At 38.2% G+C, this 72089-nt stretch overlaps 1 pseudogene; it reads right to left on the minus strand.

The window, feature by feature from the left end:
• Positions 1 to 4390: 4390 nt before the first annotated feature.
• Positions 4391 to 31228, minus strand: LOC116912008 (annotated as a pseudogene).
• Positions 31229 to 72089: the final 40861 nt, after the last annotated feature.

Consider the following 72089-nt stretch of genomic DNA (forward strand, 5'->3'; position numbering starts at 1 on the left):
GAGATGCATATTCCACACAACAATCTTTGTTGTGAATTGTGTTAGGATTTTCCTCATTCTATGAAGGTTTGTATCCAAAGGTCAGACTATTAGTGTGGCAGAGGTCAAGTTTGCACAGAGGTAGTCAGTCTGGTGGTAGAATGTCTGGCACTCAGAGCATAATAGAATTAGTTCATGCTTCATTCTGCTCTTATTAGTCTTACTACAGTAGATTATATTTGAATCATGATAGTACATGCAGGAATCTTGTTTTTATATGATGTCTTAATTCTTATTACTTGCATTTCTAATGTGTTTCTCCATTAACTTTGAAATCAACTGTACCCTGATTTGGGCATTTAAGATAAAACTTCAGTGTCTGTTAATGGTTGTCAGAAAGAGAAAACACAATATGCAGATTTGTGCAGGCATTATTCAAGAAATACAGAGCAGAAATACTGAAAATCAATGACAAGTGAAGTTGTATGTTTGTATTAAGGTAGCTGAGTGGCAGAATGTGTTTTCTTCTTTATAAACTGTCAGAACACTAGTGTTCTGGTACACATTGTAACCTGAGTAAGTCTGTGTTGTCTATGTGCATGTAAATGAGACTGGAGTTACTGCCGGAATGCTAGGGTAAGAGTTCACAGTACACAGTGTAACCGGAGTAAATCTGTGCTGTCTATGTTTGTGAAAGTGAGATTGGAGTTCCAGTTAGTGGAGTGTTTATGATGTGTGTTTCCTTTCTTAGGTTCTAGTCAGGGTCTAGCACAATTTATTCAATAGGTCTTCAGATATCTAATTAAAGGTATCCCATTTTAGATTGTGTTTCATTAAAATGATATGCTTTTTGGAGTGGGCGACCATATTCCTAACCATGCGTATGAAGAAGATAGTGATAAGTTAGTATCAGTGACTAATATTGGACTGGGTGAACTATTACCCAAGTGTGTCTGAAGTGTATGAATGCACAGAGATTTATAAAGCTTAAATATTTAATTTAAGTCACCTCATTTTATAGCAGAAAAAAGGGGGCTCCCGGTTGGATGAACTGGATTATTTTCTGTAGGTCATGGGGTTGTTGAGCACTACCATATAACACTCAGACTTCCTTCTACACTTTCCACTTCGCTGTTGAAAGCGGATGGAGTACTCAGTGGATGTAGATTGTTGACATGGGCACAACTATGCTCAGGATTTTAATCTTGTAGATCCACGGGGCTGGCAAATCCTTTCTTGGTAAGGCTCATGGGGAAGGGCACCTTTCTTCTAAGTAGATGGTTAGTAGATGGTCCTCATGCTAGCAACGTCAGCTTCCTTGCCCTGATGACTATAACTTGAGACTGCTCACCAACAGACAACTCAATTAGAAACTAGTTAAGCATCCTCTGCCGTGTTGTACATGAAAACAACAACAACAACCACAACAACAACAACAACAAAACACAGAGGTTCCAATTGTGTTTCATTTGTTCACCTAAAATGTAAGATAAAATCGGGGTTTATCTTACAAAACCCCCAATACTAGGCATAAGAAACTCCTTTCCTAGTTATTGGTTGAGGGAGTCCAAAAAGACTCCCCAGACATTGTAGGCAACTGCTGTTTCCATTGGTTGCTTCCCGGATCTTGAAGGTAAGTCCTCCTTGCTGAGGCCTCTGCCCTGAGGAATGGTTTATGAGATCATAGGGTGGGAGTTTTGATGGGAGCATGAGAACAAGCAGCCCTGTTGTTGGAGGGCACGCTGGGGGTCGATTCGAAAAGGAGAACTTAGCCAAATGTGTTGGGAACTTTTGCTTTTTTCCCACCTCTTCATTCACGAGTCTAGTTTCTAGAAGTGGTTCAACCTATCAAAACTGTATTTCAACTCAAAGGTTTTGAGTTACAATTGGTGCTATAAAAAAGAGAGAAAACAGCAAACGAAAAGGGAAAGTGTTCAAAATATCATCGATTTGTGCCTGCATAGGACATATGTGAGACAAGTGTAATGTTGCCACCAATGGAAAATTAAACAGCAGGAATTTTGACAATAGTACCCAGGTGGGCAAAAGCAGTGGACAAGAGGCTTGGTATGGAAAGGTTTGTGTCTAAGTTGGGGTGTGGGAGTCATTAGGTGCCACTTGTGTTCTTTATATTATAGTGAGTTTATGAAAACATTATCATTCTTTCATATCTCACATAGGCAGGAATTTTTCTCAAAAGCCTTTAAAAGTCCAAAAAATAGGAAAGGAACACATTGAAAGGGTTTGTGCTCAACATAAGTTTAATTATTAGAACATGAATATATGAACCTCTTCTGCTTTCCAATACTGTCTGGTTCATGACTTGCTCAATGCTCATATAAACTGTTAAATGTGTCCAAAGACTTTTTCTTTGATGAGTAGTAATAATAATAATAATAATAATAATAATAATAATAATGCTTAGAAAATATAATGTACTGTTAACAATCCTTTATGAGACAATAAAAAAAAAGGGAGAGAAAAAAAGAAAGGGTGTGTGGATTTAAATAATTGCTCATGTTCCCCAGCAGGTGGCAGCACCAAACAAACCTAGTTTCATAAGTAGCAGCAGAAGACAGGGCTATTTCAGAGTTGCAGGGAAGCCCTTTTACTGGGTAAGCAGGATGTTGTGTGGCCATATCAGGGGACACCTGGCCTTACCATTGTTTTTGCTTAAATGTAACGAGATCCAGAGCCAAATAACGCAGCCCACTGCCTATTAGGGATGTCTAGAGCTTCTCAGAGGGAAAACAGAATCTCAATTTTCTTCAAGCCTATAGGCTGAACATATTAATTGTGGATACGGAATTGATTATGAATTAAAATGCCTGCAAACTTAAAAATCTTGTCTTCAAAATTATTTTTTTTAAGATTTATTTATTTATTATATTATAAGTACACTGTAGCTGTCTTCAGACACACCAGAAGAGGGCATCGGATCTCTTTACAGATGGTTGTGAGCCACCATGTGGTTGCTGGGAATTGAACTCAGGGCCTCTGGAAGAGCAGTCGGTGCTCTTAACCACTGAGCCATCTCTCCAGCCCTTCAAAGTTATTTTTAATGCCCCAATAGCTAGCCAAAGTATTTTACTTAAGTATTCTTATTCTTAAGTATTGATTGACTGATTATGCAATGTAATTGATTGTGCAATCATATGTACCAGTGTTTTGATTACCCATATTTCTACTAGTTGTATCTTAGTGCACCTCATGAACTCCTGATGCCCCTGAGGTTCAGTAGAGGACATTAGATAAATTGAAACTGGAGTTACAGATGGTGGTGAGCTGCCACGTGGGTGCTGTGGACCCAGATTCTCTGTAAGAACAAGGACTCTTAACCACAGAGCCATCTCTCTAGCCCTTTAAGTGTTCTTTTAGAGACAAATAATAAACCAGGAGCTCATAATAAGTGTTTTTTCCTTTTAGTTTTGCTTTTGTTTCTAAAGTCTGGGGTTTTAGTAAATACTGAGACACACATGCATACAGAAAATTCTTTAGTGGGGAATTGTTACATTCCCGTTCAGCAGCCATCCAGTCAATGATTGTGTGGGGGGAGGTTTGCAACTGCTTCTTAACCAGTAAGACAGCCACATCTACTTCTCTTTAAGGGATGACAGGTGTAATGAAAGCAAATGTTTGCATGCTTCATCCTCTCTAGAGATCACTTTTGAATTAGGAAGAATGACATTTCTTTTAACTTAATTAGAATGATTTTATGAAACTAAAATAATTATACTGTTTTCTTTCCTAATTTTCCTCCCTCCAACCCTTCCCTTGAATCCCATTTATGTACTCTTTCTCAAATTCGTGGCTTTGATTTCTTTAATAATTGTTACATTTTTTCATTTTCTTTTTTTTTCACTCTTACTTATTAGACACACTATGAAACCCATAAATTACCCATATGTGTTTTACACTGGCAAGAATCTTACATGTTTAACAGGAAGTTGGCTGGATAATGTCAAATACATCCACAACAACCAAATTATTCTTTTGAGCCTGGGTCTCCTGTAGCTTGAGTTGGTGTAGAACTTCTGACTTTATTGCCAAAGCACTAGGCTGACAGGGATGCATTACCATGCTTTATTTAGGAGAAAACGGTTACAAAGTTTCAAAGAACATATAAGGAACAAGGTATACAACATGCTTGTCTTATTATGTAATTTTGTATCACGGTAACAAAACCATCTTGTTTAGTGGATTTTAAGAGACCTGCATTGAGTGTGTTTGGACACTCAATGTAATATATATATATATATATATTATATATATAATTTTACAGTATTATAATTTAAATAGGGGCCAGATGCCTTTTCTTCTATCAGGAAGAGAAAATTCTTTTCCAAAATCACTTGAAGCTTGGACAAAAATAATCATTCCCCTCAACATTCTGTAGCATTACAGGCAGACTTCAACCCTTCAGAGAGGACAGCCCAGCTCTCATAATCTCATCAACCAGGAGAATGTTGGCAGCAATCACAGGACAGGGGTGAAGCAGCTGCTTCTTCACAGTAGTTAAACCATACACTCATTTCTGTGACCACCATCAGCTCAGATGTGTTCAGATCCACACCTACAAGCTGATTGGATTTGCAATGTTCAGCTTGAACTTTAACTAATGTTTCCTGAAGGTCAAAACCAGAGTTCTGCTCAAGAACCTTGGGAATGATGAGCAAGGCGTCTGCAAATGCCGGGACTCCAAGCTGAGCTCTGCCCTTCACACTGGGCTGCTTATTTAATCAGAGCTTCTGCCAGGGCCACTTCTACTGCACCTGTACCTGGAACAACAGAGCCATTGTCAATAGCATTGTTGACAGCTCTCCAGCCAGCTCTTAGTGCATCCTTGATTTGAGTCAGCATGTGCTTATTTGGTCCTGTAACTGGTAAGGTGACAGAACGGGGATTGTTACACTTCTCAAAACGGTGAACCTCTCCTCACTCAGTGGATATTCATAGACAAGCCCTGCATGTTCTAAACAGTCAAGGTTCAGGTCATCAAAGGAGCTCAGAGCTATCCCACCACAAGTGTTCACTTTAGGATGATCAGGAAGCTTATTCTCTCCATTCTTTATTCAGGACAGGAGACATTCAGGCTTGCTTCATGACTTAGCCGGTAATAGCAATTTTCTGCTAACTGAGATCATTGTATCTAGTCTGTGTATCTTATTAAAAATACGGGGATGTGAGAAATTATGACTTGTCATTTGAGAAAAAATTCGTTGTTGTTATTGATTGTTGTAAATGAAGGTGTCTGAGGGTACCTGGAAGAGAATGGGGGACAAGAGATGCGAAGAAGGACACCAAGACAAGAGTCTGATCAAGGCGACAATTTTATTTTTCCCCAAGGCTGAATTTATACCATAACATGGGTAACAGAGGGAGAGGGGAAGTAAGAAACATTTACGCAGGCCAAGGACACAATATTTGTGTGGTCAGGGAATAGGCTGATGTTGACAGGATGTTAGAAAGGTCACAGGTTTGTCATATCTATTAGTCAGCAGGAGAATTTTATCATATTATTATTTATCTTGACCACCAGATTTGTATTAGTCTTCTGAAGCTGGCTGGGGATTTTCCATGAACCCAGTCATACTTAATTCTAACCATAATAATAACATCAACAATGGAGGGCTTCAAGGGCATCGCTCCCAACAGATTTTTTGGACAAATTTGCTTTAGACCAATAGCAAAAGTAATAAAGGTAAGTTGGGTGATAGGAGAACAGAAGTTGGAACCTTCAACTTGGAGGTCTAAAGACTTATGCCTGAGTCCCTGATGAGCCTCTTACAATTGAAGTGAATTTTTGGTAAGTAATATGACCTCTTTTGTGCCTTGTTTTTCTTTGTGCTATAACAGAAACTGCCTTAAGTATTTTTATGGCGGCATTGAGAATGGAGCACGCCATTTTCTTATGGAAAGTGGATTGCCTTGGAATAAGCTGCACAGAACTCAGTGATCACCATACTAGTTTGATTTTCTGTTGCTATGAAAAAAACTGCTCAAATCAAAATGAACTTGAGGAGAAAAAGTGTAATTTGGCTTATGGCTCTAGGGGAAGAGAGTTCATCATAGGGAGAACGGCATGGCAATGGGTAGGCTTGTTAGCAGGAGCAGGAAACAGATCACAGCCAGTCCCAGGGGCTGGTTTCCCTCCTCAAGCAAGACTTCAACTTCTGAAGCTTTCATAATGCCCAGAAACAGGATCTGGGGAGCAAATGCTAAAATACATGGCCCTGGTATGATCATTTTTCATTCAAACCACAATCATGTTAAGTCCTTTGCTTCATAAATTAAAAACAATGGTATACAGAGCTAAACAAAGAGTTCCCAGCTGAGGAATATAGAACGGCCATGAAGCAGCTAAAGAAATGTTCAACATCCTTAGTCATCAGGGAAATGCAAATCAAAACAACCCTGAGATTCCACCTCACACTAGGTAGAATGGTTAAGATCAAAATCTCAGGTGACAACAGATGCTGGCAAGGAAGTGGAGAAAGAGGAACACTCCTCCATTGTTGGTAGGATTGCAAGCTGGTACAACCACTCTGGAAATCAGTCTGGAGGTTCCTCAGAAAAAATGGACATAGTACTACCTGAGGACCCAGCTATACCATTCCTGGGCATATACCCAAAAGATGCTGCAACATAAGACAAGGACACATGTTTCAGTATGTTCATAGCAGCCTTATGAAGCAGCCAGAAGTTGGAAAGCACCCAGATGTTCTTCAACAGAAGAATAGATACAGAAAATGTGGTATGTCTACACAACGGAGTACTACTCAGCTATTAAAAACAATAACTTCATGAAATCCTTAGGCAAATGAATGGAACTAGAAAATATCATCCTGACAATACACACACACACACACACACACACACACACACACACACACACACACACACACACACACACACACACACACACACACACACACACACACACACAGTATGCACTCATTGATAAATGGATATTAGTCCAAAAGCTCAGAATCCCCAAGATACAATTTATAGACCAGATGGAGCTCAAGAAGAAGGAAGACCCAAGGGTGGATGCTTCAGTCCTTCCTAGAAGGAAGAATAAAATACTCATGGGAGGAAATACAGAGAAAAAGTTTGGAGCAGAGACTGAAGGAAAGGCCATCCACAGACTGCCTCACCTGCGGATCCATCCCATACACAGTCAGTAAACCCAGACTCTATTGCAAATACCAAGAAGTGCTTGCTGACAGGAGCCTGATATAGCTGTCTCCTGAGAGGATCTGCCATAGCATGACCAATACAGAGGTGGATGCTCTCAGCCAACCACTGGACTGAGGATCGGGTCCCATGGAGGAGTTAGAGGAAGGTCCGAAGGAGCTGAAGGGGTTTGCAACCCCATAGGAAGAACGACAATATCAAGCAGCCAGAGCCCCCAGAGCTCCCAGGGACTAAAACCCACCAAGTGTGCACATCGAGTGAGCCGTGGCTCCAGCTGCGTATGTAGCAGAGGATGGCCTTGTTGGGCACCAATGGGAGGAGAGGCCCTTGGTCCTGTGAAAACTTGATACTCAAGTGTAGGGACATGCCAGGCTGGGGAGGGAGGAGGGAGTGGGTAGGTGGGTGGGAGAGCACCCTCATAGAAGCAGGGGGAGGGAGTTTCCAGAGGGGAAACTGGGAAAGGGGATAACATTGAAATGCAAATAAAGAAAATATCCAATAAGAGAAAAGAAAAAAAGAAAGAGTAGCATTAAAACAAATTAAAAAATAAAAATGACAAATGCTGTGTTCCGTTTGCCCCTGCTTGTTAGTTGCCCGAGTCCCTGATCAAATGCCTCCTTTAGCCATCGTGGTGGTATAAACTAGGAAAATCTCTTTCGCAGAGCTAGAACCAGGAGAAAATTTTGACCAAAGCCAACTGCTGTGTTGACTCCTTATGACCACAAGATGTCGCTGTTGCAGACGACCTGTTTTTATTGCTATCACTTGATTACTTTGCTCTTTCTCTACGTTTCCTGCAGTCATACAGGGCCCGAGCTCTGATCTATCAGTCTGTCTGTCTGTACCTCCTCTGTACGCTCTGAACATGGCTCACTTTCAGATTTCAGGCCCTTCCCAGGGAGCAAGTCCTCTCTGCAGACCCAGAGTCTCTTTCTCTAGCTTGCCCACGCTGTCCAAAAGGTCCAAGTCCACAAAGAAAACCAAAGTGTTTAAACACAAGAAGGTAGCGACATTAACATGTGCAGACATCCTGCCTTCCCTCGGGGCATTGTCTCTAGTGGGAGAAGCAAGGGGGTTATAGAATGCACTTCCAAACCAAACTTCTTCCCTGCCATCCTCCTGTCAACGACTGTTGAATTTGGAGAAAGCTGGGTGTTTTCCAGTCCCAAGAAACACAAGGATCAGCAGGCAAGCAAGGTGACAGTGTTGCAAGTTCTCTGAGACTTGCAAGAGTGCAAAAGGCAGAAGAGGCTCCAGGTTCTCATACAGCCCAGGCCTTCCATGCTCTGATTTAAAAACTATTGCTAGTTCTAAGTAGCAAAGGTACCATTGATGTGTGTTCGTGCGCGTGCGCGTGCGCGTGCGTGTGCGCGTGCGCGTGCGTGTGCGCGTGCGCGTGCGTGTGCGTGTGTGTGTGTGTCTGTGTATGCGATCTCATGTATATGCATATATATACATATATACACATGATTCTAGTCCTATTCAGATATAATTATCACAGCTTCCAGATACCAGTAGGTCACAATTTATTTCATTTTTAATATAAAAATTCACTTAAAGCACCTGCCTTAGTGTCATGCTGTGGGGCCCAGGGCTCTGGTGTTTCTACTTCCTATCCATCAAATTCTAACTCATTCAGGAACTTACTCACTGAACTATTCTTACTTCTAAGTTGCATACTCTGCATGTCGACCGACACTATCTCACCAGCTTTAGAGCTTTGCTTTTTTTCTTGTCTTCTTACAGTCAGAGCTTGTCTTCCTGGCTGGAATTATAGCTGTGTGCCTACACTTGCAATTCTGCTTCCTCTCCGTACTGCACGCAGAGTAAATTGTCTCAGACAGTTTATGTGCTATATTAAGCCATTAGAGTAAGTGCTTGCATATTGTGTATATATGCTTTCCGTTTCTAAAGGGCTGTGGAGTTTCTGTGGTAGATGAAGCATCCTCTTGCTCCCTTTCCCCTGCTGTCCTGCCTTTACTTACAGAATCACACTGTTCATTACTAAAATGCATAATCACATTTAGGGCAAATGATCTAATTGCATAAATTTTCTCCTGATCTGGAGTTCCTGGCACTCAAGACATTTCCTAGCAAGCCTATTATACCTCACAGTTTGCTTCCAAATTCTGTGTATTGGCTCAGGGTTCTTTTTTTCAAACCATGAAAAAGCAAAACGTGAGAGATCTTAGTTTTAAAATCAGCAATTGTTTTTCTTCTATTTGCCACCTCCATCTCTTACTGCAAAGTAGGGGCCTCCTTCCCAGACCGAGGTGAGAAAGTCAGCATCAACTTTCAGAAGGAGCAGTCGGTTTATGTCCTTTCATCATCGGAACAGGGCAGTTTAGTTTGCCCAACTCTGTGCTGCTGAGAAAATTTAGGCTTAGTGGGCAGAACTGACTTGTCAAGACTAACAAGGTCATGAGAAAGCTCCACACCCTACCACTACCACAACCAAGGAACACTCTGACTCCCATATGATGGCAAATTTCCTTTTTTAAAATTCATTTTATTTTGTTTAGATGAACTAACATTTGATGCATACCTTTGAAGGTATGCCTATTTTTAAGATGGCTATGAAATAATGTTCAATGGTCATATTTGAAAATTGTTGATTGGTTTTTTATTCAACAAAAACTAAAGAGGAAATAATTATGCCAACTTCTTTATGAGAAAAAGCAAAGCCGCAAGCCTTCCATTTTAGTCTCTGCATCTAATGAGTGCCCGATGGCATGTACTATTGTGTTAGAAGAATGCACAGCTATGGGCATTGTTTATTATTGTGTTGCGCAGGCAACAAGCATAGTTTAAATGATAACAGAAATAGGCCTATAATTTGGGCAATGTTCTTTTCATCTGTGTGACCTCAAAAACAATTCTGGAATTGTTATTCAGTGACCTGTACTGCTCATTAACAATGCATTCTGAGCATTCCACCAAGGAAATTAGATTGATGGTGCATCTTTCCATTTATTCTAGAAGTGATTGTTGAAGAAGCACTGTTCCATTAGTGGACTCAGGCACGATCCTATCAACTCTCGTCGGCCCATCGCATGGATCCTTCCCTTCCAATTTCATTTCTTCCACCTTTTCTCCAGTTCTCATGGCATTCTCCTTTACCACCTCACTCTGTTATGCATAGAGACTATGAGTATTCATTCAAAAACAGAGGATCCATATTGGGAATCTTTTCCTGGAGTCACTAACAAGAACAAATCCATGTATAAATACTGGCCACTAGAATATAACTTTGTTTATGAAGTTTAGCCTTGGTGCTTCAAAACAAACAAGGAAACAAACTAGCAGGCAAACAGTAAAAAAGGTGACATCCTTGCTGGCTTAGAGAAGGACAATGCACACACTTTTGTCTTCAGATTCAGATAAGTCAAAGCAGAAATTTTCATTCAAAATTTCCTCTATAGGTGGACTTCAGCTAGGATACACTAGGTTGATAAGTGTTCTAGGCACTAGAGGTGTGTAAGGTATGAAAAACGACATGCAGAATATGTAACGATAATTACCCACGAACTACAAAAAATAATACTAAAGTAATTTGTATAGTTAGGTAGTTACGGCTTAATGTATAAATAGCTGATACACACAAAAATACTCAAAGAGACACATAATAAGAAATGAAATAACTTGTAATCATCTGTTCTTCACCTTTCTCCAATAGGGTAGTCACAGGTCCCATATGGCTGCTGAGCACTTGAGAGGAAGCCGACTCTCACTGAGAAATGCTATAACTGAACCATACCCTCTAGCTTTCCAAAGACTAAGTGCTGACAAGTGTGCTGCACCTTAGAATCTTAATGTTGGTTATTGCAGGCAGCATTTTGGACATATTGAATGGAATAAAATGTGTTGTGAAATTTAGGGTTGTTCTCTTCGTCTAATCTGCACATTTGGCTTTGGAGGAACAATTATTGAAGAGGCCCCCTTTCTCCAGCATGGTACCCCTGTCCAGAACTCATTTTGTGTGTAGAGATGTATGGATTTACTGTCGAGGAACCTCTGGCTTCTGTGATCTTTGAGTCGTCTGTGGATCATGCCGTCTATGTCAACTTTGTCTTGTGTCTTGACAGCACCTGTTATGATGCCTCCTGCTTCGTCATCCCAGCTCACACTTCATTATGTTGCTTAGAGTCTTTTATGTTCTATATGAATTCTAGGTTTCAATTCAGCTTCCCTGGAAGGGCCATTGGGATTCTGATTATAGATTATTGTAGATTATATTGAATTTTTAAATGTTCTCTACAATATGTTCATTAAAACAATATTACTTATTTCAAACAATGAAATTTCCATTTTTTTCTCTGTGTGTCATCTTTAACCAGTATCATCAAAATTTTAAGGTTTCTTTTTTTAGAGATATTTGACTCAACTGATGAAATTTATTTCTAAATGTTTTATTTGATTACAGCTGTTACAAATGGGATTGCATATGATCATTTTTATAGGTTTAGTTTGTTCATCCTCTCAGCCACTCAAGTTATTATTTCTGATTTTCATGAAGTCACCAGAGAAACATATATTTTCATAGTGTTGTAATTACGCATCAAGTGAATAAGGAGTAGAAAGGATAACTGTGATTCTGTTGTGTCTCTATAGGCCATTAAGTTATTTCTAATTTGAAAAGTATAGAATGAAAGCAATGAATTTTCCTTTAACCAATAGAATCTTTTCTCTCTTCTTCCCTTGGAAAAAATATAAATGTATACAAAATAAATTAATATTTATAATTTCATTAAAGGGTAAGTTCAATTTTATTTTTATAGGATATTATTTTTTTAGGGGTTTTGAACTTTACTTTCTTTTTAACAAAAGCAATTGCTAGTTTTTATTGGGGAGGTGAATATGTGTACAAGTAGTGGTCTCAAGGACAATGCTGTGGATGCAGTTGGTTCCTTCCCTTTTTACATGGGATTGGGCACAGACTACCTACAGAGCCACCTAAATGGCCTCATGATTGTTACTTTAGAGAGGTATGATGACATTTTCCCCTTAACTTTTGTTATTAAAATGTTTTCTGTTCATTTATAAATACATTGCAGTGAAATCCTGATAAAGGCTGCATGGAATTCTATGGAATGAATGTGACAGTCTTAGTTACTTTGCTATTGCTAGTAAGACACAACATGACCAAGGTACATAAAATAACACATTTAATTGTGGGACTGCTTACAGCCTCTTAGAGTTAGAATCCATGACCACCTCGGCAGTAGCATGGCACCCAACAGACAGGCATGGTAGCTGAGGGCTTACATCTGATTGATCAATAAGCACGAGGCAGAGAGAATGAGCCAAGCATGGTGGGCTTTTTGAAACCTCAAGGCTGGATCCCAGTGCCATACTTCCTCTAACCAAACACATCTCCAAAGATCAAAGATTCAAACACAATTAGCCTGTGGAGACCATTCTCGTTCACACCAACACAGTTACCCTCATAGGTTGACTTTGATTTAATAAAACTAAGAATAATACATTTTCTCCACATTTTAGATTATTTCTATTCATTCAGTGAATAAGACTTATATGTTCATTTAAAAAAAAGGCACAAAAAAGTATGTATACCAAACACTAATAACTGCAGTGAATCAAATTAGAAGTCACACATTTGAAAGGGATTCAAGGTATTATTCACAATGGGCACATTAAAGAAGAGTTATAGTCTCTGTTTTCTAAGTTTATGGCAGATGGTCAGTTATTACAACTGTACAGAATTGGTCGATTTCCTGAGATTTATAATTTCTACCTTACAAGAACATCCTCTCATGAGTACACTGAATAGTGTTGCCTTAGTAACTTTTCTTGCTGCTCTGGCAACTTTCAGAGAAGAAGCAAGTTAAAAGAAAGGAAAATTTAATTTGACTCACAGTTATGGGTACAGCCCATCATGGTGGTCAAAGCATAGCTGCAAGGCTGTGAGATGCCGGCCACAATGAGTCTGCAAGTCAGAAATAAGATTAGGACAGAGAATGGAGCAACTCCCAAGTCTCCCCTGATGGCTCACTTCCTTCAGCAAGGATAAATCCCAAGCATCCCACAACTTTCCAGAACAGCGCCCCAAACTGGGGACCGAGTGTTCACAAGTCACTATTATAGAGGTGTCTTATAGTCAAACTATTAATGTCCTTCATTTAGTTGCTGGTCACTGAAGAATTAAGCCAATACTCTCATTTGATTGAGGTGTCTTTTGGTCTAATTTTGACAGCTGTGCTACAGAATAAAGAAAATAGTAATGGACCCCAGGAACATATTATGTTTAGTCTTGAGTAAAATGTTAATTTACAAAGCAACAAGTAGAAAATTTAGAATCCTGGTTGGTTGATGCCTGAGAGAAACTGGGAAATTTCAGGCCACTGCTCTCCCTTTTGACTGAAGGATAAGCTTGAAAGCTGACAGATGACTACTCAGGACCACAGAGGATTGTGGGTAATGACAGACCCATGCTTTCTGGCTCTACTCTCCATTCAGCTGCGCAATCAACACTGAACAATCATTTTCCCATAGTCCATCTCCAAAACCCTAGTTTTCTACTTTTGTTTAACAATTGTTAGATATCACTTTACTAGAAACATGTGTCTAATTCACAGCTAAGAGATAGCCAATGTTTGCCATTGTTAATAATTGGTAGTATGATTTTGGGGCTGGGTATTGCATGTTTCTACCCATTTTGTTGGCACCATCATTATGAGGGTATTTCTTGTGCTATCATGACTCATTATTATCACCAGCAGCTCACTAATGATTGAATAAACAATCTAATGAATCACTAGATTAAATCCATTGAGTTTGTATAAATGTTGGCTTTGGGAGTTAGATTACTAAGAAAGGAATCTGCAAGAGAAAAGATGAGCAAATGGGCTCTTTTTCTGCCCAGAGAGCCATGAATTGGTGAGATACATAATTTATGTCATGGATGAGGTCATCATGATTCATATTCATATTCAAAATTACTGCTGAGAGGATACTACTCTTTGAGTAGGAGGGGAGCTATACAGAATAATTCAGGACTGATAGTTTTATGTAATTTTATTCAGTTTAGCTGTGACAGAGTATTCCTGTCAACAGAACATAGAGAAGAAAAGAACTACAGAAGGCTACTAGAGGCGCAGTAATAACAGTAGATTCAATCAGAGTCAAGGATACAGATTTGGCCTCTGTAGTAATTCCATTCTCCTGGATCCTTAGCTGTGTGCAGACAGGCATGAAATGATGGCAAGGTTTTGGACAGACTATCTTGTGGCAAACTATTACCATGTGACTTCAGCAGTCAGCTCACCTACATAGACCTTCAATGGCTTTGAAATCCCCTCCCAAGAGGCTGAAACCAGATAACTAGACCTTGTTATACAACTTGCTGTTCTCGGTAAACTTTTAGAACTCAGCATTAAAGTCCTATTAAGAATAGAGTCAGAGAGAAGCAATCTATTGATCAACTGCTAGTATGGTGAGACGTCACATGGTTGTGCTTGAATGAAACTGGCTCTTGAACATGTCCGCTTTTACCAATAGCAATTATTTTTGTCATTTGTAAATATTGCACCAAAGGGGCAAGGCGAAGGAGGTTGTAGTCATTGTTAGATTCAATTTAATTAAAAATGTAGAACTTAAAAGATCTAACAATCAGGCAAAATTATCCATGGCAATAACTCTTACCTTATTTTAGAATTCACATGGAAAAAAATTCTTACTTTTCTTCCTCTTCATCATTGTCATCATCAACATCATCATCATCATTATAAGCAGGAAACAAGGGTATACAAGTGAATATTTTAGTTACCAAGTAGCTTTGGGTAGGAATCTTAGTTCGTTATGTCCTTGAAGCCAATGAGCCTTGAAGATCTCTTCACTAGCACACCCTGAAACAATACATCCTTGAGTGACAAGCACAACAACAGTCACTCTTTGAAGTTTCTCTGCACCATGCAGACTCCCTTTTAGAAGCTTATCATAAATAATTTTCTTCACTTCTGCCTTGCTGATGTCTGGACATTGGGGTGGCTAAATGTAAGCACGAATTGTCCAGTTAACAATTTTCCCAATTGGGAAGCTTGAAAGCCAAAGGCCTCAGTGCATCCACCATTCATCTTTGTCTGCCCCTTCTGCTAAAGGAAGCTGAAGAGAGTTCATGTGTCACAATCTAGATCCCCCTTGGAAGCAATATTTTGTATAGATCAGAGACTGCACAAGGCCCGACATTTTATTTTAAACAAGAATGTGCCAAAATCCTGCAAAATGTCTGTATGGATCTTTAATGGCTCCTTGAAACCATCTAGGTCAAGGATCCAACCTTACTTCTGCAGAGAAGCCTTTTCGAACTACTCTTCAGAAACATTGTCCTATGCAGACACATCTTAAGTTAATCTTTAGTCACGTTACTCTGACTCATTGTTTTTCAAAGCATTTATCACTGTTGACATTGACCTACCTATTCTGAACCAGAAATATTGTCATTAAAACAGAGAACTTGCCAGTTACATTTACCAATGTTTCCTCAACACCCAGAATAACCAGGTCACTAAGGGATCAAAATGTTTTACTAAGTGATTTTCCTTTTGATCCTCTTAATAGAAATATCAACAGTCACCAATAGCCATGCTGTCTTATTTGCTAGTTTTGATGTGCCTGGCTTTGTGTTAAATATATATTTTCTGAATTTATTTCTTACATTTAAATTCGGGATTTTTCTATTATTTAGAATTTGCAAATATGTAACCTGCTGAGGTCAAATCACAAACATAAAGACACTTACTGACTGTTAAGAGTTGCAAATTTCCCGTCAGCCCATTCCCCCACCCCCCCAGTACTTTCAAGTTATGTGCATGGGATAGTGAAGCAGCTGATACTTTAGGATTCTGTCAGTATGTTCCGAGAGTGAACAGTTCACAGCTGACTGCTATCCAACAGAACCCATAATGCAGCAGTCTTGATGGGTGTGACCACGCATGATCTCAAGTTTTCAATCTGAGACCTCAGGGTGGGAAAAAGAGTTGCAAATTTACCTCTTTCTTCTTTTTGCCCCCTGTGGATTTTTTTTTTTTTTTTTTTTTTTTAGTTGTAGCAACTCTTTCTCTTCATTGCTGATTTTCCCAAGAAGTCACTTATAAAACCTGATTGCCAAACCAAGAGATAATATTCAAATTCAGCTACTTCTAGAAAGAAACCATAGATTGTGTGTTAAGGCTAACTAACAGAAAATAGGGGGTATATATAAGAACTAGTTTTATTTGTTATATGTTGGAGCATCATTTGGGTATATGCCCAGAAGTGGTATAGCTGGGTCTTCAGGTAGTACTATATCCAATTTTCTGAGGAACATATAGACTGATTCCCAGAGTGGTTATATCAGCTTGCTATCCCACAAAACAATGGAGGAGTGTTCCTCATTCTCCACATCCTCGCCAACATCTGTTGTCACCTGAGCTTTTGATTTTAGCCATCTGACAAGTATGAGGTGGAATCTCAGGGTTGTTTTGATTTGCACTTCCCTGATGACTAAGGATGTTGAACATTTCTTTAGGTGTTTCTCAGCCATTCGATATTCTTCAGCTGAGAATTCGTTGTTTAGCTCTGAACCCCATTTTTTAAAATAGGGTTATTTGACTCTCTGGAGTCTAACTTCTTGAGTTCTTTATATATATTGGATATTAGCCCTCTATTAGATACAGACCTTTTCCCCAATCTGTTGGTTGCGTTTTGTGCTAATTACAATGCCCTTTGTCTTGCAGAAGCTTTGCAATTTTATGAGGTCTGATTTGTCAATTCTTGATCTTAGAGCATAAGCCATTGGTGTTCTCTTCAGGAAATGTTCCCCAATGTGCATGTGTTCAAGGTTCTTCCCCACTTTTTCTTCTTTAAGTTTGAGTGTATCTGGTTTGATGTAGGGGTCCTTGATCCACTTGGACTTGAACTTTTTACAGAGTGATAAGAATGGATCAATCTGCATTCTTCTGCATGCTCAGCTCCAGTTGAACCAGCAACCTTTGTTAAAAATGCTATCTTTTTCCCACTGGATACTTTTAGCTCCTTTGTCAAAGATCAAGTGACCATAGGCATGGGTTTATTTCTGGGTCTTCAATTCTATTCCATTGATCTACCTGCCTGTTTCTGTACCAATACCATACAGTTTTTATCACAACTGCCCTTTTATACAGCTTGAGGTCAGGGGTGGTGATTCCCCAAGAAGTTCTTTTATTATTGAGGATAGTTTTCACTATCCTGGGTTTTTCTTATTCCAAATGAATTTGCAAATTGCTCTTTCTAACTTTATGAAGAATTGAATTGGATACATGCTCCTCTATGTTCATAGCAGTCTTATTTATAATAGCCAGAAGTTGGAAAGAACCCAGTTGCCATTCAACAGAGGAATGGATTCAGAAAATGTGGTGACAATGGAGTACTACTCAGCTATCAAAAACAATGACTTCATGAAATTCATAGGCAAATGGATGGAACTGGAAAATATCCTGAGTGAGGTAACCCAATCATAAAAAAACACACATGGTATGCACTCACTGACAAGTGGATATTAGCCCAAAAGCTTGAATTACCCAAGATATGATCCACGGACCACATGAAGCTCAAGAAGAAGGACCAAAGTGTGAGTGCTTCAGTCCTTCTTAAAAGGGAGAACAAAAATATTCAAAGGAGGAGATGTGGAGACAAAGTTTGGAGCAGAGACTGAAGGAATGGCCATTAAGAGCCTGTCCCACCTGGTGATCCAGCCCATATACATACAGTCACCTAACCTAGACAATATTGCTGAAGCCCAGAAGTGCATGCTGACAGGAGGCTGATATAGCTGTCCCCTGAGAGACTCAACCATAGCACGACAAATACAGAGGCAAATGCTAGCAACAAACCATTGAACTGAGAACTGGGGAACCAGAGAACTGGGTCCCCATCGTAGGAGTCAGAGAAAGGATTGAAGGAGCTGAAGGGACTTGCAACCCCAACCAACCAGAGCTCCCAGGGAGTAAACCACTACCCAAAAAGTACACATGGACAGATCTATGTCTCCAGCTGCATATGTAGCAGAGGATGGCCTTGTTGGACACCAATGGGAAGAGAAGCCCTTGGTCCTGCCATGGCTGGATGCCCCAGTACAGGGAAATGTCAGGGCAGGGAGGCAGGGTGGGTGGGGAGGGGGAACACCCTCATAGAAGGAGGGGGAGGGAGGGATGGGATAGGGGTCTTATGAATGGGAAACCAGGAAAGAGAATAACATACGAAATGTAAATTAAAAATATCCAAAATAAATATTAAATTAGAACTAGTTATATTGGTTCATAGCCTATGAACTAAAATCGCAAGCCTAAGACTGCTGGGTCCAAGGTTTCTTCTCATAGTGTAATAAAGAAGCTCAACTATCTTAGAGAAATACACAGCCATGCAACTTCCAACCTCTATTTTCAAAGTATACACCATTTTTTCAATAATTTGAACAATGTCCAAGAAAATAATTGTGAGGGAGAGAGATGAATGTGAACACATGGTTTCAGAGATTTTAGTTCATGGTCCACCAATACCATCACTTTGAACCTATGACACGGGAGAATAGTAGGCAGGAAATCCGTGTTGAAATAAACCTATTCATTTCATGATGTCTGGGACATAAAAGGTATAACCACAAGGCTTCCCTTCCTTTCACGTGACTTTACTTCCTCATGGTTCCACCGCTTTCTCAGTAGCATCTTAGCCTAATGACTTGGCCTTTAGTTTATGGGACCTTTGGGGACAGTAAGAAAAAGAAAAGCAAAGCCTACAGAGAGGAAGAATTCTCAATGCAAACATTCATGAGTCAGTTCATAACTACTGTCTTGGGACACATCACCTATGAATATCATTTCTCTATAGTCATTTATTTCAAATTCACACACAAATTTGCTTTTCTTTTTGACAGATCTGAAATGCAAGGATGTGTCTTAACTAGTTTTATTTTAATTTTTTAAAAATTGACTTACTTTCCATGTCTACATTTTACATTTGCCTACCGAAATCTTTAAATGCAAATTGACAAATTTCTGGATCTTTAGGTGATTGTCTTTGAAGACAGATAATTTCAGGAAAATTCCAGAACTAACAAAGCAGATGTGTGGCCCTCTTAATGTCATCACATGGTAACTAAGCTATGAAAAACTTAGGCTTCATGTGAGAGAAAGGCATCAGTTGGGAGAGAGGCTGGTGATAACGAGCTCATATAGTTTTAATGAAGATTTTTAACAAACAAATCAACTAACAACAAACAAAATGAATAATCTAAGATTCCAATGTAGCTGAACAGAGTGAGGAGGGATGCTTTTCTTTTGCTAGGAACTTGGAAAGACAGAGATAACAACCTGTGCTTTCATCTAGAAACTCTATTTGGGATTTCTTTATCATAGAGTAGGAATTTTCACTTTTTAAGCAAATACTGTCATTCTCAAAGGAAGATAGACTCATAAAATTAAAAACCTGTTACATTGCCTGGCTGTTTTGTGGTGGCAGTGCCACTTATGGTTCCCAATGCAATCGAGGAGGAAATGCAATTTATTGCAGTGGTTCAGCCATATCATAATGAAATATTATTACTACCCTATCATCAACTGTAGGCATCATGTGTAGCTGTCTGAATTCCTAAAAGATCATTACATCTGGGATATCAGGATATTTTTCTGTGAACTTTATTAGTATAAAATCCAATGAAAGCTTTTGGTAAATATATCCTGGATATCACTAATATTTTCATTAAAAATTGTTGATTAACTAATCTGTTCTTCAGCCAGATGTTTGATCAGTATGTGGCTTTCTTAGCAACACTAATAGACTTCACTAGTTATATCTAAATGAGTATATGGGAATGGTGAGATGGCCTCCCAACCTAAGGACCAGAGTTCAATCTCTGAACTCTTATAGTGGAGGGAGAAAGCTAACTGCTAAAGGTTGTCCTCTGACTTACACAGCAATGACAAAACATTCATGTACCCATACATGTAATCAGACACAGTCAAATGCAATAAGCAATTTAAAATACAAGAAGAAACAGATACATTTCTTTACCCACCCTGATTAACTGAGCAGCTGATGTGCTCCAAATAAATACATTGTGGCATCTTCTCTGAGTTTCTGGACAGATGCTTCTGATGAATATCAGCTCCTGGAATGGGAAAGACCATGGGTTAAGAACTCAATACCATTAAAATTTCTATCAGTTCCCATTAATTAATTCTAGGAAAGAACAGATAATGAACTAATGGTGAAGCCCACATTATTAATTAAAGGCTAGAGTATAGGAGGAGGTTGGGTAGAGAAATAATGGCATGTGTTTCAGAGATTGTGTGTGTGTGTGTGTGTGTGTGTGTGTGTGTGTGTGTGTGTGTGTGTGTCTGTCTGTCTGTCTGTCTATGTACACATGTGTGGAAGTCAGAGGACAACCTTTAGGCATGGCTTCCTGTCTTGCACCCTACTTGTGCAAGGACCTTACATTTCTATGTCCCAAGGCTGGCTGGTTCTGTGGCTTCTGGAGCGTCTTCACCTCTTTCAGTACCTACTGGGATTATACATACCTATGTTACTGCATTTGGCTTCTCTGTGGGTTTGGGGCATCCACACTCAGATTGGCAGGCTTGTGAGGCGAGCACTTTCCCTACTGAGCCATCTCTCCAGCACATAATTTTAAGGTACCCAGAAGTTGGTTCCTTTCCATGGTGCCAGATCTGGAGAAAATGATTGAGAGAGTTAAGAAAAACAACAGAAAAGCAAATAACTACCTGTTGGATGTTTGTGAGATGATTGCTTTGGGGGGATAAAATTCCTTGCCATATGCAAAGTGAGAAATGTCTAGAAAGTGATGCCTTTCTGTATTGTTCACTGCTACATCACCAGTACCATGTGGCTGAGTGACACTTGGTGTGGCTAAGCAGTGGCTTTGAAGTCTCTGTCAGTGTCGTGCTGGCTGTCTGGATGCAAGTGAGATGATGCAGGAGAGTGCTTGAGAGTGAACCTCAAAGCTGTCCTAGAACAATCCTCAGCCCCGGAGCATAAAAGTGGCATCAAAGTCTATTCCCAGAGGCCTTAGGTCTCAGTATCTGTTTTAGTATTTCACAAAGTCTTGATTCGTCTGCAACCATTTTCCTTGGTAGCACCTGTAGTGAACAACAGAGAATTAACCTTGAGACTGGAAGACACATGCAGGTTCCAACCAAACCCAAGGGAAGTATCAATGCAGAGAAATGGATGAGAGGTGTTTTAGAAGCCTTAGACATCAGTGCCATTTCAGCTCAAGCATTCACTTCTTATTTGATTTTTATCTATTGGAAATAACTTAAACCTATTCTTTAAAGACCAGCTCTCCTGTGCCCATGCAGTCAGGGACAGCCTTATTGTGCTGCTGAGGAAATTCATGAAGAATCAATAAAAAAAAATAAATAAAAAGAGGATCAAATGGAAGTCCACTTCATATGTGTTTATTCATTTCTCATGAATTGCTCTCTTTTGTTGGTGAATCTCTAAGACCACACCTCCATGGGATCTCCAAGATTTGAAACATTGTACATGCTGAGTTCCCAATTCTAAACCTTACTTCGACCAGGGAGTCTTTAGTGTTGTATCCTTTAAAAGGTGGCCTTTGGCATAAGGCCTCTCCTGTTCTGTTTCGTAATATCACACTGAGGTGATTGTTCCCAAAACCACTTGAAGAAGCAAGCACTTAAAGCTCCCAGAGTCTGACCAAGTTGAATGATTTATGAGATTGGCTCTTAAGGAAATTTATTTCAATTTACTTAGTGGAATATTTTTTTTCTCCGCACCCCCTAGTTTTCTAGAATTTCTGCTTGTGTGAAAATCCTTATAGACGATGTTTGAAAGCCTTGCCACATGCTGCTATTCCCAAATTGATTGTGGATCTTGGAACAAGTATAACATGCCAGGAACTTAACCACAGCTCCAGTTGAGTTTTGCTAAGTCACATACATTTCTGAAAAACAGATAATCAGCAATGAGCTTCTAAATGCCTCCAGAAAGGCAAATGCTTAGAACAAAACTGAAACCTTCTAATTGCAACAGCACATTTTATGGTCAATAAAGTATTCAATATGCTATGCAGCAGGAGTATTCCAAGTGAGAGTCAAATAAAAATAACTGTGTTTGTCATGTAGCATAATGAGAAGTTTCTCTGCTCAGCAAAAGATAACCCCCACCACCCCCACCAAATACCCTTTCCCACTTGGCATATACGATGGATTGCTCGCACAAAGAGACTGTGGGGTAAGTCTAGCTAAAATAGAGCAACCTAAACAAATCTCTGTCAGGAAACCAGAAAGGAAGTTTGCGCCTCAACTTAATTGGCTTGTGATTACTTACTGAGATCTAAGTCGATTGTGCTCCCATGCTCTGAAGACTGCTATTTTTCTTCCCTGGAGGGAACAGAATATCTCTGATTCTTTCCTCAGTTTCTCCTTCAGTACATTCCAAGAACCCAGCCCTTCCCCTGTTTCTGAATTGCAATGCTTGCCCTACTCAGTATTGATTCTTTCACAAATTTAAAAATAAAACACCAAAATATGGATGATTGTAAACAAAGCTTTGTGCAGTTTCAGACAATCGAATGCCTAGCATCCGAGGGTGCTAGCAGCAGTCTGATGTCCTTCACTTGATCTGGGTTTTGAAGGAGGTGCATACATGGAGGCCAGAGGTCAACATTGGGAATTCTTACACGCCATTTTCTACCTCATTGTTTTAGCAATAGAGTCTCTCCCTGAACCTAGAGCTCACTAGTAAGTTGACTTAACTGACCAGGAAACCTCCATGGTCTGCCTGTTTAGATTCCTGCAATGCTGGCCTTAGAGACATACACCCACCTTTTACATAGGAGCTGGACTTCAGAACTCAGGTCCATATGCCCACGCAGGAAGTCCTTTACCCACTGAACCATCTCTCTCGACTCTTTTAAGACTTAATTCTCATTTCCCTGGTTATTCTTTCCTTTTTCTTTTTTTCCTAGCCATATGTTCAGCAGCCCCAACTGTGATTTCATATGAATTTAAATAGATCTGGGCATTTCTGTTATATTTATAAACTTGGACACATTACCTGGCAAGCGCCGTGTCTTTTTCTTGAGATAAGGAAATCAATACACTTAGTTTTCCCTCAAGCATCTTCTTAAGGATTTAAAAACACAAACAAAACAAAGTAACAAGCATAGTTAATTTCATGCACCGTTTACTGAGCTTTAGCAGTTGTTAGCAATTTGCCAATCTTATCTATTAATGGAAAGGACCTTGTTTAAAACAGCTGCTAGGCATAATACTAATTCCCTGCTAATTCTTAAGGATCCATCTCCATATGATAAGAACAAATATATACATAAAACTCATGCTGTTACTACATTAAGCACTGTCCATCACACTTTTTAGATACAAGTCACTATTTAAACTATGTATCTATAGTCATACTTCATTTGGCTGTCATGTTTTCTGAGTCTCACTCAACATACAACACATGTTTCCTCCTTTTCTGTGGGTTTCTGGTTTGTTTAAGAAACAGCTGTTTACCCTGCACGGTGTTATAAATCCTGGCTTAGTACTTGTTCCCTCCAGGTGTCTATACCTAGAAATAGTCTGCCTACTGCTATCACAGAGGGCCCATTCAAAGAAGTTACTTTCATTCTTGCAAGGCCTAGGGAATCAACCAAGCATATTAGTGATGTGAGAAAATGATTCCTCTGCATTTCCCATACAAGGAAGAAATGCTCTCTGGGGTTTACTTTTGCATAAAACTATTCCCCCCACAGGAACACTGTTATATGGAAACCCTTGTTTGCATGAATGTTTAGATGAATCCACTTAACTACAGGTCTTATATGTTGGTATTTGCATTAGAGGGCCAGAGATACTTTTGTCCTGTCCATCAGCCATCTCCATCTTGTTCCTTGACTGTACAGTCTTCTTTTTTATTTCAAAATCAATTTTGAACACTTGAAAAAACACAGATGAAGAGGCCAATAGATCATTTGCCTTCTTAGTGTAGTCTAATTCTCAGGGAAGTCTCGCCAAAATTATACTTGTTCCCTACAGGTTCCCATGAGAGACAAGAACCAGGTATGTAAAGCATGCAGGTCACGTAATACTTGGCTCTGGTTCCTAGTAAATGGCGGCTTCTGTTTTCATTCAAAACATTGCAATACTCCATTGATTTAATAGTCAGACCATCATTGAACTCAATGACTGGATTATGACTGCCAAATTGGCATTAGTGCTGAGGGGAAGAAGAGTGTCTTGGGGAACTAGAAATATGGACTTTACCTCCTATCAGAGTAATAAAAATCTTTTGGGTCAGAAATCACAAAGAATAGTCTACTCTTTACATTAGCTTCTTTGATCTTTGTTCCCCACTTTGTTGTAGCATGCCACCCTGAATTGTATATGCGACACCAAAAATCCCTTGGAAATACCTGTGAAATGACTTCTGAGTTCTACTTGCCTACCGTATTAATGCATTGGGTATTCTATGGTGAGTCAACAGAATTTCTGTGCTGGTAAGAGCATGGCTGCATAAGGGGAGATGTGACACAGTTCCTGCCTCTGGAGTACTGCCAGGCCGTTGATCCCTGTGTGTGCTGATGGCTGCTGTTGCCCTGAAACTGCTCTGTTGTTTCAATCTTTTTTCCTGGGCAATATACTTCCCCTGTTGCATAGAACTAATCACTCCATAATAATAATAATAAAAAAAGATACAGTTCTCAGGAATGAAGAATGGTGGCAGTCATGAGGCTGTGGAAGACAAGGAACAGACCTCCGTTTGGCCTTTAGGGCCATGGGAAAGCATTTACATAACATAACCACAGAGGTCAGAAATGCCTACATGGTCCTTTGTAGAAATTGTTCATTGTAAGACTTGGCCTTGAATTTGGACTTATGAAGAGACACGTGCATCCTCCAGCCAATGACAGATACGTTAATTAGCCAGGGTGAACTTTGGTATATCAAGGATATAGAGTTAAAATCATCTCAAGAAGAAAAGGTATGGATAGGAAATGAAGGAATCTATAAAAAACAAGCAAATGATTCTTTTCCTGGGGAATATATTTCTCTCCCTGTGCAGAGCTAATCACTCCATAATAAATGGAAGAGATACAGTTCTCAGGAGTGAGGAACAGCAGCAGTCATGTGGCTGTGGAGGACAAGGAACAGACCTTCTGTTTAGCCTTTATCTTATATAAGGAAGGTTTGTATATGATCTAGAAATAACTAGTCTTAGAAGGACAGTATATGAGTCCATAGAATTGCTAGGATAAGAAGCAAAACTTAGAGAATTAAAAGATGATTACAAGCATATAAAAAGTTAGTTCTTTATTCTCCTAGCTATGTGAAGGATAACAGTACCTACTTTACTTGCATAAAATTTAAAATTTGTGGCAAGCTTTTGCTTATGAGGTACTTCACATTATACAAGATAAATTCATGAACACTAGTTCATTGTTTTAACCTCAACCATTGTTGTACCCAACCATTTTGTGCTCAATAATCAGTAAAGCAACACTTAAATAATTTGTTGAATGCTATAAAGTAGAAAGTATGATTTCATTCTATTTATTCTTTTTTAATATTTTCAGATTCATGATGCTTAGAAAGCCCAATTAGGCTGAAAGACAGAGAGTCTAAGCCTCCATCTGGGACCAAGACATTCAGATTTTATGTATGATTTATGACATGATAAGAATTGTAATCATAGGTAGCAGGAAAGAAGAGCAAGGTACCCAAGCAGGGTGGCAGCTAGGATCATGGGTGGGTGTTTCTAGCAGATATGTCTTGTTTTCTACCAAGTGATACAGAAATAAGAGGGCCACAGAGCTTATTAGGACATTGGAGCATTGGTAGAAAATGGATGCAGAAGTAAGACATAATCGTTAGAAGATGTTGTTAGGTGATTGTAGCCATGCTCCATCTGAGATTGAAAGAGTCAAATATCTAAAGATGGAGAGAAATTCATGCTCTTCCCTACTGTAATGGATGTGTGCATGCTGGGGATACTGTGGAATGGACAGGGCAGTTAGATCAGGCAATGAGGCATTGGTACTTGTCACAGTGATCTTCCATCATTGTGGAATAAGCTTAGGGAACAACAACATCTCTGGGGTAGTTATTCACTGAAAAACAACAATGACTGAAGACAATAGGCTCTGAGGACTCAGTCTTGATGAAATACCCCTCCTGAAAATGAGGCTGGGAGAAGTGTTTGTTGTCCTTTTGTTTTGTTCAGAACACTGGCATAGGTTTCTCATTGATTTCCATTGGAAATGAGAACAGCGAAACGAGTTCCACTTTCCTTTCTTGTTAACTCCTGCATTTAATTTGAACACAAAATGGGATAACATCAATTCTGAGAAACAAACTTTGAAATAATTTCTCTCCTTAATATTTTTATTGCACAATGGGATTTCCAATGACGCTTCATAAATTTAATCTTCTGAATGGTTTACGTACCAATTACTTTTAAAACTGAGTGATGTGTTTTAGTAATTAGTCTAGTAAAAAGCATTGGTCATCACTTTAATCAAAACAATGGTGAATTTTCCTTCTTACATCACAGAAGTGATTATATAAGTAATATATAAATTTCTCTTGTATACATTCGATTTTGTTTTTATTTTCCTACTGATAATGTATTTGTATTTATAATTTCTTCCTATTCTTAAAAATTTCCTTTATATTTTTCCCACCTTATACCAATCAAATCCTAGGAAGTTCCTTTGTCCTTTAGAATCCTACTACTTCGGGACTGTGTATTGTTTAGTGTTTCTGTGGCTGATATTGACCTGTACAATATAACTACTGTCAAGGTTTGAGGTTGCAAACTCCCCAAAGTAGGTCAGTTACAAGTAAAGTATTCATTAAGATGTTTTAACCTAGACCAAACACCAATTATCTTCACTTTCAATCATCCCACAGTTAACAGCTGTTTTTCTGCAGTTCCTATTTTTATTTGAAAACCTATATGTCAAAATGGAATCTTTTCAGTTTTTATTGGTATCAGTGTTTATAAAGACAATGTGATCTTAAAGTAGAAAGAAGTTCCTGTGCTCTGAAACCTTTTATGTGTCTTAAAACACTATTGGCATCTTATCGTTTAAATGAAGGGCATGTTGTCCTACATCGTGAGAGAAGCATTCTGAGTTTACTTGTTTCTCATGTCATTCTATCTTTGGAGAGCTGTCTATAACTTACTTGGGATCATCTCTGCTTTTTACGACTCTGTACCTTCTTCATTCCTTTTTGCTCCCATGCCCATGAAAGTGTCATCAACACAAGACAACACTTGATATTACCTCACTGCTGGTCATCTAAGAAAGCATCATTATGGTAGCATGGTTTCTCTGTAGAAAAGGTTCTGACCAAAATCTAATGACCTGAGGTTGGCTCCAGGAACCCACATGGTAGATTGAAAGAACACACTCCCAGAAACCAAACTCTCACATGTACACACAAATTTTGGCATGCATGAGGCTACATACCAATTAAATATACAAGTATAAAATGAGCAGTATTTTAAAACTGTTTCTTCACTCGTGACATAAAATTGTCTTTCTTCTGTGAACTCATCCCTGAACTAGAATACCTTAGGTCATTTTGAATGCATAAAGCACTACAAGACTAGTAACCTTTAGATTGTTGAATGAAGTGGTAAAGAATGTATCTTCTTTTTTAAAAAATTTATTAACATTTATCAACTTATAGGGTGGTTTGATTAGATTCATACAACAAATATCTATATCTGCTACCAGCCAGGCCCTGCCCTAAAGTTTAAGAATGAGATCCAAGCTTCTAAAGTGTACACTCTAAGCATTCAGAATTTACTGGGTGGTTGTTCTAGTGTAGAGCCACGTGACTTACAGTTCCCCACTGTATTTCTCTTTATTTCCTATGGCATTGCTCAGGAAAGCAGCTATTTAAGTGTCTCAATACTTTAGCAGGTATCATAGTCATATTCAAGTAGAAATGTCTCATTAGCCTCCTGGTTTTATTTAAGATAGTAGAAATGCATTAAACAGGCCATCTCTTTTTTGTTAAAAAGCAGACAAAGAAGGGGGAAGCCACAGGTGCTAAGACGGAAGTTTGTCTACCTGAATCCTGTCAGTTGCTGACTCTGTAATAAGTCTGAGGGCTTCAATGAGGGTCCAGGGAAGAGTACGAGTCTAAGTTGTTTTTTATTAAATGAGAAAATGCTTATCTCATAATTGTTAGTTGAGGAATAATGAGAAAAGGCTAGCTGAAAACATGAGAAATTAGTTACTGTTAGATTTAACAGGGGACACTGTGAAATTCAGTTTGAGCAGGGCTGTGAAATGTTTGTGGTCAAAGTCAACCATAAATTTCACATTGTTTGAAGTGGCATACTGTTTACTTGTAGCAGTTAAGGTTGATGATTAATAGACTTCTTCAATATGTGGTTCTCAAGGTAGTCCCCTAACAATGACAGTATATGATATTTCTTATAAATGCAGAAAAACATATAAACATATCTGCCCCCCACGTACTTGTACCAGGTATGGGGCTACTCATTTATACCATGGTGAATAAAGTCACTCTTCACGCTTGGTGACCATATGGTAGTCCTCAGGACTTAAGAGTGTTACTATATCTGACAACAGAGACTCGGAAGATGTAATTAAGTCCAGAATCCTTAGAGGAAATGTGATCTTGATTTATCTGAACATGCTTCTGTAATCACAGGATTCTATAAAATGAATGAAGGCGCCAGGAATCTCAATGTCAGGGTAGAGTCTGGAAAAAGACTCCATCAGCTCCTATTAGCTTTTAGTGACAAATGACCTTGCTCTAAGAAACCCGGGAGTCTCTGGGAATATAAAAAGTCAAGGGCTCAGTTTTCTCTGTAACCTGCAGAGGAATGCAGGCCTCCAGTGCTTTGATTTCATCCTAGTAAGACCCATGCTGGAGTGTGGTCCTTTGTGTGAAGAGGAAATAAATGTGGTATGCTCTAAGCTCCTACATTTGTCCTGATTTGTGATAGTAGTGATGCGGAACTAACAAGTAGTTTGAATGGTAGTTTGTGCTTATGAGTTTGTTTCTGAAACAAGTCCTAACATCGATCAATTGTTTTATCTGGTTCATGGTTATGCAGTTTTCAGTCCAAAGTCTTAGAGTTACAATTAGTTTAGGCCTTTGTGAAGGTGGCACATCACAATGGGAGTTTGTGGAAGGGTACATTGCTCATACCTCCAGCCAGGATGTTGAGAGACAGAATGGGCTGTGGTTCCACAGTCTAGTTTGAGCACAAGCTCTTATTGACCTTAGACCTTCTGAAAGACACTTCCTGTTAATGGTCCATGACACTTCTGAATCCTGACACCAGGGACATAAAAGTTTTAATTTATGGCACTTTGGGAAACATTGACATTAGAAATTCTATGGGTTTCTTTATGATTATAAATGTGTTTATAATACTTATAAATCTATGATGTTAAAATGAAAGTATTTTATGTTCTCTTTTTCTTCCTCATATGTGTATAATTTAGTCCTTCTGGTTTGAAAAAATGCTTAAAGGACAAGACTGTGTTTTATTATATGGATTTTTTAAATTTACTTCAAGGTTTTGAGGCCCGATTGACAGGTATTTCCCATTATCTTGGCAATTTATGAATATGTTTGGCTGGTCCAAAACTCTCACTTATCTTGGTAATTGCATCTTGCCAGTATTAAAAGTATTTGGAACTTGAGACATAGATTCACTTTTAGAGAACTCACAAGAGACCAAGAAAGATAAAGTAGTCTACCAATTTCCCAGAGTACAATGGGGAGCATCCTTGTCAGGTATATTATGGCTTTCCTCTGCCTGCTGCTTTTCATCACAGGCGCATGATTATCCCTTTGGTGTCTGTGATCCTATGAGCCCTGGTTAGGTGATTCTGTAGACTATGTTCTTATGGGGTCCTCACCTCCTCTGGTTCGTAAATCCTTCCTACCTGTCTTCTTCAGGGTCCTGCTGGCTCAGTCCAGTGTTTGTCTGTGGGTCTCTGCAACTGCTCTTATGAGTCGCTGGATGAAATCTCTCTGATAACAATTGGCCTATGAACTGATCTATGAGTATAACAGAATATTACTAGTAACCATTTCATTTTTTCTAGCCATGTTTGGTTCTATCCAGGGACTCAGGACTATTTAGTACCTGGTTTTGGGCCTTGCAGGTAGTATCAGGCATGGGCTCCCTTCTCTGGCATAGGCCTTGGCCAATCGCACAAGTCCGCACCGTTATTGCCCCCGTGCAGTCTTGAGGACAGGAGAGATTATAGATAGAAGATTATGTGGTTGGGTTGGATTCATAGATCACTGCTGGAAGCCTCGACTGGCTTCTATGTAGAAGATGGGCGATTCAGGGCTACATATGGTTAATTATTAGGAATCTTCACTATGGTTGCTCTTGTAGTGTCCAGGGAATTTCCACTGCACTAGGTTTTCATGTCACCCCTTAAATGCCCCTCAATTCCAGTTACTTTCTGAGTACTCTTGCTATCTATTCCTTCTACCCTTACCTGATCCCTCTGTTCCCATTCCCACCAGGACCCTACTCCATTCACAAAATCTATTTCTCCTTCACAGAGAGATCCTTGCATCTTTGCTTGAGCCCTCTTTCATATTTAACCTCTCTGGGTCTGTGAATTATATATAATATGATTATCCTCTACTTAACAGGTAATGCCCATTTATCAGTGAGCACACACCATGTTAGTCTTTCTGGATGTGGGTTACCTCACTCAGAACGATCATTTTCTAGTTCCATCAGTTTGTTTGCCAGTTTCTAGATGTCTTTGTTTTTAACAGGTGGGAAATGCTCCATCGTATAAATTTACTACATTTTCCTTATCCATTATTTGGGTGAGGGATATCTAGTTTTTCCAGTTCCTGGCTATTATGAGTTAAGCTGTTATGGACACCGTTGAGCAAGTGTTTTTATGGTAGAATGGAGTATCCTTTGGGTGCATTTCTAAGAGTGGTAACTTACTTCGCGCACCATGGCATACTGCATTACGAATGATTCCTGTGTCATCTTTCATTTTGACATCATCTAACCTATTTTTTAAAAGCATTCATTAAACACCCATTTTTGGGGGGAAATGTCTTATTTAAAGAGAATTATAAAACTCTAGGCATTATGTGACTGCAACACTGCACATCAAGCTTATGTCTTGCAGGCATGCAATGTTTGTACAGGTAACTTTCCCCAGTAAGATCTTTTCATTCATTATTGTGGTTAAATTTCAAAAATCTCAATGAAATTTAAATTGTTACCACTTTCTCTGTGAGAAAGTTCAAACTTAGTGTGATTGAATAATTTACAAGTGGCATATAAATGAAAACATCCTTGTTCAAATTTGGTCTATTGTTCAAACAAAATTTCCATTACTCAACCCGTCTACACTCTATGATTGAGAGTCTTGGGTGCAGGGTCTTTCTCTAGTGACTTACCACTGAGTATTTTAGAAATCTAGTTCCAAACCTTAGCTATATGATAACTGGTTTAGAAAAGGGCATAAGGGAGAGATAGAGGGAAAAAAGTAAGTGGAAAGGATGGAAGGAGAGATAAAGCAAAGGAAGTTTGGAGGCAGAGAATATGAAATATGATGAGGAGGGAGGGAAAGAAGATTTATGGAGCTAGTATTTCATTCTAGTTTCATAAAAATATCTTCTGTGGAAAATAAAGAATTAGTATATGCACTTATGTACATACATAAACAGTTCATTACTGGAACATATCATCACAAATGTGGATATTGTCATGTGTGTATCTTCAAGGTATATATTTCCATAAGCATTTAGATACATTCTTCAGAATCCATGGGAAACTGGTCTCAGATCCTGACATATAACAGACCTGTGAATGGTAAGCCTCTTATATGAGATATTTTTACATTTGCATATAGCATTTCTACTTACCCCTGTATGTTTAGCTTAAATATAGATTACATATAATCCTTACATTGTGAATACTTGGTGAATAAATGCCGAACTGTTATTCAGAATAAGGGTAAGGAAGAGAGTCTGTAAATGTGTAGTATGCAGAGTTTTTTTCTAAATATTTTCTGCCTATGTTGGTTGAATGAAAGAGTGCAGATTACATAGAAGCCTGGCAATATAGGTTTGAATGTGTATACTTATGGTTGTTAAGTGTGGATATATAAATTGTTGCCTAGAATTTGTCATCTGTTTGTGATGTCATCTTTATATTTGAGGCATGTTTGAGATAACTCCATATACAGGGATTGCATCCAATTGCTTTAATGACCGACTATCAAAGCAAATTAAATCAGAAAATCCTGCTCCTTTGGAGATAACTTATCTGGTATTGTGAAGAATCAGTCATTGGATGCCTTTGTTTGAATGATTTTGTTTATTCATTTCTTCTTTCTTTTGCATAACGGTTGTAATGGAGAAGCAGAAAATTGGCTTTGACATAAAGGATCTACTTCAAAAGAATTACTGGAGACAAGAAAAAATTTGGACAGAACTGTAGCTTTTAGGAACTATAATTTTCTCTCCACAGTACAATAGCATGAGAAGCTTAGAGAATTTTTATGCACATGTGAGTTATTAACTTCATGAGAATAACATTTTGAACATGGAAATATACTTGGACTAGTTCTAAGCTTTCATTTACCTTTGCTAAGCAATAATCCTACTTGAATATTCCAAATATTTGTTTGAAACATGGTTAAATAATGGTTTAAATTATTCTGAGCAAAAGAAGGCATACAAGTAAGGGCTCAGAAGATGTCTTTAAAGATGTTGATTCAATTTAAGCATTAAACATTGCTTTTTAGCTTAAAATTTTCTCTAAAGTGTAAGTATTCAAAACACATTTTAAAGAAAATTAAATTTTGTGGAATTGATGAGATCGCCCTGCAAACCCAAGAAGCAAGTCTCCTACTGTTTAAGAAGAACCTGTCTGTCTTGACCTAAGTAGGGGCTTTACTGCCATCACTTGTAATTTCCTTTGTCAAGTTTCTCTATCTTTTTATTTATTAAGACCCCCAGAGTAATGCATTTTAACCTGTACAGATGCTCATCTGATGGTCACAAGCATGACCATAATCAGCATGAAAAAAGCAAGTTGGTTGGAAAATTAATCTTCTCATGCATAATAACACAATGTGTACTTTGGACTAAAACAGGTACATTGTTGAGGACAAGCATTTAGCCTCAGTGCATTTTTTAGAACAAAGTTGAAGGGTCTTAAGATATGTATCAAGAGATCTAGGAAGGTAATTATTATTTGACGTAAACTTTGTGATAAACCTGTTCATATACTTTTATCTTTCATTTCCATCTTCCTAGTGATGTGTAACAGATAATCTACCATGAGTATTGTCAAAGTGGTTGAGAATACCTTCTCTTTATTTCTCACCAAGATGTGTGGCATGGGATTTTACTACAGCTCTAAATAAAGCTTGAACCCAAGGATTTTTAGCTTTTAATAATCTTATTCAATAATCAGAAGATAGCATTATTTTCAGGTTCTCTAAATTCTTCCACTGCTCTTTTCTAATTGAGGCATAGGCTGTCATAAATGTACAACTAGATATTGAACAGAAAGAAATTGGCAGCACAAGGAAGTGGTCAGACTGAGAGGTGGGACCTTGATATTGGAAAAGGATCATAAAATTATCTTGGATTTAACTAACCAGAAGGATTTGATAGAGTTAGAGACATGAAAGCTGAAGTCAATCACATGAAAATATATATTAATTTGACTAGAGGTCATGTATAAAGATAAAATACATTCTTCAGTTGCTGATATATTAATTTACATATCCAGTGCAATGTAAGTAAATTCATACAGTGATTATTACATATCTTTTTTTAAGAAGGCTAAAATTATTTTTTAGGTTAGGGAAGTTTTCTTCTATGATTTTGTTGAAGATATTTACTGGTCCTTTGAGCTGGGAGTCTTCACTCTCTTCTATACCTATTATCCTTAGGTTTGATCTTCTCATTGAGTCCTGGATTTCCTGTATGTTTTGGACCAGTAGCTTTTTCAGCTTTACATTATCTTTGACAGTTGAGTCAATGATTTCTATGGAATCTTCTGCTCCTGAGATTCTCTCTTCCATCTCTTGTATTCTGTTGGTGATGCTTGTATCTACAGCTCCTTGTCTCTTCTTTTGGTTTTCTATATCCAGGGTTGTTTCCATATGTTCTTTCTTGATTGCTTCTATTTCCATTTTTAATTCCTTCAACTGTTTGATTGTGTTTTCCTGGAATTCTTTCAGGGATTTTTGTGTCTCCTCTCTATGGGCTTCTACTTGTTTATTTATGTTTTCCTGGAATTCTTTCAGGGATTTTTGTGTCTCCTCTCTATGGGCTTCTACTTGTTTATTTATGTTTTTCTGGAATTCTTTCAGGCATTTTTGCGATTCCTCTCTGTAGGCTTCTACTTGTTCTCTAAGGGAGTTCTTCACGTCTTTCTTGAAGTCCTCCAGCATCATGGTCAAATATGATTTTGAAACTAGATCTTGCTTTTCTGGTGTGTTTGGATATTCCATGTTTGTTTTGGTGGGAGAATTGGGCTCCGATGATGTCATGTAGCCTTGGTTTCTGTTGCTTGGGTTCCTGCGCTTGCCTCTCGCCATCAGATTATCTCTAGTGTTACTTTGTTCTGCTATTTCTGACAGTGGCTAGACTGTCCTATAAGCCTGTGTGTCAGGAGTGCTGTAGACCTGTTTTACTGTTTTCTTTCAGCCAGTTATGGGGACAGAGTGTTCTGCTTTTGTGTGTGTAGTTTTGTCCCCTCTACAGGTCTTCAGCTGTTCCTGTGGGCCTGTGTCTTGAGTTCACCAGGCAGGTCACTTGCAGCAGAAAAGTTGGTCTTACCTGTGGTCCCGAGGCTCAAGTTACTGGGTGCTGCCCAAGTGGCAGCAACCAGGAAGATCTCGCCGCCCTTCGGGAGCCTCCGTGCTGGGGTTCCAGATGGGTTTGGTGTTTTCCTCTGGAATCAGTAATGTGTGCAGAGAGCAGTCTCTTCTGGTTTCTGCAGGCGTGTCTGCCTCTCTGAAGGTTTAGCTCTCCTCCCTAAAATTATTTTTTACTGCATCATTAAATGACGAGCTTCTCATCTACTTTTAACGTGTAGCTAAATGCAGAATCTTACTTAAGTTTTCCCTCCAGGAGCCTTGAGTGAAGAAGTAGGAGGCTGGATTTTATTTCTTCTATTTTCATGTACCTTTAGTTGCTTATCATGAATATTCCTGGTTATGACTTTAAAAATACTAACTTTTTGTTTAAAATGTGAAACCTTTTATTAACTAGTTTAGCTGAATACTTTTGCTTCATTTCTTTCCTTATAACTTTCATTTAACAAAAACACGTAAGGAAACCGATTAGTGCTACCTTAATTTTAGCTACAGGTAGAGAACTTTAGGCTGTCAGTCATCTGTTACCAAGTCTAAAATTAAAATAAAACCCTTCATTTCTCACAAAGAAATATCCAGGACTAGAAATTGAGGAATTTGTCTTGTTTGCTTTGTATTTCTGAAGCTTTGAGGCCTTTATTAAATCATGTAATATTTTCAGATCTCATTGTTCAAACAAATTCAGTCTAATTGAATCTCAGAACAACTTTTATTTGCATTTCTCTGATGGTTAGTGAGTTCGAAATTTTTTTTTTATGTTTATCAGTCATATGCCTGGCATCCTTAGGGAATTATTTGCTCATTTCATTAGTCCATTTGATGATTTGGTTGTTCAATATTTTGATATTTTTTTATTTTTAGTTCTTTATATATTCTAGATATTAATTAATCATCTGTCAGATATATAACTAACATGGATTTGATTCCCATCTACAGACTGTATTTTCTCTTTAGGGATTTTCTTTTGTTGTACATAAGCTTTTTAGTTTCTTGAGGCCCCACACGACAATTCTGGGCATAATTTCCTATGGTAACAAAGTCCTTTTCAGAAAGTGCTTGCCTATATTAGTATTTTGAAGTGTTTTTCCCTCTTTTTAGTTTTTCAGTTTTAGAGTTCCAGGCCTTAAATGAAAGTCTTTGATTTATTTGGAATTAATTTTAATAGAGTGAAATATTTTTAAATATTTTATTTTAAAATTAATTTATTATTATACTAAGTTATTATCATTTACATTAATTTAATTTAATGAAAGAGATCTAGTTTCTTCTACTTGTGGATACCCAGTTTTGTAAACATCACTTATTGGAATGGCTCTTTTCTCCAATCTATATTTTTGACATCAGGTGGCAATAGCTGAGTGGATTTATTTTCATAACTGTTATTCTATTGCATTGATCCATGTCTGTAACACCTCAGTCAGAATGGAAGTCAAGGTGCTAATGATGAACAAGTATAGCTTCTATTGGAAACAGCCCCATAAGAAGAACAACAATATCAACCAACCAGACCCCAGCACCCCAGAGCTCTCAGGGACTAAACCACCATCCCAAGAGTACACAGGGACCTATGGCCCCATCTGCATATGTAGCAGAGAATAGCCTTGTTGGACATCAATGAGAGGAGAGGCCTTTGGTCCTGTCAAAGCTCCGTGCCCCAGTATAGGGGAATGTCAGGGTAGGGAAGTGGGAGTGAGTGAGTGGGTGGGTGGAGCACCCTTATAGAAGCAGAGGGAGGGGAGATGGGATAGTGGGTTTCTGGGGGAACCTGGGAAAGGGGCATAATATTTAAAATGTAAATAACAGAATATTCAATAGAAGAAAAAGAAGAAAACAGTATGGAAGTTCCTAGCAAAAACTAAAAATAGATTTATCAAATCTATACCAGTTCTTAGCATTTATTAAAAAGAGTTCAAGTGAACATATCATAGAGACACATGTTCAACAGTATCTGTTGCAGACCTATGCACAATTGCTACATTGTGGAATGAATACAGATGACTAGTAACAAAGGATGGATAAAGAAAGTATAATAAATATTATCTATCTATATCAATCTATCTATCTATCTATATTTCTATCTATCTATCTATCTGTCTGTCTGTCTACATAAAATGAGAAGTTTAAACCTTAACAAAAAAATGAACTTTGTTATTTCAGGAAATTGGACATGCTGCAAAAATCATTTTAAACAGTTTCAGAAAACCAAATATTTAAAATTTCCACTCAATATATATGTGTCCTGTATATATATATAATCATATATGTACTTATCATGTAAATGAACAAGAGAAATTGAGAAACAAAGCAGACTAATGAGAGGCCAGGATATGTGTGTGTGTGTGTGTGTGTGTGTGTGTGTGTGTGTGAGAGAGAGAGAGAGAGAGAGAGAGAGAGAGAGAGAGAGAGAGAGAGAGAGAACAGTAGAGTATAGAGGAAATATGCTAAATATACCTTTTACTCTTGCATGATAATGGCCTTATATAAAACTTCATGGCTGGAAAGAAATGTTTCAGGTCATCCTTGGCTACCTCTAGAGAGGTTGAATCCCACCTGTCTTAAAATAGTCTAGCAAGTAAACAACAACACACCGTTCCTCAAATCAAAAGAAAACCAAAGGATAGGCCGAGTAGCGTGTGCAGGAACTCAGCCGGGCTGCAGAATGTTTTTGGTAAATAATATAGAGAGGAACTGTGTGAGAAAAGTTTCCTCTCAGGAGCCAGCAGACCTTAATCATCACACCTCTCCCAGTGGTTGGGAGAAACAGCAAAGTGTTTTCTATGTGACCAGTACCAAGCAATGTGCAAGAGCTAATGAGAGGTCTTCCCAGATAATCTAACCAGTGTCTGCTTATGAGGCTAGCCTCCGATGTCTTACCCTGCACTCACAGGTCATTTGGCTCCCACCAAACACCAACTTAGGCACGTGCTTCCATCATGATGGTTTCTCCCACTGTACTATGCCATCAGAGGAAGAAAGCAACCAAGAGTATAGTTTGCATTAGTGATTTTGGTAAGAACCTTATTTTCTATTATGTGTCTATTGGCTGATCACTTCAAAATTGTTTTTGACAGGTGTGAATGAAATAGAGAAAATGAGAGGAACGAGGGCTATGTGTCCAGAAGGCCCATGGAAATAAACTGGAAAACATTAAATACCCGTGGGTGTGCTTCTCAGGTGCAGTATGACAGGAGCGAGGACTTTTGATTAGTGCATATTAGGACAATATGACACTCAAGATTGGTAAATGACAATGCCTGGGGGTAAGAAGACCTTAGGTTTTATTTCTGACTCTCTGTGGATCATCCAACAACCTTAGGCTTGGCATCAATCAAGGAAGGAGACTGGAGAAACTGATCAGAATGTTCTTTTCCAGCCCTGACTGGAGGCTAAGATATCATCTTAATTAAAGTCATAATCATAAAAGCCAAAGGGAAAATTGTGCTCTGGTTGACCGACCATGTTTAGCAAATCTAAGCTGAGTTACTCACGTGTGGAATGCAAGCTTTAGTTGGCACTGTATGACAAAACTCTGAGAATGCAAGCCTGGATTCCAGGAAGCTAAGGTCCATACATAAATGTACTTAGATGGTACAGTGTCACAGGATCATGTCATCCTTGAAATGTGAGCAAAGTGCCATGGAATATATTGAGAAGGGAAGAAATAATGGCTTTTTGCTTGAGGGTTCACTTAGGAAGTGTCATACTAATTGGAACTTGATATATGGGTTTGAGTCAGTAAAAAGAAGGGACTGGGGATTGGTAGCTCAACCAAGGTTAAATAAAGCAAATGCCTAATATTTATGAAGCTGATTGGTTAGTTTCCAACAATGTAAGAGAGTCAAAGAGGAAGTGGGGTGGGATGGTATGATAACACAAGACCCCGAAGTTCCAATAAAGTAAACTTCTGGGAAACACAGTATGTTGATTATGCCTGTAACAAATATTAGGACCAAATCAAGATGAGCTTTTGGGGTTGAAGAGATTTCTCTGTAGTTAGGTGCACTTACTACTGTTGCAAAGATCCCTAACATCTTAGCTCTGACCTAAACAACTTAGAGCAAGCTATAAGCCAACTATGGAAGACAGGGTATTCTCTTCCGGTGTGTGTGACCAACTGTACTCTCCTGCAGGGCAGCCTATTGTATACACATATGCACATAATTAAAACAATCATTAAAAGCAGGGTCGTTAAGCCATGTACTTTTGTGTTTGCTTTTGTCCTAAGTTCTTGGGAAATATTGGCCAGAGTGTCAGGAGTTCAAAGCCAGCCTTGGGTATCTAACAAATTTAAAACCACCTTGGGGTGGTTGAACCCAGAAACTTGTCTTAGAAAACAAAGCAAACATAAACCGGCATTATAAATATGTCTTTCTAGGTTGCTTAGATTTGTCCTGTATATGATATGTACAGTGGGATATAAAGATATTTTGGAAGAAGAGTATTTGATGGTCCTATATGAGACATTACTAGTGAATTAAAGTTGATTCGGTTCTGGCGGCATCATGAGTGACTCTCAAACATCATTGGCTTACAGCAGATTTATTCCTTTCTCAGTTATACATCCAGGTGAAGATGGTAGGTTGATGTCAAGGTGACACATGATTGGACAGTAGAGAGTGGGATTTGGACGAAGTTTTTGTAAGGCGGGAGAGAGGAGAAAGGAAGATCAGCATGGAGTCTATGGAGGAGGCTGGTTCAGATTTAGGTGAACCAGATCGATTTTATCTTGTCTAGGTGGGCGGTTTATATCTTTATCAATTGGCAGTGAATTTATTGTCAGATGAATTGTGAATTGAGAATTTAACATATAAATGTAATTGCTAAATTATGTTTGTGGAACTTTGATTTTACGGGTTAAAGAGGACAGTGTGTGAAAGAAATGGCCGAGAGGCAGTTGGAGCATGCGGATGTAACTCTGTTGCCTGGTGGACTGAGAATGCGCAGGATCCTCAGAACAAGGTGTGTGTGTGTGTGTGTGTGTGTGTGTGTGTGTGTGTGTGTGTGTGTGTGTGTGTGTGCCAGGCATGGTAACTACTGCCAAGGGGGACTGCGTGGAGAAAGCGGCTAAAAGGGAGACAGTCAGGAGGGCGGCTTGCAGACCGTGTGGCAGAGTAGCAGCCAGAGTGAGCAGATACGTCTTGGGGGAACTCATAGCAAACGAGCAGACCATCTTTTCAATTTTTACCACAACAAAGACTTAATAGAAAACTTTGCTTTTCCTTCATGTGAGTTCAGGCTGCTGCTTCCACTCCACATAGCAAATGGTTTAAGGTTTCTACAAGCTTGAGAGTAGAAGATACTAATTTCGTTTTTCTTCATCCTCTCTTGGGGAAATTTTGTGACTGTGCCTAGAGGGATTAGGAGACTCCAACCCTATAGTGTCCTATGATTGTCTCAAAGTTAGAAGTAGGCGAGCATCTCTTTTAACTGTGATGACAACTTTGGACGGAGGTGGACGAGAGAATCTGGGACGACTACAGAGACATTTCTAGTTAATAGGTTTACTTTTGCAGCCTAATCTTCAGTCTTGACAAAGGCTACCCATCCTTCCTGTCTCTTCTTCCCACAAGTTTTTCCTGACCTTTAGTGGCAAAGTTAGATGTCCTCAGTGATGAGGTAGTAGGTGGTCAGTTATAGGTTCTCCACAGGGGGAAAAATCCACACCCCTGTTGGTATTCTTGTGAAATTCCTTTGTATAACAAAAAAACTGAGTCAAACATCAAGGGAGTCCATAATAGACGCCACACGTAGCATGACATCTTCACCAAACAGACAGAACAAACCAAACATTGCCGAGGGCACAGATATTAGTGTAACATAGTGAAATAATTAGTATGGGATGATTTAACATATTATAAATTTTTGTTTTAAATGTTGTATATGAAATTATAAGTGTCTAATTTAAAACTTAATAATGGCCACAGTATCAAGCTTATACAATGCTGGAAAATTCACCAGGAATGGTATCACTCCAACCTTCTGCTGGGGTTTTGATTCTCACTACATCCTCATTACACTTCCTATTTGTCCTATTGTGGAGTGGCTTCCCCAAGCTTTGCTGAATTATTAATTTATTTACTTGTATTTTCTGTTAGAGTATAATTCACCAAAGTAAAGGGCATAGTTTCATGGGTTTACTTAGCATGGCGTTTGTAGCCTAGAATAAATCCAGCAGTTATCATCTGAGGTAGATTAAAAATACAGTTTCATAAAATAAGCAAATCAGTGGTTTTCTTCATCCATTTATGCTTATTTCTAGGGACCAAGTCATTCTGTTTCACAAAGAAAGAGCCACTCATGACAATTATGTCTCTGTGAATCTCACCTTGCACACATTCTCAGCTATTAAAATCAGAATGTCTTAGCGGCTGGCTTTGTGCCTTTGGATGAATGCCAGTTTCTGTGAAAAACATCTCAGGTTCAATGTCCATTCAAGAAATGGAGTGGAGCTTTTCAACATTCTCTTGTACTTTTGCAGTCTTATTTTGTGAATTTATTATTGTGTGAATAACCTAAGTACAACCACTTAAGTTTATTTTCGTTAAGTCTATCAGTTGAAGCATGTTACTGTGGGCAGCCATTGTGTCCTATGCCCCATTTGTGTCCCTTTCAGATAGTGCAGCATTGGGTATAGGTTAGCAACCCAAGATGTTCGAAAGCCAGAACTGACTGTTTTGCTTTGAACCCACCACCACCCTAAAGATTCTTAAATCATTGTCCAAAGCGTCAAGTAGATCATCCGTATTGTCATTTAATGAGTTAGCTGGATCTGTGCGCTAGCGACACTTTAATCCTGCTTTGAAATCAGTATATGGAAATCTCATTGTCGGCTGGGATATTTTTAGTTTTATTAAAACTCAAGATCCTGACACTGTTTTACAAATGTCTTTATAGCTGACAGACCATTTCCAGGATGATGGCATATTCTCTCCTAGAGTAAGAGCATGTGTGTAATATATTGCAGACCCTCGATGTAACTGGATGATTAAAATAGTTACATAAATTGTTTACATGTAGCTGTCTTTGGCAACCCGATGTAATTTGACAAATGAGACTCCCCATTGGCAATTACATTTCCTTAACAACATTTGGGTGAATGTACATAAAAGGTAATGATAGCTCCGACCAGCCCCCTGCCCTGCTCTGTGTCACGGCCCCAGATAATGATAGTGTCTGACACTTATTACTCAAGTCATATATTACCGAAAGCAGAGGTCTCTGCAAAGTCCTTTCCCAACCGTTACTGTCTCAAGCTGGGGAGAGGCAAAGACTTTATTCCCACCATTTTCTATAGGTGTTATACACGTTTATGTAAAGTTCCAAATTTAGTGGATCTGGAATTATTAAATAGTAAATATGGAACACAATATTTTCCTTTTCTCTCCAGGATACTGCTGTAGCCCTTTGGGAGTTTCTTGTCACCTGTCTGAGAACCCCTACGTCTGCAACAGCCGTGTGTGATTTACTCATGAGCAAATATATTTGGGTTAAGGGACAGGAAGATGTTTAAAAATCACTTCCATAGTTCATTTTATCTAAACAATAAAAAGGAAAACACTGATTTGCAATTTCATCCCCTGTGAACATGGTTGGTCTTCAGAATCTGCCAGGTAGAATCCAGTTACACTGTAGCATTAAGACATGCTTATTCAACCAGAGCTTCCAGGGACTAAGCCACTACCCAAAGACTATACATGGACTGACCTTGGGCTCCAACCTCATAGGTAGCAATGAATAGCCTAGTAAGAGCACCAGTGGGAGGGGTAGCCCTTTGTCCTGCCAAGACTGAACCCCCAGTGAACGTGATTGTTTCGGGGAGGGCGGTAATGGGGGAAAGATGGAGGGGGGGAGGGGTTAGGGAGTGTTGGCCTGGAAACCAGGAAAGGGAATAACAATTGAAATGTAAATAAAAAATACTCAAGTTAATAAAGATGGAGAAAAAAGACAAAAAAACTTAAAAAAAAGACATGCTTATTAACAAGGGAATGTGGGGCAGAATGTTAATCTCGTGGCAGGACACGCAGGTGTGTATGTGTGCATGTGTGCATATCTGTACAAGTTTATGGATTCCTGAATGAAGGACACACTTTTTTTGTAATCCTAGCACATGTTAATATACTTTCAATCTGCTGAGAAACCCTCTTTCTTAGGAGTATGTGTATACTCATAAGATATTTTCATTCACTCTCCCACCTCTCAAATTCACTCCAGTATTTGTAAAAGTCAGGGTCCAATTAGGAGTCAGAAACCATACAGTAACTTAAGACAAATGTTATATAAAATAATTAATTATAAGAGAAGACTGAAGTAAAAACTGGGACTGGTTTATAAACATAAAATATCATAAAGCATAAGTCATAGTGATTATTGAAGAAACTCCTTCCTCCTCTTCCCATGCTTCCCCTTCCAGTGAGTACAGTTGCTGAAATTTGCTCCTTTTCTTGTAAAAAGTTATTTTTTTATCTCATTCTATTCTTTAGGGAGTTTTTAATTACTTCAAAGACAATATAATAGCCCATCAAGAGCTAACCAGCAGCTCGGAGTAGAAGTAGACACTCTCCTTCAGAGTTATTACTCGCACTTATTTGAACATGACGTACTTGTCTTTGAGCAGACATATCTCTGTGGGCCATTTCTTCTCAATACTGGTGTTGAGCAACCGAGGCAGTCAGGTCCTGCGTTTGGACCTGAAGCTGATGTTGGAAGGATAAACAGTAGGAAGTCAAGGTTTTCTTGAGGATTAAGCTCACAGGAACGTAGTTAGGTGTAGGGTTTCTGTGACTTCTGGGTCTGGATCAAGCTCTGGGCTAAAATGTTTCCTCTCCTGAGTGTGAGCTTGTTGATTACTTCAAGAGTGTGGTCAGTGCAGAATGAAATTAGTGCTTTAGGGGATGTCGACCCGGAAACCGGGAAGGGGAATAACAATTGAAATGTAAATAAGAAATACTCGAGTTAATAAAGATGAAAAAAAAGAATATCCAGAAAGACACAGCAACTGAAAAATAATATTATTTTCTTTCTAGATTACCTTAAATGAACGCATTACTTTATATTATTTTTATACTCTCCAAATCTATTGTTTAATGCTTTATAGTAATTTCTTAAATAAACATTCTCTATCCTGGAATAGGTTATCAAGGACTTAGAACCTGACCAAAAATTAAAAATGGGGTTGGATTAAAGCAAAATAATTATTTTTCATGCATATTTTTCCAAGAAATTATTTTCCAGTTGTATTATTGTTACTACATATACTTGGAAAATGGCAAAAAAATATTAAATGAACAGCTTATGGTAAAACTAACCACTAAGCCAAGATTATACACTTTTATAATAACTTTTACCTATAATTTACATATGTTTGAAGTTGTGGATAACTGAAATGTATATAAAGTTAAAATTTTCTGAGATCTCTTGTTGAGCATTAGACTCTGCTTTGCCCCTAAAATATTTTCTTATCAGTAAATTTCCATCCAGTAAAATTGTGAGGTTCTAGGAAGTTCTTTGGTGCATGGCAAAGAAAAAAACTTGTTTTTGTTGAGAGGCAGTAATCACCTTGTATAAAGCCAAACGCTTCACTCATGAGCTATCGCTCGGCTGAAGACGGTTGTATGAAATGTTGCTACTCAGATGACTTGTCCCAATAAGGCCAACTAATGTGATCCTTGGTTAGATTCTAAAGATCAGTATATTTTAAACTTGTAAGACTTCAGGGTACCAGAATGAGGCACTTACTGGTGTTAACACCCAAGATTCTTCATTTTAGAATAATGGAAAGAAGGTCATGATGGTGGCATTTGTGAAATAATATTTTTATGGTTCCTTTTTTTCATAGACTATTATTATAACTTCTCAGCCTGTGTAAAATACAGTGTGGTTAACAATGAGATTTTTTTTTTTTTGGTATACACATTTTACAGTTAAATCTTTCAGCTCTTTCCACCTTACTACTTCTTCCACCAATGATAGAGAAATAACTTTTCTCTATATCTAAATCTTATGACAAATGTGCTGAGTCTTTCGTATGTGTGTCTTCTCTCTCTTTCTCTAAATGTGTTCACATTCTCTGTATGCTGGAAAAAGTTAACTATAGCATAAATATGACTAATATTATCTAGCAATGGGAGAAGCTTCTGTCATTTTGAGCATTCCATATAAAAATTTTGCTGTGGTTTGTCAAGCTGTATACACATAAAGTCCAAGCATGCGATTTTTAATAAATGCTCACTTTAGAAAATATAATAATCACACAAATCATAGCTGAGCAGGCATCTAAACAAATTTGTGATTCTCACAGCAGGTTTTTCGTTTGTTTTTTGGTCATGGACAGATGTTTTTATTTAACTTTTAAGTTTTCCCTCATAAAGTTTGTAATCCACTGTAGGCTCTTAATAAATTCAAGATCTCATAACCTTCCATGCAAAGAACCCACATACTGACGAACAACCCATCTTGCTATGCCTGTGTGACTGTGTTCTACCACATAGACCTAGGAAGTACCCTATTTACTCTGCTCATTCACTTCTGGGCACACACACAATGCCAACTGTGTGGCCACCCTGTGATCGCACACCAACTTGAAGGAAAATACAATCTGTATGCTTTTCCCCCAAGGAACTTACAGTCAGTCCAAAGGACAAAATATTAATTTTGCAAACTGCAATATTAAGTGGAAAATATTAATGACTACTTAATAAGAAACAGGATACCAGTGTTTAATGTCTGTATTTGGTTTTCAGTTCTCTAGCTGATCTTGAGTCATGTACTTAATAGATATTTTTTGTTTCTATATTATATCACATCCATGGTAGGAGAGTGAATATTTTTGACAAGATCCTCTAGGAAGTTTGGAGTAACAAGACTAGGTTTACCTGTAGTGCCTTCATGGAAGATTTAAAGATACAGAATGTAACTATAAAGTATGGGCACCACATTGCCAAGCATTGTAGTACACACCTTTAATCCCAGCCTGATGTACATGGTAAGTAAGTTGTAGGTCTTTATACCCAGGGCTCTGAAGAGAGACCCTGTCTCAAATATCAAAAACAAAGAAACAAACAAACAAACAACAACTAAGAACATAGCCATCTCAGGCAGAGAAAGGCTGCATCAGTTGTGAGAGAGAAATTGAGCTAAAAATATTTGTTTCAGAAAGTTTTCCAAAACATAGTATATTAATGAGCATCACATTTTGGGCTTATTCACCATTATTATGAAGTATTTTTCAAACATGACTTAATTTTGTAATGTGCTATACAATGTATAAATGTGCTTTTGTTTTTATAATGATTATAATGAAATAAGAGAATTATTAATATGTGAAACATATATTTAATCATAAACAGAGTTTTCCCATTTAGATGGTCTCTTAATTATACTCAGATTGCATTTATTCTGCTTTGTTGGTTATTCATGCCAGGGAGAAACTCCTTCGAGTGAACCATGTAAAGTTTCTAAAACAAAAAAGACTCAGCACATTTGTCATAGGATTTAGATATAGCAAAAGGTTATTTATATATTATTGGCGGAAGAAGCAGCGAGGGAGAGTTATTTTCGTCATTCATTCATTAATATAATTTAGCTAATAACCCACTGCTTTATATGTGACAGCTTAAATTCAAATACTTTTTAAAACTTCGTTTTAATGTTTAGTGGCCAGTAGAATTTTCTGCTGCAGGTTTCCTACCATTGACCATGAGAGTTTCCAGGGGAATACTAATATGCCTTGCCTCCAACAAGTTATATTCTCTTGTGTAGTACTGATCATGTGATCCATTATGCATATATATATATATGTATATATATGCAAGTAAGTGCAAAAGTATTTCTACTAATGAATAATATGTAGCCTAATAGGATTTTGTTGTTGAGAATTAGTGATGTATCAAAAAGCAACAAGAATCCTAAATGAATCCTATCTAATAAAGGTGCACACTTCTATTTTATTGTAATATTACTTATTTCTTTTCTTATAAGTGTTAGGAGGAATACAGCATATGACTTTCAATACAGAGATAAAGTGTATATATCTCATGGAGGTTCAAATTTAAAAGCAAGTGAAAGACAAATTAGGAATCTCTCTAACTCTCTCTCTCTCTCTCTCTCTCTCTCTCTCTCTGTGTGTGTGTGTGTGTGTGTGTGTGTGTGTGGTATTATATTGAAATAAACCGTAGAGTAAAATAAAATAGATGAAAGGACAGAAAAGGCGTAGAACAAAGATCTCATTTTTAAGACTCTGAAAGCATCATTGGAAAGTAGACTATAGTTAAGGCCTGAGGAAGTTAGACCATTGTCTAACTAGGGACTAGAGATGTTCTTAAGTAGGGAACCCTTGCAGAGAAACTTCAGGGGCATAATCTAAGAAAAGATCACACTGGGTTTTCTATAGGAGTAGTCTGTCTGTATAAACTACATGCAACAGGTCCCTGGCAGACAAGTAATGTGGGTGGGATAAATACCCTTTCTCTGAATGGGGTGGGTGGTCGCTAGGAGACAAACACAAGTATGACATGCTTTGAGAGCACTTCAACAACACTGCCTGTTGCACTAATAGTGGACTGAGAGCAGAAGCAGTAATCATATAAGAGTTTTCTGCAAGAAAAGGCATAAATTCTGAGACGGTAGTAGGAAGTGTTGAGTAGTAATGAGCTATACAGTTTGCTGATTGATCAGGTGTACAATAAGGAAGACACAGTTTTGTTTGTTTTGTTTTAAACTGAGCATTTGGAAGAGGGGTCTTACCATTTCCGAGACAGAGGAGATGTGGAACAGGCTAGATGGAAATGGAGAGTTGGATTTGGTTTTGGTTATGTCTAAGACTTTCATTATTCACCTCTCTGTGTGGAGATATAAGTGTAGAGTGGTGAGGGCACAAAGTGAGGATTAACATTCAAAATGTTCTGAATTTACAAAGTGATCTCGTCTGGAAGCTGAGTTTAGACAAAGGTAAGCTCTGATATAGGCAGAAAGAAGGGAATCCAGGAGAGTGCGTGGTATAGCTACCTAAGAGGCACGAAATCAGCAGAACATCATATTACTGAGGCCAGGGAAAAACATTCAGGAAGGCTGACTTGTACAGCCAAAGTATAAGCTCTTATTTTCTAGCTAGTTTGAGAATATAGTTGGGAAGAATTAGATGTTAATTTTTAATAATAACATAGTCAATCTTTTGGAAAATTTAAGGAAAAAAAACCTTAGAATCTATATCAATATTTTCTTGCAGAGTTGATACATATTATAGTAGATTGGCTGATAGAAGAACTCAGCACTGCTTACCTATTTCTGTCAGGTACTGTGACAGACACTGTAGAAGGTGGTGTTTTGCTTACTGGTTTAAGTTAGACACTGGGGAAGCCTAGGTATTGTTACTGATGACCAGAATCACTCCTCATAAAACAAATATTTGTGGTAGGAAAATCAATTAAAGAACCAGTGTTGGTACAAGATGGTGAGTGATTTGTTTATGAAGGGGTAAGGAATTTAGGGTGTCCACATCAAGCACACAAAATCTGTTTGTTTATTTATTCAATTATGTTTTTAACTTTTCATAAGTACTTTGTGAATTTCATATCATGCATTCCAATTTCACTCTTTTCCCTCTCTGCTCATATCCTTCTTCTTCAATCCCCCCCGAGAGAAGAGAGAGAGAGAGAGAGAGAGAGAGAGAGAGAGAGAGAGAGGAGGGAGGGAGGAGAGAGAGAGAGAGAGAGAGAGAGAGAGAGAGAGAGAGAGAGAGGAAGAGAGAGAGAGATCTTATTGTTGATGCTGTAATGAGTCACGAGTCACAGTGTGTTCCAAAACATACTATTTTGTCCACACTTCTCTGCTTTCGAATGTTCATTGCAATGAGTTATTGTTCTGACATAAGGCCTCTGGGTTCTGTTACACTGTCAATACTGGAACTTCACTGGGATTCCTCTCAGATTCCATGCTGTTACCCTTTGCATGATGATCTTCTTGTTTTGGATCTGCAGGGTCAGACTCTTCACATACTCCAGTAGTTCACTGGTAGGGAGGATGCTGGGGTGGACCAATTCACAGCCATGGATCTAGGTCCAAATGGTTTCTGAGCTGGTCCCACACTCACACCACTGGGGCAAAAGCCCCTTCCCTGCCCTGGCTGGCCTATCCAATGCCTCTGCAAAGGAGAACAGAGCCAGCTATCCTGCTCTCATGCCCTCAGGGCCAGTTCTACTGTGCTGCCAAGGCAAGTTACAGGGCCCACTCACCAGAGTGTGGCAGTAGGTTAGGGGCAGGACTAACTCTCCTGACTGCCATCAGTGACAAGGGACTAAAAGGGGGAGGTGTATATCTCCCTTGCCATGTTGCCTGATGGCAGACAAGTGACAGGCCACCTTTCCCAAGCTCACACTCTCCTGGATGACTCCCATGCACCCAGGCTACCAGAGTAATTTCTACTCTGCTGCCCAAGTGAGGTACAGGACATGCTCCCCTGAGTGCTGCAGTTGGTGAGGGGCAGATACAGCCCTCCTGCTCTCATGACCTCAGGACCAGATTTCCCACTTGCCACTGGTGGTGACATGGGAGCAGGCAGGAGGATATCTCTCTCTCTTTTCATGAAGCTACCTGAGTGAGTGGCAGGGACAGCTCTCCCACACTCATACTCTTGGGGCCATGTTATCTGCAATTCCACAGACTCTAATTTTAAGACCTTACCAAACCTGTCCCAGAAGCAGGCATCTAACATTGACACCAGATTTCACTATTTCTTATGAGGATTTGACCATGTTCTTTGCTTCTGCGTTAGGTCTGGGTCTCCAGATGAGTGTCAGCACTTGTGCTCCAGGCTCGTCTCTAGTCTGGCAGCAGTATCCTTCTCCTCTGCTGACCCATACTCAGGTTTATGCTTAGACACTTCCACATATAGTGCTTCCTATGCCGCATTTTGTAGCTGCTTGAACTGCAGGTTAGCAGTAAGCAGACATAATTCCTTTAGAGAACTTAAAGCTAGCTATGATGAGAACAGCTTCATTGCTTCTCCAGAAGCAAGTCATTTCAGTGTTTCACCCACTTACCCATGAGGACTCTGAAAGGAGGAGTAAACATCCCCAGGCAGACAGTAACCCTGGTGCCCTGCTGTTTTGGATCAAAACATCAAAATTAATGAAGTTATGAAGCATGCCATTGTTTCCACAGATTTTATACTCAATAGCTCGCAGGTCTTATGCAAATGAATTGGATGGGAATTTCCATATGTATTCTTTTAACCTACATAGCATTTATTTGCTGTAGATAAAATAAAAAATCCTACATACTGTCAAAGCAGTATAGCAATGAAAGATTGCCTTTTATTATTTCCTTAAATGAACAGAGCAAAACAATTTATTTGCTTCTCTAAAGTAATATTTGCCTTTGAATATAGGAGCTCACTTATAAGTATGTCAATTAACAAACCAAGTTCCTATGACTTATTATTTGCCTACCTCATGCTAGGCTGTGACAGTAAAAGAAAAGCAACAGCAGTTTGTAAAAGAGTCATGGCTGGAGTGTACTCCTTGCTGCTGAATAGATTAAAGGGCAAACATTGCAAGGAAGCTGGTTTCGATGCCCTCTGCCTTCACGTACAAAGAAGATGAGATGGAGTCAAATTAGTTTGTTGCTGCTGCTGCTGCTGCTGCTGCTGTTGTTGTTGTTGTTGACAAACTAAGGCAAAGAACACTGGATAGACCTTGTTCTGCAGTGACCATCAAAATGTCTGGTTTAGGGTCAAGGAGCTTGACATTCACTTTGCCAGATGAGGCCTATCAAAGAGACAATTGTGTCTTTGAATGTCCCTCTTCTCCTTCAGTGGTACACTGGAGGTGCCTGGTTTCACCTTTTTCTTTTGGTAGCTGCTGTTTTTCTTTCTTTTTTATTGCATTATTATTCATAAACAGTGTAACTGTTATGACAGGGAATCTAGAGGGAAAAAGGAGGGAGCTGAACCTTTTCTTTTTATAGACATATAGTTTTGAAATGTTTACCAAGAAGTCTGACTTCCTGGTTGTCTGTTTTGAGGAAGAATTATTAGTTCAGAAGGAGTCTGCAATTCTTTAACAATAATATTAGGGCTCCCAGGGTAGGGGTAGTTGTCAAACAGACAGTATCCAAGTTTACTGAGTTTAGAGGCCAAGTCAAGAAGAGTAAATACTGAGTTTAAATATTTTGACATCTCACAGGAACTTTCATGAAGCTGAAATGTTTAGTAAAGCTACCTCAGGAAAAGAGTAAGGATAGAGTAAGGACGCTCAAAAGATAACAGTGGGAAAAGGAGATCAGACCATAAACCCAAAGACCAATGAACAAAAAGAAGGCATTCAGTGTTATTTCTTAGGGATCTATAGGTTCAAAGATACTGAACACGAAGGTTCTAGGATCTTATGTGTATTCTGTAATGGCAGCAAAAATAGGAATGTTCTGGCATATGGTACCCCATTTTAGTCACAACTCATTCACACTTTAAAAATATGCACAAAGTCATTGTACATACATGTTAAGGTCAAGAATATGTGCAATATTTCATATTACTGGAAGTCTTTCATGACACTCATTAGATAGATGATCCTGGTAACAATACAGCCTTATGATATCTGCATGTGAATAAGAGACAAACTGAGAAATCGGAAGGAAAACTCTGGTTACTTCCTTATTCCACCTCATTGACTTTCAAGAGCTACTTTCTAGGCATCTTCTACTGATTGTCCAGGCTCTGTCCTAGTCTGTGCAAATATATGTGATCAAAGAGATCAAGATGCATAGTTCCAGATAGTCAAAGCCTTGTCTGCTTATTATCATTCATATAGATACCGTGCTCATTCAAGATTTCCATGGGACACATGCCCCACTATGTACATAGCAGCCTTATTTATAATAGCCAGAAGCTGGAAAGAACCCAGATGTCCTTCAACAGAGGAATGGATTCAGAAAATGTGGTACATTTGCACAGTGGAGTATTATTCAGCTATTAAAAACAATTACTTCATGAAATTCATAGGCAAATTGATGGAACTAGAAAATAGCATCTGGAGTGAGATAACCCAATCAAAAAAAAAAAAAAAAGATTTCCATGGAACATTCCTTCCAATCCACAAGGACATCTCCTCTGTTTGCTGTAAATCCTATGCAAATCACAACATTGTTTTTATCTCTTTTCTATAAGATCTACATAGAAGAATGTTTTAACAACACATTAGACTACTTTCCTAGAGACTAAAATAAAATCATGGCCCACTGAAACCCCAGCAATCTCACAGAGAAGAAAAGGACTTAAAAATAAACTCAAAATAGTATACTGTTTATAATAGAGTAATTTATATGCAAAACGCCTCAACCAAGTAAAGTTCCAGGAATCTATTTTGTTAATGTCTCATATTTTTTCAATCTATTAGGTTAGGAAGAGAACCTTTGACTTATCTTAAAAGGTAGATTATGCAAATGATCAACAATTTACATGCCTGTATTCTTAAAAGCAGTGATTATCATGCCTATCTACATGACAGAGTACCTATAGAAAGCACACTTTCTAGTCCACACATATATGAGTTCATTGTTTTGTACATTTTAAACATTCAAATTCTTCCATTTGCCAAGAAACCCCAGTGCTATTAGCTGTGCTTATCTCTCTATATATATTTTACATCGCTGGAGTTCAGTTATGCATTATTAGAGACAAACAATGCACAACTACTTTCTTATACTTGTGGAAAGTCTCACCCATTTAACGTTTCTGGATTTAAAAATGTGTTTAAAGAAAATGTAGTAGACCGAAAAGTGGAGATCATGCACCACCGAAATATCTGCTCTACCATTTCTCTAATTTGGGTCATGGGGCTCTCACCTATTCTGAGGATGTTTCAGATTGTTGTAAATTTTAGCTGCAAATTTTATTTTATTTTTTAAAGTGAAATCTGTGCCAGATGTCTAAAGAACTAAGAAACACATAATCTGAGTAAAATCATGTTTTACATAAGATAAATGGAACAGGGTATAAAGTAACTAACCCCACTATGTCCTTTTTCATGATTGATTTTTATTGTATAGAAATCAAGATCAGGGTCTGGAGAGATGGCCCAGTGGTTGAGAGCAATGTCTGCCCTTCCAGAGATCCTGAGTTCAATTCCCAGCAATAACATGATGGCTCGTAGCCATCTATCATGTGATTTGGTGTTCTCTTCTGGCATGCATGTTTACATGCAGAGAGGAAACTCGTATAGATAAAATAAATAAATAAATAAACAGACGAATATGTTTAACAACAAAATCGAAGTCAAGATCTACTGTGCTTCAAAGTAGCTGGGTAGATAGACTAAGAGTGAGAATCCTATGGAAATCTGCCTTTTTATATGAAGACAAGTGATCTTTACAATGCCAAAAAACAAAGTGGTTTGTTTGTTTGTTTGTTTGTTTGTTTGTTTGTTTGTTTGTTTTTTAATCTGATGCTCTCTCTTTTTTTACTCCCACTTACTTTGGCACATCCTTTTTAGGAAGCCAGATTAGCCTCAAATGCTTTTGCCTCCCTAGTGCTGGGAATACTGGCATGTGCCTCCATACACAGCTATGACTTTGTCTTTATAGCATTAGATCCAGTCATAATCATTAGAGTTATGGTTAATCAGAAAGTTGCACAACTGTATTGACTTAGGATGTAACACTACTATAAAAGGTAAATATGCAAAGTAAAGTGGTCGTGGGAGCACGATTCGCCAAGACTCCACAGAGCACACCAGGACACGTGCACAGAAACTGACAAGAGAGCCAGATAGTTGCTGCTTCACAGTACAACCAGGGAAACAGCACAGTAGCAACCAGGAGACCTTGCCAAATTTGCTTTGATTATTTGAATTGACTTGTGATTTCTCTATTCTCAGCTGGAAATCTTAGTGGTTGTCTAAATTGTGATGGAAACAAATCTGCTTATGCTAACTAAAAATAGAAATTATTTTGGCCTGGGAAAGAACACTGCCTCACAGTTCCCATCCTTTTCCAGGCTGTCTATGTGTCTGTTCAGGAGCTGTTGCTCCTTGTTTTCTTTCCTAGATACTGGCAAAAAAAATCTTCTCATTTCCCAAATTTAATCACAAACTCATTTTAGTAATGCATACACAGGACATATTTTCTCCTCCTTGCTCTTTATCCATTTGGCATTATGAGGGCCTAAAATGTAGAGACATAAAGTCAATTTTTTATCACTTTCTTCATCACCTAGCAATAGACTGAATAAATGAATGGCTTTTCATGAAATAGCTCATTTATGCTGGTGAGAGGTAGAATAATGAGCCCAATGGATCAGTAATTTGATTGAATATGACATTTATGTTCTTAAGGAGTTTAAGTTTTTAGTGCAAACCAGAAAGTGGATACCTTTGAAACAAAAGAATCTGTCTTTCTTTACATCACTGAAATATACTCATAAATAACACACATAAGCCTTGCACTGAAACTCTTCAGAGATAAGTACCACGGCATGCAGAGTCATGCCTTATGAATATAGCTTGTCATTTGGAGGAAATTAACTTTAATGTGGTCATGAAGATGACTTTATATTAGTTTATTATTATGGAAGGAGGAATGAATCATGTAGACTATGTGAATAATAATTGCTGAGTTTACAGCTGTGCTTTCCTGGTATATCAGAGAGAAATTCTTTATGGATGTATTGAGGTGAAATCTGAGGGCAGGAGCCCAAACTGATAATGAGAGGGAAGGGTGTGAGGGCATGGGAACTTTTGTATGTCATCCCAAGTCTGTTAATGAAGAACTTGGCTATGATATGTATTTGTCAACAGGAATGACCTAGTTGCTAATTTATGCTTTGCTTTAACTGTTTCAAATTAAGATTCCAGCTCATATTAAACTTATATAACATGGCAGTGACGATGGTGGCTTGATCAAAGTCTCCAGTTTGCTTGATGCTTTATCTCTTAAAGTTTACAGTTTCTGATTTACAATTTTCAATTTTGAATTGCCCACTGTTATAATTTAGGGAACTAGGCAAAACCCAAATAATATAAATTATTGAAAGTTCCCAAATGCAGAAATAACCAACCATTATCTTTTAATGTAAAAAAGGCCAAGTACCTTGCCTGGTGTCAGAGAGCCAATGAAGGTAGATATAGGATATAGGACTAGATAATCTGACCTAGTAGAACTTTATGTCACTTAACTCTGCTAGGAAAATGGTTGTGTGTATGAACACTTGGCCTTAGTTCACCGGACGGTTTAATCAACTTCTGAAATCAAGCACTAGTGTTATGCAATTGCTTTACATCATCACCTTTACCATGGAGCACAATGATTCAAGTCTGAAAACAGACTGATAGTCACAGATCTATTCTCCACACTTCAAATCAAACATAGAAGAACAATTTTCAGCATTTAGATGGGGGGAAATCAGAAAAACAGAACCTAATTTGAATTTTCTTTAATGTTTACATGCTACAAGTTTCTATTTGTCTTGGAACTTTGCATATTTTCTTTTGATTTTTATTCCTATGTGTTTTTACTTGGGAAGATTGGAGGACTCTACTCACTATGGAAAATATTTTATGTGGTTTAACTGCAGTTGTCCTAATGTACATTTTTTTATCATAGAAGAGGAGACTGCCTTTAATGGAGCCTCAAAGACAGTAAGTTACTTCTCACCTAGGACTAGCAGAAGAATAAACTGATGCTAAGATATGTAGAAAGATATCAAGTGCCAAGCTATTTCCTGATGCATCTCCTGTTATATGATACACGTTCCTTCTCTTTATAAGCAGAAGGTCAAACAGGGCCCTCCACCACACCTCACCATAGATTCCAGGGTACATAGGATATTGGCATTCATTAATTTGTTCAATAAATGTTTATTGATCTTTTAGGAGATTGAGCATCATTAAACTAAAACAAAACTTGGCTGTGACCTACCACACATTTTCATTTGGGTTTTTTTTTTATAACTTTGTTTCCTCAGGTTCATACCAGGAGAAAGTATCAGAATGCTATTCTCTCCATAGGCTCTCTATGGAGCGTCTGTTAGCAACAGCTGAACTAGCAGCAGGCACATAAGAAATTTAAATAGATTCCTTTATATTTCTTTATGTGCCTCTGTGATCAAATGAGTTCGTTCCAGAATTCCTGGGTGCCTAATATAATTAGGTCTCCCTCTGTCTCTTTTAACTTCTTGGCTTACTCTCTTACATTACATCACAGGAATTGCATCTTGTATGTGGTTTTTAGAATTTCCACTACCAATGATTAACAACTCTAGTAACACTACTACTGAAAAGATTCTTCCTTTGTAGCTCATTAGTTAAAGTAGCTATTGTGTTTTTAAGTCAGTATGATATCTCTGGATGTCTTGCTGTTAAATTTGCTTCTGAGTGTTGTCAGTCTAAGAATGGCTAGCATCATGTGCACTATTGATTGTCCTGTAAACAAATGGAAAGCTAATAGAAATAATTGTTGGCCTATCAAAGAAGAGTGAATTAATGTTGGCAGAGTAATACTCTAAATGGGGATTCATTAATGTCTTTTAAAAATAGATCTACACATTAAATTCATAACTCGATTTTCTCATTCATCCACTGGTTGTAGTTTTATTTTATGAAGTATGAGTTATCTCATGTATGTTCATCAGTTATAAACCATGTTCTTAGGTGCCCATGATTATAAGACTATTCATGTAAGAGTAAAACTTTATTAACTTGAAAACTAGAAAGAAATAGTCTATGTAATTTCAAATTATGCTCACTTTGGAAGGAGAAATTGGGAGTATGTATCTGCATTCCTACTTAAGAATTTAGTGTTCTTTAGGTGAAATATATGGTAGCCATCATTTACCTAATAGATAGCAGTTCTATATGGTTTAACCAAATAAGTGTATATATAAATAGACTGATAAATATTTTATTTATAAAACATGATTTCTAAATATTTTATAGATATTTGAGCTCATCTCTTTAGGTGCTAGTGTTCTATATTATATAGAGCAGTGAAACAATTTCAATTCTTATTACACACACACATAAATATGTGAAGTTGGTGTATAACTCAGAATATTTACCTCTGTTTTCATTTTTTGACTAATTGTTGACCTGCCCATTTTCAGAAAGTTCTTCATATTACAAGAACCTTTGATTCAGAAGTGAGGAAGCAAGAATATGCCAAGACACCGTGTCAGTGGCCTGTGCACACAGAGGTGTGCTATGTGTCAGTAGGATATAACTTTGGACAAAAGAGAAAATCTAGAGTCATTGAGAGGGAGTAGGAGCCATAACTTGTAGTGGGACTCTCTGAGTTAAAGGCTCTAAGTAGGAATGTAACAGGGTGTCAGTGGGCAGAGATCAAGGCTTGACATTAAAAAATACAGGAGTAAAATAGCTCAGTATATGGGCTAACATAAAAATGCTCTAAATTGTTCATTCCTGTAAAGAAAATAAATGTAAAATGAACAATTATCTCTTGACTCTTTGCATCACAGTTGAGTTTGTGATTAAGTATAGGTAGGTTTGATTTTTAAGGTGGTATTTATATTGGGGACTATAGCATCTTAGGTTTTGGCGTTACCTAAGCAAATGACTCCGATATTCTTACTGGTCATAATATTTTCTATTTTAAACCTTTAGACATTATAATTTAACTTTAATAATTCCACAGATTCTAGCTAATATGGATTGTTACTTCTGCTATATTTGGATACCATATAGTAATTATACTGTCAATATTGGCAAAACTACGTGTGAAAGCTAAGCCAGTGAGGCAGACAACAGACCACGGCACTTTCATCCTTCAAGTTCATGTTGCGTTTCTACTGGATGAAATATTTTCCCCAGGGAACATGCCTGCAACATGTTTGACTGCAACAGATTTATATTTTGAAACTTAGTAGACAGAGGCCAGGGAGTTTGCTGCATCTCTGACTCTAGTGACGACTCTCAGGAAAGCACCTCTAAACAGACATGATTAGACTCAAACTAGTGTTTCAGTTGAGCTAGTTTAAGTTGGGACAGTTATGAGTACATGAGAGAAAACTAATATCCTGACATACATCAGATAGAGGTACATGATCTGGGTACTCCAGTGTAACGGTTTAACCTCAGCAGGGCAGTAGGCAAACTGACATGGCAGAGGACTTTGCTTCACCATCTTTACTCAGGTTTAGTTTAAAGTTATGTCTTAGAAGGTATTCATGGAGCCATGCTGCACTTTTAATAGTCATCCGAGGAAGAAGAACGATGGTTGTAATTTGGAGGAAAGAATATTTATCATAACCCCAGGCTTTCATTAACAAAGTCATTTTAGCAGAAATGAGTCAGGACCAACTTTGGAGTTAAAGAAATTTGAATGGGTTAGCCACATTGAACTCAGAACACAGAAGCTCAGTTTATTTCTTCATTGCAATAAAACATCCATCAGAAGCTCTTATAATTAATCTCCCTAATTTTATGTACTTTCTCTTCCTGTTGGGGCTTTATAGAATTAAAAGTTCTTACCCTTTAATCAGAAAACTAAAGGGTTGTAGGTTTTTTTCGTACATGAACTGAACTGCATAGTTAATAGATTAGATTTGTGGTACCCTACAGAGACATCTGACCACCACAGCTAATCAAGAATGTTTTCTTGGGTGTGGGGAGATGACTCAGTGCTTAAGAGTACTTGTTGCTCCTTCAGAGGACCTTGGTTTATTTATCAGCATCCATCTGGTGGCTCACAACATTTGTAATTCTGTTCCAGAGGATCCCACTTGCTTTTCTGAACTCTAGGTACTGGATATGTGTGTGGTACACATGCATAAGCACAGACAAACACATTAAATGAAAAAAATTTTAAAGAGTTAAGGGAAGGACTAAAGGAGCTGAAAGGCATTTCAACCTCATAGGAAGAACAATATCAACTAGCCAGAACCCCCAGAACTCCCACCGACTAAACCACCAACCATAGAATACACATGGATGGACCCATTGCTCCGGCTACATATATAGCAGAGGATTGCCTTATCTGGCATTAAGGAGAGGGGAAGCCCTTGGTCCTGTGGAGGCTTGTTGCCCCAGCATAGGGAATGCTGGAGGGGTGAGGTGGGAGTAGATGGAGGGAGCACTCTCTTAGGGGAGGGAAATGGAATGGGGGGTTTGTGGAGGAGAGACCAGGAAGGGGACAACATTTGAAATGTAAATAAATGAAGTAATCAATTAATAAAACTAAAACGAAAGAAAGAAAAAAGAACATAGGATTGGGTAAAGAAGTGGGGGAAGATATGAGCAGAGTTGGGGAGGGGAAATATAATCAAAATATATAAAAATTAAATAAAAGCAAAACTAGGAAGAAAAAATAAAAAATAAAAAGCTCATCGTCAGTCTTAATGCTACCTATAAAATAGATCTCATTGGAAAGATATTTTTCTCATGGTCATATTAATAAATGCTGCACAGTAATTGCTAGTTCCTCTAGTTAGCTAGACCTCCAATGACTTTAATGCTGATTGTAGAGATAGCAGAGAAATTCTATCAAAGTCACTTCATTCTGCAGTTCTTTTAATAAATGTTTGAATGAATGTTTGGATGAATAATGTAAGAGCTAAGTGACTTTTTTCCTTCTTCTTGCAATTATAGTACCAGAAGCACAATGAAAAAAAAAATGAAAGCACATGATGAAAGTGGCAGATTTTTTTCAAGAGGAAAGCAAATTATTTTTTATGCGATAACTTTTTCCAGTTAGTACTTCTGTGAGTGACGTGGCTTACCCCTGACATTTGAACTCCCACACAACTTTTGGAGCAGGTAGGGTTTTCCTGTTTCTCGAGCTTGATATAAAGGCAAGAATCAACCCACATCTTTAAAACCGAATAGGAAATAATATATCCTATAGCAGGAATGGTGAAGACACCCAGTGTCCCAGGGTCTGAACACAGAGCAGTGAAATTGGCGTAGGGGGATTTTGTTCCACTTTACTAAGGAGGGTGCTGTCTGCTCGCCCATCCGACAAAAGAATGGTTTGTTAACAGAGAAAGTAGGCAACTTGTTATATAAAACTTGGTACAATAAATACAGGATTGGCACAGATAACTTTAAGAGCCATAGGTCAGACTGTCCTCAGCTGCATTCTCTTTATCTCGTAGTGAATGTGCTGAGTGGGTAAGGAAGTTGAAAGGCATGAAAGAGCTGTCTCTCAGAGCCTATTTATCAACATGTCAAAGGCTACAAGATTCTATTCCCAGCTCCCAGTTCCTTCTTATCTGTGACTGAAATCCTTCTTCCCTTCCATCTCCATGTGTCTCCTTCCTTCATTCAATTATTTCTAAATTCCTTCCTTTCTCCCTTCCCCAAATGTCTTCTTCCTTCATCCAGTCCTTTCTGTTGTTCTCTCCTTCATCTAATTTCACTGTCTCATACATTTTTTACCTTTCTGCCTCATCTTCCCCAGTCCCTCCTCTCTCTGTCCTTCCCCTCCTATATTTTGCGTTTCTGATAAGGATTTTCCAATAAAGCTACTCTTACACAAAGAACAAGGGAGATTGGCAAGGAGACAAATACCTGGGGAGACTGTAAATTAGCCAGTATGCCCAGGACAAGAGAGATGGAAAGTTTCTAGTCTACCACCAGGAACATAGAAATGCAGTCATCATTGAATATAACCTCTCACTCTTGGGAGAAAATTTAGAATTTTCACACTATTATCAAAGGGAACTATTACCTCAAAATTAACAAAATATGACATTAGGTTATATTTTTAGATTATAAATTAACTTTATATCTCATTTTTTCTTAGGAGAAAGAAGCTGATGACTGAGAGACTACTTATGTCCAATGCATCTAGAAACTTCAAAATTAAGTAAAATTCCTAGACTCTTTAGTCACAGTGCTCATTTTCATTGAGGGGTACAATTTTTAAGAATGAGTTAAGCCTGTGAAATATATTAATTTTGTCAATGCCCCTACGGAATCTAGGCTGGGAAACTCAGTTGAGATGCCCCCATAATTGTCCCATGGGCAAGCATGCGCGGCATTTTCTTGATTAAGATTGATGCGGGGAGGCTCAGCCCACTGTGGATGGCACATGTCAAAGGCTACAAGATTGTATTCTGAGCTCCCAGTTCCTTCTTATCGGTTGCTGAAATCCTTCTTCCCTTCCAGACGGTCTTGGGTGGTATATAGGTTGAGCAAGACACAAGGAGCCGGGTAGTAAGTAGCCCTCCTCCATGGCTTCGGGTTCAATCTCTGCCTCGAGTCCATGCTGTTTTCCCTTGATGGTGGACTGTTATGTGGAAGTATAAATCAAAAAACTTTTTCCTCCCCCAAATTGCATATGGTCATTGATAAAGAGAAAACTAAGAAACATGACAAAAATATGTATTCCTATGTTACCTATTCCCCTAAAAAAAGCACGAGTCAACCGAAATGATATTGTTTTGATTTTCAATAAAGTTTCAGTAGCATTCAAGAAGATTCTACCATGTGTTTACTCTTTTTGGTATTTAATTGATAAAGAAAGGCCTTGCCCGTTAGTGGCCTAGTAATAAAATAAGTTGCAATGGAACTTTGACCAAGCATCTGTAAAATAGATGCCTTCTAATTTCTTACACATAGGCTTTCCTCATTTAACTCTCAACAAGAATCTGGGTTATGTGTGTTGGGTAGATACTATCAGTTGCCTTTACTCACAAGACAATGAAAGCTTAGACATCATGTCTAGCTCGAACAAAGTCATGAGCAGCAGGTAGAAGAGAACTACAGGATGCTCAGATGGTCTTCGTCTGTAGACTTTGTTCTGTGTCCCACACAGAAAGTAAACACCCAGTCAATTTTATCTTCTCCTGGATTATTAGGAGAGAGGAAGAGAGGGAAAGAAGGAGAGAGGGGGAGAGGGGCAGAAGGGGAGAGAGGGAGAGAGAGAGGAGGGAGAGGAAGGAGACAGGGAGTCAGAGAAGAAAGAAAATTACATTACTTAATGGCACTGGGGCCATACATTCAGAAATCTACAGGAAGGACTCACTTTCAGATTCCCTATAGGCAGAACTGTACTGTGGATACTGGATACTGGATACTGTGATACTGGACACTGTGGTACTGTGATACTGGAACGAGCATCAGTGGAGGTGAATTTGTGCTTCAATGGCAAAGTAAAGAGAGAGACTTTAGACTGCCTCAGGACAAAGACAATGGGATAGAGAGCTTGCCTGCAGAGAAGCTCACATGACAGAACTTGAAGCAATGTAGAATCCTTTTGTCCTCAGTTTTAGGCAAACCTTTAAAGTACACAAATGACCAGAAGGTAAGTATCTCTTTACCAAAGCAGATTGTGTAAGATATTGAAATTGTGGATCGCAGCCTGGTGAGAGTAGCCTAGTACATTTGCACAGAAAAATACTATATGGGACACCAAGAGATATTGGATAACTTAATCCAATTCATCGGAAAGCCTACTTAGTTTGGTCAACTATACATTCCTAAATTCCTTAGGAATTGTTTCTAGGACACATATATCTGTTGTGGTTTTGATGGAGTCCACAGCAGGAAAAGGATAATTGGATGGTATAACCCAAATCAGAATGTAATATGAGTTTGTGGGGTCTGGCTTTATAGGAGACAGAGATGTAGGCTATGATATCCAACAGTTCTTCAAAGCATGAGTCTAAAGATCAAGAAAGAAAAACACCTGACAGGTGCATTTAAGATGTGATACTTAATTCTGAATTTAATATGAGTAAATTGTTTGATCTGTCTCAGCTGTATTCATCCTATCTTCTGTGGAATAAAAAAAGTCTTTTGCACAGCTTGTGTGTGTGTGTGTGTGTGTGTGTGTGTGTGTGTGTGTGTGTGTGTGTGTGTGTGTGTGTAGATCAGTTTAAAAAATTCAGGACATTTGTTTGATGCTGTATCTTGTCTATAGAGATAAAGCAGGTGCCTTTAGCCTTTAGTATTTCCTTGTCCTGGAGCTTCTTTGGGAGTTATGTCACAACCCCATTTGTTTTTCCTCTTTGACTCAATGCCACACTTCATCTCAAACATTTTAAAAGTAGAAACCCTTCAGTTGCGAGATTCTATGGGGTACCTTCTCATCTCCAGCCTGTAGGAGAAGAAAGCAATCCCAAGTGCTGATTGCTCGCTTCACCCTACCTTGGCTGCGAGGGATACATGAGAGTAGGTCAGCTGCAGATAGACCCGAATATGGATTTCCAAATGCACTCTAAAAGGACTTTAGTACACGCTCTGCAGTGTGAATTTAACAGTGCCTCTGCCATGCCAGAGAGCATGCAGTTTGCAGATTGCATTAGGACATTTCCCTTTACAGAACACACTTAAAGAGTGAGCGGTTGCCTTAGCAGGCTTTCCTTTATAGCACACACTTAGTGTCAATGCTGTCACACGTTTGCCCACTGACTGACTTTCCTGAGGAAGGTCAGAGCCCCACGTCGCTTTGTGATTCACCACCATGGCAGGCTCCTGAATATTTAATCCAGCCACTCTGATGAGAGGGAGCCATGGCAGTAAGTTCCAGGGGAGCCTGTGTAGTAAGATCGTCTCAGACTGATTTCAGAACTGCCTCCTTAGAGCACACTCAAGGACATCCAAAGGTCAGAGAGGGTGGGCAGACATTCTTTTCTGCGCTTGGTTAAGGCTGCATTCGAGAGAGGGACCTGAGATCCAGACAATTGCAAGCCTTTCTTTTTGTCTATAATGTAATATTTGTCTTTGTGTAATTCCCATAAGAAAGTGTATAACTTGGAAGAATGGTCAGTGTTGTTTCATCCTGGCATAGCATTTTGCCTCCCAAATTATGTGTTCTCCTGTACAGAATAATTCAAAAGTTGTGTGTGCTGGCATCATTGCTGGCTGGCATTATATGGTGGAGGTAATTATTAGGTGCTGGATGGACTGGAATATGGACTTCTGTACTGCTTTTGCTTTTATATTTAAAAAAAAAACGTTCTGGAAATTGGCCTGATGTATTAGTGAAGTTATAAAAGCTTCAATGAAAAATGACACAAAAGAGAATTCTTTCTAAAGGAGCTATAACACAGTGAAGAGGCTATCACTGAGTAAATATATGTATTTGCTTACTTAATGCCATTGTGTCTAATATTTGTAGATGTTTTTGTAGAGTACTTTCTTTTTATGTGTGTGAGTTTGGCATATATGGCTTGTGTATGCAGATATACATGCTTGAGACAGGTAACATGTTCATGTATCCTGCCCTATCATGGTCCAACTTATTCCTTTGAGATAGGGTCTCTCACTGAACCTGGAGTTAGACTGGAAGCCAGTAAGCCTGAGAGATCCCCCTGTCTCTGAATCACACATCACTGGATTGTGTGGCTTTCTATACAGGAAATGAGATCCAAACATAGTCATAACGCTTACTTACTTCTCCAGTCTGAAAAAAATTCCCTTAGCACTGAAGAATCAAAAGAACTTCTACCTTAGTTCCATTCTTCTTATCTCTCTGAACAGTTAAAATAGTTCTTTGATTTCACAGTTGCTATTTTGACCACTTTCTACTTTGTTTTTTTAATTTTAATTGGTTTTGCAATCTTCCTTTTCCCTTGAAAAGAGACTGACATCTGTTTGTTTATTTTGGTTTGTTTGTTTGTTTTGTTATAAATAGTTCCAGGGAGTTCTATGTAAGTGAAGAAAATAGTGTGTTGCTATTTATAACTGAGATCATGTGACCACAGTCTTGCAGGGTACCTTGGTTCTCTTGAGGGACTCTATTGACATTCACTCTCAAAGCCTTCTTCTACAAGACTGATGTGGGTTTGACCTTTAGCATTGACCTTTCTTTTGAAATTCTCCAGGCTGTACCTTCATATCCTGAGAAGCCTAACTCCCACTCTCTGTCTGGTAAATAGAAGCTTAATAAATCTTGTAAATCAAGTCATTATTTATGCATGTCAAATGGTGTTTAAGGAGAGTGCAACCAATATATTGTTTTTCTAAGTATGCTTCTATTCTTTACCTAGTCATATTATACTCAGAGGTACACTTTCTCTGAGCTTGCTACCTCACAAGAGAATGAAGCAGACACCTCCATGTCTCTTCCTTAAAAAGGAAACAAAGATATCGTTGGGATCTCGTTTTACTTATAATTTTCATTAGTCTGTAACATAATAACAATAATGAAAACTAATTAATGGAGTGAGGGATTGTTGAATATTAAGCCTAATTTTTGTTTCTAAATCACTAGGCATTCTAATCAAGGGAAAGGCAGAGTCCCCAAGTCCTGGAGGATGTTCCATTCCAATAGAGTAGGCAGCATTAAGGATGGGCAAGGATGGTCACTTCTCTTGGAGCCAAATGAACATCTAATTGTTTGAAAGCTGCCTATTGATCGCCTTTGATGTTAACTGCAAATGAGGCTTCCTTGACTCCTTGAGGTGTGTTTTGAAGTAGAAGGCTGGTGATTCATTCCCACGGCTACACTTCAGACTCTCAGTCCTGCAGCTGACTTTAGGAGGAATATCTGGGGGTTAAAGCGACTTTTATTGAGTCTTGGTTCTGTGATCTTCAGTCTACAATGTAGCTTTTCATGGACTTTTCATTCCCTGTGGGCGGCTGCTATATGTCACTTTGATAATCACAATTATATGTTTTATATGAAGTCAGGACATAAAGAATTTAATAATCTTTCCTACCTTATATCAAAAATTTTCAAGTACATATACCTAAGAATCATGGGAACTTGGGCAATTTTAGTATTTCTAAGATATCTGAAAAAGGTAAAAAAAACTTTACAAAATTAAGGAACATTGTTTTAAGACTTCCAGTAATCTCAGTGGTCAAACTTGAAAACAGATAACTTCTTAATCATATAGTAAAATAAATCTGGGTTAATGTAAACAGTTTGATGCATAATTCAAGTGATAAACTAGAGTCCCAAATTCCTTCTTCCGTATTGCCCAGCAAAGAAGAAAAACAAACTTTCTCATGAAGAAAATAATTGGTGTGTATTTAAACAGGAAATGTTTTAAACTTGTTTTGTGAGATACCGTTCTTAAGGAGTCAGACCCTCTTTTTTAACATTTAGATGTGAACTCATGGAAAAGAACTCAGCTTTTATTCTTCTCCCCTTCTTTTGAAATTTCTCAGACTGATAATGAGATTCTTTTTTAAAATTGGATATTTTATTTATTTACATTTCAAATGTTATCCCCTTTTCTGGTTTTCCCTCTGGAAACCCGCTATCCCATCCTCACTCCCCCTGCTTCTATGAGGGTGCGCTCCTACCCACCCACCAACTCCCGCCTCCCAACCCTGGCATTCCCGTACACTAGGACAACAAGCCTCCACAGGATCAAAAGCCTCCCCTCTCACTGATGCCAGACAAGGCCATTCTCTGCTATATATGCAGCTGAAGTCATGGGTCCCTCCATGTATACTCTTTGGTTGGCGGTTTAGTCCCTGGGAGCTCTGGGGGGTCTGGTTGGTTGATACTGTTGTTCTTCCTATGTGGTTGCAAACCCCTTCAGCTCCTTCAGTCCTTTCTCTAACTCCTCCATTGAGGGTCCTCTGCTCAGTCCAATGGTTGGCTGCGAGCATCCACCTGTCTATTTGTCAGGCTTGTCTTCAGGTCCACAATGTCACCCATCTTTGGCCTGGGTGTGTCGCTGTAGCATTTACGTTCGTTGTAAGTATAATGAATGGAGCTTGCATTCTTTCTCTTCTCGTCTCTTCTCGTCTCTTCTCGTCTCTTCTCGTCTCTTTTCTTCTCTCTCTCTCTCTCTCTCTCTCTCTCTCTCTCTCTCTCTCTCTCTCTCTCTCAACTTGGGTCTCTATGGCTACAAAACATGTCTTGTCCTAGCTCCTATAGCAGTAACATGAAGTCATTAGACTTGATTGGGAGCCCGCAGAGTCCCATGAGGGAGACGTTCATAGTTTCGGTTGTCTGCCTTTCCAATGCGTGTACAATCCCGTAGTGCTTTGCCTTCCCTGGGAACACTTGACTGGCTTGTCCCTCCTGAACACAGTATAAAAATGTAAATAAGAAATACCCAATTTAATAAAGATGGAAAAAAAAAAAGAAGTGGAAGAGGAATGGGACAGAGGGCTTATGTCCAGGAAACCGGGAAAGGGAGTAACATTTGAAATTGAAATGTAAATAAAAAATACCCAATTAAAAAAAAGAAAGAAAAAAATATACTTCAACCTTATTTTGTAGAAAGTGTTTAATTCTCCACCCTTGTTTTAGTTACAGTTTCCATTGCTACAAGGACACATCTTGACCACGGCAACTTTTACAGGGGCACACATTTAATCCCGGCTGCTTTACAAGTTCAGAGGTTCAGTCTATTTTCATCAAGGCTGGAAATTTGGCAGCATCCGAGCAAGCAAGGAGCTGGAAAAGCTGAGAATTTGAAATCATGGTCCAAAAGCAACCAAGAAAACACTGGTTGGCGTCCACTCATACAGTGACTCACTTCCTCCAACAAGGCCACACCTCCAAATAGTGTCACTTCCCATGGGCCAATCATATTCAAACTACCACAGTCCCTTTAGTTTTAGGCATTTTGTGGGGTGGGCTGGAGGTTACCTGTTTGTTTTGTTTGTGTCTTTGGAATCTGAATTTTACCAGGTACTTCTGTGAATTTATTTATATGTGAATATTTGTCTATGTATTTTCATTTTTAATACTAAGGTGAGACAGAGGCCTCACCTCTTCCAAAAATGTAGTGATCTTCGGATGACATTAAATTATGGCAGAAGTGTTCACATGTGCTTTAGGTCCTACCCAGAATACCTTTTAGAAAAAAATCGACCTAGGCACACCAAAGAGGCCCTCCTGCTGGAAGGTGTGATTTTGACTTGCTTTGTGCTCACAGAGCTGTCACTGAAGTGGATATGAGCAGTCACAGTATGTTGGCTTGCTCTTTATTCACTGAAGTAGGTGACTAGTGATGTTTCCGGAATAATAATGGACCTGGCACGGGGACATTCTTCTCTAATGGACAGCAGCTCGTTTGGTATTTTATCAAGACCCACTTTCAGAGCCCATGACTTTGCCGCAAGGCTCTGTTCTGTTTCTCCTTGCAGCTCCATGGTGTGCTATTTCCACACGGCACATGTTTAATTTTGTGACTTGTGACAATTTGAAAAGCATAACAATATCTACTCCCACTGAGATACACAGAATGCTCCAAGATGAATTGAGAGGAACTGATTTGCAAGGAACACTACACCGTGACAAGAATCTTCTTGGAATCTCCTGGGCTCTTCCTTTCTTGAAGAGAAGCCAACAGACCTTGTTTTCCATTTTAAAGAGTAATGGGGAGGGAGCAAATAAATGCATTTATGATTTGTTTATTCTTGGATGTTGCCTTCTCTGACAGATCAAATAAGAAAAAAAATCCTCTAAATGATATTAAAAAATATATCTTGAATTTTCAATACCCAGACTTTAAAAATCTCTCACTCCCAAATTTATTAAGATCAGGAGTTACAACATAGAAGCTTCAATTTTTTATCATTCATATCACAGCATGAGCTGGTGAGTGTGATTTGCCTCCAAATTAAATTTAGTTGTAACTCTAATATGAGGAATGTTAGTAGTCTCTATACCACATGCCCAGAGTGCTGAGGGGAAAATCCTTAACTTCATGACCTATTGTGCAGTTCCCTCACATTTCTGTGCTAGTTACAGAGGCTTTGGTGAAATGACTCTGAAACATTAAGGGCACCAGCTTATCACTGATATTTAATTTTTATATTATTGTATCTAGTGGTTTTCTTTAATCCAAGTTGGCTGATAGTTTCTTTGTGTTCTAACTCTTGCTTTCATTTTCTAATTTTCCAATATTTAAAATTTATCTATTTTTCTGTGTGTGTTTTCCTGAGAATCTGATTAAGCATATTATTTTCCTTACAGACTCTCTAGTCCTGTCTCATATAGGCAATATGTTGTTGCCATGTCTAGAGGAAGTCCTGGTTATACTGCAGATCTCTGCTGAGAAGTGAAAAGTCAGCTCCAACAGATGGTCGGTTCTGAGAGTTTCCACACAGAATTATGTGTAGGTTATTGACTGACTGTCCAGAGAATATAAAATTATATATGCCCATAAAGGTACTACTGCATGTAGATATTAGATAGCCACCCCTTCAAAATGTAATAACTGAAATTAGCTTCCACATCAGAAATTTCATCTAAACTACAGTACAGGATTAGATGCTGACAAGGGAAATCCATCTGTGTGAAGGACTGCATAAATGAAGCAATACTGAGAGTGAGAGAATTACTTTTCTTCACAGAAGAGCAACCAGGTGGTCAGTCCTGAAAACATTACACAGGCTGAGCAGGCTGTCATATAAAAACCAGTTAATGAAAAAGAGAGACCATGGATCTGAAAGAGAGCAAGAAGGGATATTTGGGAGGTCTTGGATGGAAGAAAGTATATATGTACTATACTTTCAAAAGTAAAAGAGTTAATAAAACATTTAGATTTTCCTAGAAAATGCTAAAGAATACAGTTGCCAGGCTGTGAGAATCCATTCAGAATTCTAAGACACAATCAATTTGTTTTCTGTAGTAGTTGTATTATCTTACATCCTATGTAAGATATGTAATTGTATGAGCCATCAAATTTATTTGCATCCATCCAACAATTGTTCTTGTCTCAATTTTTATCCTAGATATTATAATAGAAATATTATATTTCTACTACAATTTTACTTTGCAGTTCAATCTTAATAATACAGAATATATTTTCATGTGTTTATCACCTATATTTCCTTTTTGATGAAAAATCTTTGTATAGTTTCTGCTCATATTTGAATTGGACGTTGTACATTTTTGTTACTTGGTTTTGAAGTTCTCAGTATGTTGTAGATTCTAATTTTTGACAGGGAAATATATAGTAAATATTTAATTTTGCTCTGTAGCTTGTCTTTTATCTTCTTATGAAAGTCTTTGATAGTCGAAGTGTTAAATTTGATTTTATCCAGTTTTCAGTTTCTCCTTTCAGAAGCTCCATACTTTTAGTCAAGATTCAGCTTCTTTGCCTAGTTACTAAAGAGTTTCTGCAGATTTTTGATTAAAACCCTCTTTTATTTTATTGCTTTTAAAATCAGAATTTTATCTGTTATCCCATGCTGTCCTGGAACTCACTATTTTGTTCTGACTGATCTTGAATACAGGATTTTTTCATTTTCTCTTCCAGAGTACCCCCTGATGCCTGTCTTTCTGAAACACCCATAGCTTTCCATTTTACAGTTGAAGTTTATGACTAATTGTGAACTCTATTTTTTATAAAGACATAGGAACTTCATCTAGGTCCATTTTTCATACAGATGTGGCCTGCTCTGGTGTAATTTACCCCTACCCTAATGGATGATTTTCATTCCATTGAAACTTTTTCAAAAATCTATTGTTACTAATCAAATGGCTGTAATGGTTTTTTTATTGTATTGGTATACATCTCTGTGTAAGTCCCATGAGATGAGATATGTATGTTTTTTTTAAAGAAATACTCCATACAATCAAACATGTCCAGTTTTATTTTACATCAATTTATATTATACTAATATACCTTCAGTAATATTCTTTGATGTGTGTGTGTGTGTGCATGTGTGTGTGTGTGTGTGTGTGTGTGTGTGTGTGTGTTTCCTTACTTCTAGGTACATATTCCCATATGTAACGCCACGTGTGACTGTGTGAGGCAGTGTTTAGAAGGCCATTAGATTTAGAAGGGGACAGTTCAGTCAATAGTTCTAGTTCTCTTAGAAGACAGAAATGTAGGCATTAAAGATAGAATCCTATTACTGAAAACTAGTGTCCCTGTTGAAACAAGTCAAGCTAGAAACTAGAGCTTGCTGTCTTCCCCACAGGTGGATCCAATGGTACATCTTCACTTCACAAATCAAGAAGAGAGAGGCTTCACCAAGATTTGCAGATGTGGGTGCTGATCCCTCATATCTAATATTAAAAGCAAACTGAATAATATTTAGGCTCTTGTTTATTTGACATCTGGAGGTTTTATAATAATAATGCTACTTTCATAAATATTTAAAAATGAACAAATTAATTTAAAAAATACTGTTCACTTTCAAGTAAATTGGAGGTATTCTAATTTCAAACAGGTTCAAAATAGAACCTTTGGTTTTTCTCAACTTCAAAAGTGCCCTGAGTTTTTAATCTTAATGCTTCTTTTTATTTTTAAAGATTTGATTGACACATGAGTTCATATATTTTCAGAATATGATATAATGTTTATAAGTAACATTAGATCATCTAGTTAATATTCATTTATATGTGATTCTACTTATTTATTTTTTCTTCTTATTTATTTTATAAGAGTATTTTAAATAAACTTTTAGCAGTTTTGAAATATAAGGGTCAATCTCTTTGGTTAGCATGCTACATAATACAACAGTAAAACATTTCTCCGGTTAACTGCAACTTTGTGCTTTGATCACAGTTTCTTTTGGTGCTACCCCCAACCCTCAGCCTTTTGTACCCACTATTTCACGTTTTTGTGTGTACAAGTCAGATACACTTAGATATGATGCAAAGATACACAGTGGTCTTCCTTTTCCTCATTCATTAGTAATAATATCCTCCATTTTCATCCATATTGTCACAGGTGACAAAATTTCCTTATGTTTTGAGGTTGAATTTTTTTTTTGTAATTTTGTATGTTTCATGTTTTACCTTTCCAATGCTTGATGAACAAATGGGCTAACATGCCTATGTGGGTAGCAATCTATTTGGGATTTGATATTTCATTTTTTTAATGTAGCCCTGGATATGATTCTGACAGAGTACTGAAACACTGTAGGTACTTGTGCACAACAGACAACAGCAAAATTTGGCCATCATTTTATGATTGAAAATAGATTAAAGACTAAAATTGAGACCCAGAACTAAAATATTTTTGAGAGAAATGAATAAGAAAAATAGTAGGAGTTTGGTCTAGGTACAATTTCCTATATAGGAATTCAAACTGGAGATAACAAATGCAAAAAAAAGTATAGTAAACTAAAAATGTTTGGTAAAGCAAGAGAAACAGTTAAGGGAACAGAGAGGAAGTTCACTGATTGAGGGAAAT

The sequence above is a fragment of the Rattus rattus genome, chromosome 11 (genome assembly GCF_011064425.1).
Source record: "Rattus rattus isolate New Zealand chromosome 11, Rrattus_CSIRO_v1, whole genome shotgun sequence".
Classification (NCBI taxonomy): Eukaryota; Metazoa; Chordata; class Mammalia; order Rodentia; family Muridae; genus Rattus; species Rattus rattus.